At 45.1% G+C, this 60,948-nt stretch overlaps 1 pseudogene across 1 annotated transcript; it reads right to left on the bottom strand.

Moving 5' to 3' along the window:
* Positions 1 to 16,757: 16,757 nt before the first annotated feature.
* LOC308520257 (large ribosomal subunit protein uL11-like) lies at positions 16,758 to 39,587 on the bottom strand (annotated as a pseudogene). Its single transcript has 3 exons — positions 39,522 to 39,587; positions 17,004 to 17,274; positions 16,758 to 16,957 (listed from the first exon to the last, which is right to left on the bottom strand). The product of its transcript is annotated as a large ribosomal subunit protein uL11-like (transcript).
* Between the last annotated feature and the right edge of the window lie 21,361 nt (positions 39,588 to 60,948).

The raw sequence follows: 60,948 nt of genomic DNA, 5'->3' as shown, positions 1-60,948 counted from the left end.
TTTAACTCTAATATGGTTCTTAATTTCTGAACTAGCCTTCAAATTTGTCATTAGTGCCAACGAGTCTTTGGTGGGTGAGTAGATAACACAACCATGGATCTAGTTGGGAGAGGATCATAGGTACATACTTCAAGTGGCCACATGAATCTATGGGAGTGGCCCAATCTGTTGTCCCCATCCTAGTTTATACATCTTCAAAATATGTTTGGAATCTGACCACATTGTATCATCCACATGGTTACTACTTTGGTCCAAGGGTGGGAGCCATCCTTCCCTAACTGCACCCATGCTATAGCTTTCTGACAGGTCTCTCTGCTTCTATTTATGCCCTCACCACCCATGCCCCCAGCTCCAACAGGTATCCTCGACCAAGCAGCCAGAGTGATGCTTTGAAAACATTGGTCTTATCATATCACAACTCTGTTACATATGTCTTATCTCCATAGTTCCCCTCACAGGAGGGGGGGGGGAGGGGAAAACCCAGCATCATTGCAGAATATGGCCCCCACCTCCATGACCTCATTCCCTGCTCCCCTCATTCACTCTGCTCCAGTCACAAGCTTCTACCTCGGGATCTCTGCACTTGTCGTTTTCTCTGCCTGGAAGACTCTTCGTGATATTGGCATCCATCAAGTCTTCTCTTAAATGTCTCCTTTCCAGTGAACTCTACCCTAATTCTATTTAGAATTGTACCCTCACCCCACCTTCCCTGGCACTTCCCCACTTGATTTTGTCATTATAGTGCACAGTAGTTATCACCTTAAAATATAATTGATTAATTTTGCTGGTTGTCATTCCACCCCCTTGCCTCCCCCACAGACACCACAGGAATAGAAGCTTCATGAAGGCAGGGTTTTTAAATCTATTTTGTTCACAACTGTATACTCACCTAGAATGGTGTTGCACATATCGTTAAGTGCTCAAAAATATCTGTGAGTTGAATTTACTGAATTTTTCTAGAAATCTTGTGGGCAGTTTTCTTGTGTACAGGTTTATATATTTGAAAGGTCATGTCTGAATGGAACAAGAAAAGCATTTGTAACATCCTACACCCATCACCTGAAGGCTGTTCTGCAGCCTGTATATGAAATAGGTTGTAAGTAGTGGCCAAATGTCCTGTGAATAGAAATCAACACCAAGAGAACCTGCTAGATCGTCTGTGTTCCTTTTCAAATGAAGCTGTAGCTCATTGGCTGCAGAAAGAGTATATGATATCTTTATCTAGGTTGCATCTGGCGTATGGAAAATGCCATTCCCCTCTCCCCCATGTTTCTTTCTCACAAACCACTTTTGATTACCTTAAATGGTTCTAAAAAAAAATAAAGAAATACAAAGGTAAAGTTGATGCTAGATATCTCCAAGTCCATCTGTATACTTGTTTATTTTTCATGAGGTTTGTTTCATTAGAAATTTGGACATTAATGATAAAGGCTTACCAGATTGTATTTGATTTGTGTAGTTGAACTGGCTGGGGTGGGACAATAGCTTTAGAAGCCTTTCAAAGATGTTACCCGATACCTTCGCTGATCTTGTTTACATATTATGAGTCCTACTGGCTAAAAGCCATAATTATTCTCTTGACTTTTCTTTGTGAATTGATATTGTTATTGAAAATAACATCCCTGAAGACAGAGCAAGGTAATATTCATTTTTTACAAAAGCTATCTTATTATGTTTACCTTGCTGTTAAGCGTATTTCTTATTTAGCCTGGAAGTGCCGTAGTGTGGCAAAATAGTGTATCTTACATAATGATTGTAATTTAAAAACTGAAAAACCACTGGGTATCTTTTCTTCTTTGCTTTGGTTTTACTAGCTGGGTGACTTGGGGGCTCTGTCTGTAAACATATACAAAACGAATAAAGTAACTGCATTACAGAGGTATGATTCCATTGAGGGTATTGCTACTGGAAACAGTTGTTAGCCTCAAGAGGCAAGCTCTTACACTCTATTGCATTAGAATTGCAAGACAGAATTATAGCTCTGTTGTATTCAAGGTTTGCTTGTTGCTAATTTTATGAGGACATAAAAACTAATGTAAAGCATCTATCACCTTCTTGACCCTTTAAGAAACCTGTCTCCATGGCAGCTGAGAGCAGGTAGGAGGAAGAGGAGACCCTGAAACTTCACAGGGCGTTTCAAGAATAAAAGAATGCCTTGTCCCTTGAATATCTCTTTGACACTGAATCCATGTGGTGGTTAGGTTGGGGTAAATTTTAGTTTATTTAGTTAACACATATGTATTGAGCTCATATGATATGGTAGGGCTTGTTCTAATGCTGGGGTCACAGCAGTGAAGAACTCAGGTGAGAAACCCTCCTGCCCTCGTGGGAGCTTACCTATACTACAACTAAACAAGCAGAATGTGAGATCTGTTACAGGTGTCAATCTGTTTAACACAAAATCGGTTAAGGAAAAATAGTTGAAGGAGGATAGGGCCTCAGGGCTGGGGACAAGGATTTCTCTGAAAACAGAATGGATAAGAAAGACCTCCCTGATGTCATGGTATTTGAACAGAGAGCTGAAGGAGGCATGGGAGCAAGGCCTGATGCTGATCTCTGGGGAGGAGCCTTCCAGACCGGGAGGAAAGTCAGTGCAAAGGCCCTGAGGTGGAAGGCATGGCAGAGGGAGCAGCGATGTTAGTGTGTGACCACAGCAAAGTGGGTGAGGAAGGGAGCAATGGGAGATGAGGCCCCAGGATATTCAGAGGGCTGGATCCTCCAAAGCTTTGAGGGTCAAGGGAAGGTCAAGGGAAGGCCTTGAGAGTCTTTGAGTAAAATGGGAAACCACTGAAGAGTTTTGATCAGAGAAATGATTACATTTCAAGAGGATCATTCTGGCTACTTCATAGAAAATAGATGATCAGGAGGCAAGGGTTTAGATAGGAGTAATTAGGAGTCTGCTGCAAAAATCCAGGCAAGAGATTGGAGTGGTTTGGAGATACGCAGCAGGTGGAGGTGGTAAGGTATATTCTACCTCTGGTTATAGGTTGAAGTTTAGAGCCAGCAGAATTTGCTGACAGATTGGATGTGGTGTCACCTCACAGGCCCATTCCACTGGAACTGCTGCGAAGGTGTCACAGAGATCTTTGTGATTCCCCCTCCCTCCTGCTTTGGCTCTGATGATGAGTTTGCAACATTACATCACCCGTTCATATTGCTTCCTCCAGTGCTTTTTGCCCTGATCACATATATAGCATTTGCTAGTGCACAAGAGCATTATTCTGCTGCCCTCTGGTTTCTGAAACTCAGCTTCTTGTTGCCATTGCAAGGAGTTCCTGCTATCACTCAGCAATTCTCCTGGATTGAAGACCAACAAGGATCTCCATCTTCCCCACACCATCATCTCCTTGTGCCAATCATTCCTCTGCCAGAATCTCAGGTGTTTCTTTCCTTCAGACTCTGCTCCAAGCCTTAGCTGCTTCATGTTAGGCTGATGCAATAATTTTCACACTGGCAACAAAAATGGTCCTCGTCCAGCTTCATTTTCATCATCCTGCAGTTCCTTTCAGACTCCTGTCTTGGCTTCCAATTCTTCCTCACCTCCAACTCCCCCTCCCCAATTTAAATCGCTAACATATTCTTTGGGAAACATTCTCACCGCATCCTTTTCATCTTCAGCACATAGTTATATAATTTTCGGTTCACTCTGGAAAGCCACTTTGAGAACCGTGAGCAAATGAAGCAAACTCAAGGTCTGGAGCGGGGAGGGGTTTTCCTTGTTTTCGTTGTCTGCACATGCCTGCTCAGCTCTACAGAACTGACTGCAGTAAGTTTCACTGCTCTAGTGAATACCCCTGAGAGGAGGAACTCTTCTCTCTGTGAACTTTTGTTTTTCTTCTCAGTGTAAATTAATTAATTGGCGTGTTAGTCATTTATGCAGTCCACTAAATAATTCGATTGTTCTGATGCACAAAAGAGGATTGTACTTCCTGGCCTCTTTTGGGTCAAGTAGCACAGTGTGACTAATTCTGGCCAATGACTAGAGAGTGGAAGTAATATTTATAATTTCTGAGGCAATGCATTTAATTGCCAGGAAAACACTGGAACCTTCTTTCCCTTGGGGATGATGATTGCAACTCCTGAGATGTCAGCCTGGGTCACTGAATGACTCTGAGGAACAGAGCCCCTTGACAACTTATGATGGATGTGTAACACGAGGGAGAAATCTTCGTTTTGGCCCCTGAAATTTGAGGATTTTTTTTTTTTTTTTTACTGCAGCAGAACCTACTCTATCCTGCCTGATATATATATATTCAGGTCATCTCTCTTTGATGGTTACTTGAGAACAATACCTCAGGCAAAGGAAGGTTTGGATGAATGCAAAGGACAAGCCTAGGTTAGGTGCCAGGGTGGCCTATGCTGGCCATGGGGTTCCTAAGGGTGCTGGCTCCAGAAAGGGGAACAAGGTTGCAGATGGAGGACTAGAAGAACCCTGCAGGCAAAATGAGATTGCAGGTAAAATGGAGAAAAATCTCAGGTTCTTCGAAGGTTGACACCATGGTCTCTTATGGCTTCTCCGAGACAGAAACATGACTTAGTGGATTTCTGCCCAGCAACACACAGCCTAATGCTAGTTGCCTTGCAGCTGAGGCCCATGGGGTCAGGAGGGAACTTCTCTTACACATGAGGACAAGAAGGAAAGGCCAGAGGTACGCCTGCCTCCTCTAACAGCCTCCAAAGGGGGTGGCCAGCGTGCCTCATTGGCCCAGGTCCGTCCAGTTATTCAAATGAGTGATCACAGACAATGTGCAGAAGGAGGTTCCCAAGGTCAGAAGAACACAGCGAGGCACGATGCTGTCTAAGTACCACAGTGTGTCAGAGGAGTGATTTCTTGCTTCCTGTAGAAACCATTAGCTAAATTGCAATCTCTGCTTTCAGTACCTCCTTTGCCAGAATCACTGTTTCTCGCTTTGAACTTCAGGGGGAAGGAGGAGGGAGAGGCAGGTGCCCTCTGCTTCCCTCCCGTTTGTGGGAAGCCTGGAAAAGGAGTTTGCTGTTTAGAAAGTTGCTCTGTTTTTAATTGGTGGGAGGAGGCTTGTGGGAGCCTCCAGCGTTCTGCTTGTGTTATGATTTTGTGACAGTGTGAAGTCAGTCTCAGAGCACTTACAGTTCTCCTGAGCTGTCAGGAACTCAGAGACTTCCACTCTGATTAAAACCCTTGACTACACAAATTACCATAATCCAGTGACAGGCATGAAGAGAAGGCCATAATACTGATAACGTAAGAGGCTATTATATTCAGCGCCTTACTTCATCAGCACAGGGAAATCTCAGGGTTGCCATTGATATAACCAGTGCCTAGTTAATGGATGTGTCCAGGGGAAGGGAGGGTCTGCCTGAGATATGGACTTCACACCTGAGGGAGGAAGAGGGAAGAGGTGCGGCCACCCAGAATAATTTGTTTGCTGGGAGTTCTTTTGGTGGCAGGGAATAGCGGCTGCCCATGTGTTCTCTGCTCTGAGCCAGTGTGGTTAAGAGACCAGCAGGGAATGGGACTCTAGTTTCAGTCCAACAAATCAATTGTCCGAATCCCACTGAACACGTCCTTGGAAAGCCTCTTACCTCTGGGTCCTCAAAAACACCCAATGTTGTCCTTTTTGCCACCAGAGCTGCCCTTCTGTCCTTCGATCATTCAGGACATTTCTTTGCTCCCCAATATGTGCTGACTTGGGCCTCTGCATAATATCACATACTCTGGTCTCATTTCCTTTCTGGTAGGTAACTCCAGCTACTGCATGGTAAGCTCATTTGAGCTAAGTTGTTAATGCTGCTAAATGGTTTCAGGTGTTAGCCATTCTGGCTCATTTATTTGCATTTTAACAGGGACTTTTCAGCTTAAAGCCAAAGGTGTTACTACTTAGAATTTAGGCACACAAGGAAAGGTTGGTGGGGGGTGGCATTTGGGAGCATGAGTCTGTAAAACTTTTCAATAGGTCCCTGTCATACTGAGTGACCCATGGCATTTGCAGCAGGTCAGAACGGGGGCCTAACCCTTCCATTTTAGCTCCATCTCCAATTATTCCTTACTTCTTCTCAGCCTCTCTTCTTTGCCTCCCTTGCTAATAATATTCTTTCCTCTGCCCCCATCTGCTTGGCAAAGCAAATGCTGTTCATTCTTTCTGGCATAGCTCAAAACTGATGGCTCCTATGAAGTCTTCTCCCCAGGCAGAATTAGTTGTATCCTTGTCTGGAAATTATAGGTCACTGGTTCTTAATGCTTGTTGCATATTAGAACCACCTGGTATATTGCAGGGTTCCCCAGAGATACAAAACCAAAAAATGTATACAAGGTAACATATCTATGATAATAAAAGGGTAATATGCTAATTAGACCAGATGTCATTCCGGACATCCTTCCAGACAAACCACGGCTGGAGCAATACCCAGGTCCCGGGTGCCAGAGGGAAGCCGGTGCTGGCAGCTAGGGGAAGGGAGGCCTACTCTTGCATGAATTTCATGCATCAGGCCTCTAGTATATTTACATACATACAATAAGGAATTGGCTCACACGATTATGGAGCCTGACAAGGCCCAAGATCTGCAAGGTGGGTTAGCAGGCTGGAGACCCAGAAAGAGCTGATATTTCAGTTTAAGTTTACAGATAGGGGGCAAACCCCAATGAAGGCAGTCAGGCCGGAGAAATTCCCTCTCATTTGGATGAGGGTCAGCCTTTTGTTCCATTGTCCCACCCCCCAACAAGATATGTTGAAGCCTTAACCCCCTGTACCTGAGAATGCAACCTGGGGGCGGCCTTTGCTTTTCAGGTCCTTGCAGATATAATGAGTTAAGATGAGGTGCAGTGGATTAGGGTGGGCTCCTAATTCAATGCAACTGGTGTCCTTAAAGAGACGGACACAGAGACAGACGCACAGAGAACAGGCCACGTGAAGACAGGCAGCGCGTGGAGCGACGCAGCTGCAGGCCGGGGAACGCCGAGGACTGCCAGCAAACTGGCAGAAAGAAGCGAGGCGGAGGCAAGGCAGAGTGGCCCGGCAGGTCTCAGAGCAAGCACAGTCCTGCTGACACCTTGGTTTCTGCTTCTGGCCTCCAGAACTGTGAGACAATACACTTCTGTTGTTAAGTCAGCCCATTTGTGCGTCCTTATTATGGCAGACCTCGGAAACCAATGCAAAAACCCGTGAAAGAACAGGTGTTAGGAGAACGGTCTGCATTACATTTATGGGAGGGTGGAGGGGAGTAGACAAGAACTGGTCTTGCAGGATGGGTTAAGGGAGTGTTTTGAGAATTGCTTTCTTTTCTTTTCTTTCTCCCCCCCCTCCCCCCCCCTGCCCTCCACTCCCCCCAAGCTTTAATGTTTGGGATAGTTCAAATCCAAGAGATTTTGTGAGAAATGATTGAGTCTTTTGAACTCACCAACTTTCCAGAAAGAATCATCTGACCTGGTCTCATTTCCCTAGCCACCCACAGAGCCATAAGAAATGAATACGCAGGCACCTGGCTTATCAATTTATCCCCCACCCCCCCTCCAGCTGGATCAATTCAGGATTCATCCATCAGATCACATGTCTGGATCTGCGACATTCAGGGGGAGTCCGTGGGCTTGGGAGCCCCATCAAGGTCACCGACAGGCACTGCCTGCCTAGCCATCTGCCCCTCGCTCTTTGACGTCTCTTCAAATTAAACACCACACCCTGTGGTAAAATTGCTGCTGCTCTATAAATAGCGGACTTTGGCTTGAGTTGCACTGAAAATGTTACAGAGGAAGGGTGTCAGAGGGAAGAAAAAGGAAGGCCACAGACTCAAGGGCAAATTTCTTGGTCAGATGACTCCAGTCTCTGAGGAATCCCAAGAATTCTCCGTGTAAAGGACGCATCCTGGGCCCCTCCCCCACTCCCTTGTGACCTCCTATCCCAGGCTCCCATGCGCCAAAGTGAACATTTACCTTTTCTTTCCCCAATTTTTTTTTTATACTTGATTTTATTTTGTGCTGGTAAATTGCTACGAGGCTGCTTTAAGAAAAATGCACAGGCCCCTTTCTGTGGCCTCATGGCACACTCTAATTTCAATCACATTGTTACTGAATTAAAATGGACACTGTCCATTGGCAACACATTGTTACTGAGGCTTTCTGCAGCCACGTCGTTACAATATCATCAGATTATTTTAGGACGGATTGAACCTACACTTTTACAGGTCTGCTACAAGCCTCACATTTGCTCCCAGAGAAGGGCCCTGAGAGCTTCCCAATTTCTGTCTCCTGTTCTCTGTACTGTTGTCTCTCGCTTTTCTGTTCCAGCCCCGCTTTTCTGTTCCAGCCCTGACTGCGTGCTCTTTCCTCCTGTTGGCCATCCCACTTGGGTCTGCTCCTCATGGCGGACACACACACACACACACACACACACACACACACATGCACCCACACACTTCCTGCCCTCTACAGTCAGTCCCCACTCCCTGGCCCTCATTCCTGGCCACTTGCCAGACTTCAGATCCAGTTCCTTCCTTGTGCCCCATGGTGTGAAGACAGGAGAAGTGAGGCTGTGCTGGGGACAGGGGTTCTCAGCTCCAGGGAGAGGTGCACATTCCGGTTCCTGACCCTTCCCTTTCTGAAAAAGCCGCACCTCGAAGTCCCTCATGTTGAGGGGCCATGGATTTCACTAGAGGATTTCCCCTACCAGCAGGTGCAAAATACAGAGGACCTGAGCATGGAGATATTCCTGGACTCATCTTCCTCAGAAGCTGGTTTTTCTTTCCACTCCTTTCAATAGATTGGGCTTCTAGAATCTGCCATGACTTTGAGGTTGACTTTGTTCCCGGTCTGCATCATCTACTTCTTGCTTATTTCTTCTCATCTCTGGTTCCCCGAGGTTTAGAAAAGCAGGTAGGAGGCCAGCCTATTAGGAAGACACTGCATGGCTTTCGTGGCTCTCACTGTCCCGCACTCGGACCACCCCACCTCGGGTATATTTCTAGGGCAGTGATGGCGAACCTTTTGAGCTCGGCGTGTCAGCGTTTTGAAAACCCTAACTTAACTCTGGTGCCGTGTCACATATAGAAATTTTTTGATATCTGAAACCATAGTAAAACAAAGATTTATATTTTTGATATTTTATATATTTAAATGCTATTTAACAAAGAAAAATCAACCAAAAAAAGTGAGTTCACGTGTCACCTCTGACACGTGTGTCATAGGTTCGCCATCACTGGTCTAGGGCTTCTGTTCAGCATTGCCTCTCAGAGTGGTCTGGGGATGCGCAGCCTTGGCGTCACCAGGGAGCCTGTTAGAAACGCAGATGCTCAGGCCTCACCCCAAACCTACTGAATCAGAATCTCACTGTAACAAGATCTCCAGGTGGTTCAGTGCGAGGAACTGAGCGGGGTTACCCCTGTGTGCACAGTTACCCTGGCCCCGTAGGAGTCAGCTCAGCACCCGTGGTTTCAGCTGAAGGAATCCCCTCCAGGAGGTTAGCAGGCTCAGTGCATTTAGAGGTCATGAATGTGTCAGCACAACAACCTTTTATGGGGATTGTTTAATTAATGTTAATTGCTCTTGGCCTATTGTATGGCTCAGCCAGAATTTACGGTAAATCGCCATAATCTAAAACCCTATAAAAGAGTCATTGCTTTTAGAGGCCTTGTAACTCATGCAGGGAGACACCTTGTGATCCTTGTTGTAGCACCCAGATGTATAAATACTGCCTACATTTGCATAATTCTCCGAGGTATCCGGACACTTTGTTTTTAGGGGGGCAGGTGCATCTGGGTGAAGAGCAATGTTCCTCATATGTTATGATCTGGGTGGTAATTGGTGAGAACTTGCTCTATAAAAGAGAGATGATTTATCCAGTTTTACTACCCAATTCTGGGCTTTCATGGAGTCCGTAAATTGTGCTGCCTTCAGCCCAGTGGATGTCTATAAAGTTGTTTCCACATCACTACGGAACCCTGTCCCTGCTCCTGAGTGTCCCACAGGATCAGGGAGAGGAAGAGGCAGACCGGAGCTAAAAGTGGTGGCAGTGATGGAGAGCCGCGGCACAATCGGAGGAAAGCTGGCGGAGCGCGTCCGGTGGCTGGTGCCTGGGAAATACCACTGCTAGGTTAGAATGGGAAGGGAATATGTGGGGAGGGGACACAGCAGTCTGTGCTAACCTGTGCCTGACATCACAACCACCTGAGAAAGAGAACATGTGTTTTAGCATTGATCTTTGGCCTCTTCCCACTTCCCACGCCCTTTTTCTTAATCCTTCTGTTCCCTTTCATTAGAAAGGGATGTAGGTGTACGTTGGACTCATTCACACTCTGCTTCAATTACCTTCAACACGAACTCATTTCCCATGTTTATTACCCTCCTGAGAGGAGTTGGGCCTCTGAAACTTGCACGTTTTAAGCTTTGAAAAACCATCCCTCACAGTCATTTTCCTAAGTGAAGCAGGCCTTCCTTTTCACGTTGGAAACACTCTCTTTCCTGGATCTGAAATTGTCTTTCCTCCCCTGCGTCCCACCCCTCCCCAACACAGAGCGTCACAGCCTGCTCAAGGTGAGACCCACTCCTACTCCTCTTCCCTGAGCTGGCCTTATTTTGGTTTTATTTTTACACTTGCTCTTTCTTCCAATCGCACTCAAATCCTGCGATGTAAGTAGGGCGATACTGGAAAGCCTGTGTCACATGAAGAAACCAAGGCGGGGAGGGGAGCCTTTCTCGGGAAGCAGAGCTGGGCTGGAATGTAGACCTCTGGCTGCCCGGCTGGAGCAGGCGTGGCCCCGGGGCTGCAGCGGCAGGCTGGTGGCAGCAGCACTGTGCCCACGGCCAGCCTCCCCACGCCTTCTCTCCTTCTCCACTGTGTGAGGGGTCATCCTCAGTCTACCCAGCGACAGACCAAAGTTAGGAAACTCCCTGAGCTCAGCACTCCCTCTACAGGTTGTTGTGGCCATCCTGCTGTGGGCACAGACCCACCCAACGGCTCCCCGCCCCGCCTGTGACCCGGAGGCTCTGCTGCTCTCCCAGGCCTCCCAGGCTGTGCAGTAATTGGTCTGGGAGCAATGACCCATTTTCTGTACTGAGCAGCAAGTGCCATCTGCGGGCTCTCTCACCCAAATGATTCAGATTCTCCTAAATCCAGTTGCACTGTCACTTGTCATTTGTTCTGCATCCCAGCTTTGCATTGTCTGCGAATACAGAGATCTGAATGTCTGTCATTTCACTGCCTCCAGTCTGTAGATGAATTGATGGAGAGTTAGTAATTCCCAGAAAAGAGAGACGGAAAATGCCACATTCCCTCCCTTCCTCCCCCATTCCTTATTATTGAGCATTTACCTTGCCCAAAGCCCAGAGCTGAGTACTGGGGGCCATAAAGCTGGCCAGATGATTCCTGCCTTCTAGGAGCAAACATGCCAACAGCCTCATCCCCAGTGAAACAAAACAACGTGGACAAGAACGAGGTGGCACTGAATATCAAATCCTCTCCACCTCTCACTAGAATCAAGCTCCCACCGCAGGGCCGATAGTCTTGTTTTATGATAGATCCCCAGCGGCCGGAGGAGTGCCTGGTGCACGTTCGTGCTCTGTAAGCATTGAATCGAATTTCCACTTGCATTATTGACCCCAGCTCTCCACCCTCCCTCATGCACATCCTCACTGCCAGACCAGGCGGCTCCTCTGAGAGAGGAGAATCCTTCCTTCTGCTTTACCTGGGCTGGGGCCCGCAGCTTGCTTCGACCAGGGGCCTGTGGGGATGTCCGTGACAATGTGCTAGTTCCAAGTGGAGGCCCCTAAGACACTACAGCACTTTTCCACTCTCCCCTGGCTTCTGTCTCTGCCATGAGAAGAGCATGTCCGGTGAGCTTCCCCCCCCCCCCCCCCTCGCCCTCAGTCTAAGGAGGGCGGAGACAGCAGTGCAGAGCCAGGCCTGCAGACTTCCAGCCTCACCCTCAATAGTCACAAAGCTTAAAATATTTAGTATCTGGAGCTTTACAGAAAAAGTGTGCTGACCCCTGACCTAATCACAAATACAATTCAATACTTTGATCATTTGAAATGTGGTGACAAGAGCCTATAGTCAGCACATATTTTCCTTGTGAGAATTAAGGAATTTCCCAAGTGTTTCATCTGAAATCTTCTGATTGGGCCAATCTACTGTAATTCAAAATTAAAAAGAAAGCAGATTCTTTCATCTTATTTGAAATCCAAAAGCCAAGCCGAAGGAATGATCAGAAGTTATTTAAAATTTCAATCAAAACCAGACTTACTAATGGACTGGAGTGAATAACTCCCTAACTTTTCTTGTAAGCATGGTCTTAATTTAGAAATTAGTGGTACATTAGCAAATAAAATATGAAAAAGAGTTTCACAGTATTAAAGGGAACCAACTTTTGGTTCCTTTCATTCTCAGAGATGACTCTAACAGGGTAGCAAATGGCCTTTCTCAGGCCTGGAGCCAAATAGAATTGTTCAGGGACAGCAAGTCCTTACTCATGTGTTATTTAGGGATGCACCATGGCTGACAGCGTTGTTGCACTTAACATGTCAAGATGAAAATATTGTATATATAAGAAATGAAGTTTCCTTCCTTTTTTGCAACATTAGTAATATAAATATTTACAGTTGTTTGCATCCAAAGGTCTCAAAGTGCTCCCTCAAATAAAGGACATCAGAATCTTTTAGAAAGCCAAAGCAAAAGCAAGAATCACTTCAATCATGAGGAAATTAGTGTTTCAGGTCACATATCTATTCTAACAGTGGTGGAAAGCAGTCATTGAAGGAGACAATTGTAACCAACAAGAAATACAGCTAGAAAAGAACAATTTCTGAGCAGCCGCGCTCATCTTCGACTCGCCTCTCGGCACTGGAAGACGGAGAGTGGCAGATGGAAACTGAGAACAGGGGGACGCTAGAGAAGACAGGAGGAAGAGTAGTCCACACTCTGCAAATCTCTTCACCTACAAACTGAAGAGCTGTCACCTGTCAATTGTGTCACCAAGCCCCTAGTGATCAATATTTGCTGCTGTGTGAAGTTACGAGGGAGTACGCAATGTAAGTGCACTTGTCCTTCTAAAAAAAAGGAAACAGAACAGAGAGATGTGTGCTCAAAGCTGAAACCATTTCTAGACATTTCAAACACAGTTAACCAGCAATTCAGGTTTCTTCTTCCATCACAAATTGACAGCCTCCTGTGTCCAGATCATTCAGCCAGGTCTAGCAGGACAGAAAGATACATAAAAGAGGGCCCTTTCCTGGGAGCCTATAATGTAGTGGAAATAGAATCTAAGCCACCAGGTGACTCTTGGTAATGTCACCTGCGATGCTGGCTGAATGACCCTAAGAAAGACTTGTGGAGGTTAAGCACATGAAAAGCTAATTTAACATTTTATTTTCATTAAATAAAAGAGAAGGGCTTTCGGGTGTCAAATGCAAAATTAAGTGTGGGGCATATGGGTATGGTTCTGAGGGGTAGTGTATGCCTCCCCGGTATTTCCAGAGCTGGAGGAAATGCCATTGTAAGCCTACTGCCCTTAGATTCACCCCCTTTCAGGGTGTGATGGGCATAGTGGGACATACACTTTTTCACAGATTGATTTCTTTTAAAATCTTTGATCTAATTGGAATTTATTTTGGCAAACTGCAGATTTTTTTTCCCCCTCCCAAATAGCTAATGTCCCTTTCTCCCACTGGTTTGGGAAAATATTCAGAGTCACCATTCACTGAATGCCTATTATATGTCAGGAGCTTTGATCATTTTTGTAAAGGACTTATGCATTTTCTGGGTGACCCAGAATCTGAAGTTCCTTCCTTTGGTAAATTCCCCAACTTAATGAATCTTGCTGGGAGAGAGCTTGCTTTGACTTTAAAACTTAAAAATCCTAAGAACTTATTTTCCCAACCTCTTTTGCACATAGGTTGGGAGCATATGATCTAGGCTCAGCCGATCAATAAATCCACTCAGTCTTCACAGCTGAATCTATTACTCCAAAGAGGTGGGCCAAGCCTCAACAGTTCCTGCTGGAAGTCTTCACATGCTCTCTGGTGCCATGAGTTTCTGGGGTCCTGGCTGCTGCCCAGCCTTCCTCGGTCCCTCCTTTTCCCAAGTCTGCTTCTCCAACCTTCTCAGGAAATTTGTAAGCAATGCAATAGCCTTGAATAAATTCCTCTTCTGCCCAAATTAGCCAGAGTATGTCTCTGTTGTTTGTATCTAAAAATGTTAGTTGATACATGTAGGATATCATTTGATTCTCAAGTCCTCATACCTTCAAGATATATATCATCGCCCCCATTATAGATGTAGCTAGTTAATATTCAGTTAGAGAATTAACTTGGTTAAGAGCACACAGCTAGGTAGTAGTAGAACTGGAATTCAAATCTAGGTTTGAATTTGCCTGATTCTAAGTTCATATTCCTTCTCCTCTGTCACACAATGCCAACATTATCATACCCTACAGCATATACACAGATCCTCTATGTGTCTATCATCTATCTATATATAAAAAGATGTAGTTATAGATACAGAAACAGAAGCCATGGATAGTTTCTTTATCCATTATTGTGCTCCATTGGTCTAGCTATTTATTCTTGTGCTGGCATCATAGTTGTACTTATTGCAGCTTTCTAATAAGTTTTAAAATCTAGCAAGTTCTTTATTCTTTTTTTAGCCCTCTTGAGTTTTTATTTTTCTAGGTGAGCAACTGGACAATTCTATAAAATTTTTCTGTAATCACAGACAAATTAGCAGCTTTAATTTAAGATGTTTCAACCTTCATGTTATCTTTACTTTACAGGGTTATGTGAGGTAGTCACAGCTCCCGTGTGTGCACGTGGGCACACGCCCACACCCACACTCACAAATATGTCCCTAGATGAAGGTTTGTGGGACCTATATAAGGAGGTTTTGTTTGTTAGCTTCGACATAGTTCAGAATTCTCCAGAAGCAGAAACTGTGGCAGTGTTGGCCCGAGGAGCTGTCACATTAAGGCTAGCCAACACACTGAAAGGAGACAGCTCTGATCAGAGATATCAGTGAGGAGGAAACTGGTGCATCACAGGCTTTATTTTTATACTGCTTTGTTCCTGCCGAAAGCAGCATGGCTCACTTTGAGCCTTCCATTTTTTTTTTCTCTAAGCATAATTTTGATGCTGTGGGATTTCTTGCCAAGCAACATCCAGCAAATAAGTCCCAGGAGAATGGCTGATTTGTGTCTGCACATAATTTTCCTGGTGTGGATCCTAGGCAATAGAACGGCTAAATAATAGCTATGGTCCTGGAAGAATTTCTTCAATTATGGAGTTGTTGAGGCTCTGTTAAGAACTGATGAGATGGATGGCCCCTGCCTGGTCCAATAAACCAAGAGGCTAATTCCCCCCTCCTTAAGTGGATGTGGGTTTGATACATATGTATTCATCACAAGTTAATGAAAAGCCTGTGCTTTTGATCCAGGAAGGCACCAGGCTCTTCTTTTTCTCTTGCAGAAAAACATTCAAGTAAAAACATCCTTGTGAGAATTCCCCACAGGAAATTCCATGCATCTGCTCAGATTAAAAAGGCATCAACTTATTTATTTCCTTTAATAGAGAGGGACTCCTCTGAACACTGAGTGCTCTCCTGAAAGGCCGATGCTGGGGTTCTGGGAATTGTGAGATACTGGAAGATGGGAATGATGTTCTTAATAGTGGGTTCCGAGGGTGTACAGATGCCCGTGGCCACATGTAAATTGTGCTGCGGAATCCAACTGCGTTTGTTGCCGACACAGATTCAGTGTCAGGAAACTTCTGAGATTTTGCACTTTTCGTCCAGATCCAAGGTTATTCTTTGGTACCACAGTTCACGCAGGTAACTCTAGTCTCAGAACTGTGGACCACACCAGAAATGGAACTGGGCTTGTAGTAAGCCAGAGAGCTAAATTCTTCGAAAATTAAATTAGGATTAGCCACAGTGCCTCATATCTCTGAAAGCTGTGCTATGTAATAAGGTGGAACCGAATGAAATTGATGCCACATTTGCAGCAACATTTCCAATTAAAAAAAAAGTGAACTGATGAGCAGAGAGTTAATCATGCTGTAACTGTATAATCTCATGACCCCCTCACCACTGGAGTCAGAATTAACTATTGGTGTGCACTGAGCCACCAGTAATGTGTGGTCCCTTGACTTCCTGTCGGCAAGGACCCAGCAACCAGGCCCAGTGGCTTCTGAGAAAGCCAGTGAAGAAACTGGATTTTCCTATATAAAGCCAGTGCTTTAGTTTGTCCTGCTTTGGAACAGAGCTGTCTTCCTGGCTGAAGGTGTGGTGACGGATGGAAAACAAATTTCTCTTGTAGGCACATTCTGAAAGGTCAGTTCTGGGCATCCATAGAGAAAAAACCCTTATAGTGAATCAGAAAGGACAAAGATGATAGTTACTCAGGTCCTGCCGTCTGTGCGTGGAGCCTGTATGCTGGCACAATTAGGCATGAACGGCCCTGCCTCACTGCTGCAGTGAAAAAAGAACTAGCTAGAGCTTCAGAGAAACCTGATTTTGCTATTCATTCAAACAAATTGAAAGTACATATTTGGTACCCTTTTAGGTTTCTGAAGTACTGCCTGTTTTGTAACCAGGGCACAGTGGCTTCCTCTGGCGATCAGGAGCTCTGTCTGCTATTAATATGCATACACAGCGCTTTAAAAATCAGCTCGCAGTGCAATCTCCTATTGTGTTTGGAGTGAATGACTCGTGACTACAAGTTCAATGGCAGCTACAGAGAAAAGTCATCTGAGTTTGTTGTTGTTGTTGTCAAACGATCTTTAATTGAAATGTTTTCCTTTATAGTTCTTAACTGGCCAGGCATTGCACTGTACGGCTGCTGATGTCATCTATGATGTCATGAGGGCAACGGCCATCAATGTTGCAGCTCACAGATGGGGCAGTCCCCAGCATCTCTTTAATGGTTCTAGAGAGTTCTCTAGCTAAAGATTGGTGCCACATCTGTCCGGCAATGTTGACAATCTCACTGAAGTGGTGTTTTCATTGTGCTTAATATATATATATATATATATACACACACACACACACACACACACACATGTCTATTTGCTTCTTTCTGTCTCTTGGTGGTTTTTTGAGGACTTCGATGAGGAGGGCAGAGGCAGAAGGCATTGCCTCCACCTGGGCCTGTGAGTTTCACTGTAATCCTCAAACCCCTCTAATCACTGGTTGCTTTGGTGATGTCCTCACCAGCCTTTTTTGGAGACAGGCTTAGGGGGCGGATCTTGGGGCCCACAGCAGACAGGGCACTCACTCTTCCCCCAGTGCACCTCAGGTATACAACTTTGATCTCACTGGGGTCGAACTTTGGTGACAGGGTGGAGGCAGCTGGTGTCAGATGAACCCGAAGAAAGTTGCACCTAAGCCTCCTCCGAGCCGAAAGCCAAAAAGCTCCTCAGAGTTTTTAATGATGTCTCCTTTCCAGGTAAAGTGTCAAAATAGGTCTTCCATTTAATTTGTCTGGAATCCAGTGAAAATATATCACTCCATTCTCCTTCCTCAAGTGAACAATACACTTTGCTCAAGAACTAATGCAACAATCTGAAATCTTAGTGGAATAAGCCATTTCCCTACCCCCAAATTTAAATTCCAAATTTAAAAAGATTGACATTCACATTCAAAATGGCTTATAATATTGCTCACCAAAGCTGGAAAAAAAGTCCAAGGGACCACAAGTTATTTATTTCATAAATAAAACACATTTGGTGGCTTTACAGTATTGGTGGGAGTCCAGTAGTGTTGTAAAATTATGAGTCTCCTAGCATGGCGAATGTTCTCTAGGGGTGCATGTCTCTCATGGGTGAAATGGAGACCCAGTCATTTCATTTCAAATGTGTGTTATAATCATGGGAACTGTCCTGGGTTTTTAAAAAGTTAACGAACATCCAGATGTGGACAGTTTGCTAAAACAATGTCAAATCAGTGAGCCCTAAAATATGTGACTCACAAAAGAAAATGGAAAACACTCATTAATCCCAGATGCTGGAGACCCAGAACAGTTATTGAGAGCTCTATTAAAACTTGCTCTGTATGTAATTCCCTCATAGGGCTTCTGAAACATAAGGAAGCTCAGGACATAACTTGTGCTGTCCAATATAGTAGCCACTGGCACCACGTGGCTATTTAAATGTAAGTTAATTAAAGTTATATAAAAATTTAAAAAGTCAATGCCTCAGTGGTACTAGTCCTATTTCAAGTGTTCAATACCCATGTGTGGCTGGTGGTTGCCATATTAGACAGTGCGATATCAAACATTTCCATCATTGCAGAAAGTAGTATTGGATAGTGACAACTTAAGTGAAGAAGAAAATAAAATAAATATTTATTGAGAAATTATAGTGTGATAGACATCCTATTTGATCTGTATTTTTCCCATTTCACAGTGAGGAAGCTTAGCCTCAAAGAGCTCAAGTCACTTGCCCAAGTCACATGGAGAGTTAGAACTTCAACCAATGGCTCTTGACTCCAAACCCCAGTGCCATTTCCAATGCACAGTTCAGTGTTTGCTCCCCACTCTTCCATCTAACACATGCCTAATGATAGGGTGACTGTATATTTAAATAATTATTACAGGAAAATGGGTAAAAACTTATACTAAGCAAACTGGACTCTCTATTTACTGAGAACCTATGGCAGCAATGGGGACTACAAAGTTAAAAGGATGAATACAGTTCCTGACTTCATAGCACTTGTAGCCCATGGGGGAGTCAAACATTAAACAGATAATCACAAAATTAATTATCAGGCACACTTGTGATAAGTATCAAAGAGGAAATTCCATCTGTTTTGGTAGAGGCTTTCCAAACCACATGAAATAACAACAAAAGAACAATAATAATTAGCCATAAAGCTTTAGCTTTCAATGCCTGTGAAGTTCAAATCAGTAAGATAAATCTATGATACTGCTGGCCTCCTGACTGATGAGTCTCACTGTAATCTTTATGCCTAGTAAACAGAGAGATCTATTTCATTCAAGGTCATCCTGGGTTGGCATGACCAACTTCAATTTCACCCTATTCTCTTTGGGTAGAAGCATTTTTGAAACAAAGAGCCGAGATCAGCTCATTTGTCAACATTACAAAGCAGGAGCCTCATCCTCGTAACTCTTCTCCCTCATTGAACCTTCCCAGCAACAGCAGCTGACACATGAGCCTTGCAGATGGAGATGCCGTAGCACGGCTATTTCTCGACCACACCGTTGAGGGTAAGACAGTGGGAAAATACTTCTTCTTGGCCCTTTCTTTGTCATTTTTAACAGGGTCAGACTCAAATACCCATAAAAGGAGATTGAGAGCCAATATGCTACCGTCAAATTTAAAAGGCTAGGAAAAAAGTCAGAGCCATAAACTTATCATTTTCAGTATTTTATTCCTTTTCACGCTAGTCTATTAGTTTCAATAAAAGGACAACAGAATGTCCATTACACCGGAATTTGACATGCCTATTATGCCAATACGATTAGTTTTTGCAACATACTCATGTACTGGTTATAGTTTATAGAAAAATTGATTTCACAGAATCAGAGAAATTAGAATTGGAAACATTCTATTAGGTTACTAGATACCTCCCCTGAGACAACTGTAGAATTGATCCCTAGTTCACAGTGTATGTTCTGATGCATTTTTCTATCAGGTTTTGATAGACTTATATATTTATTATAGGCTGGAAATATGTACCACTAAAAATTATACCAATCCATCTGAGAAATAACATTCTAGAAAAATAAGCATTTGCTGAGGACTAATTTTACTTTGGTGGATTCTTTTTTAATATACGTGCCAGTGTTTATAGACTCTCATCTTATAAGAGGCAGGGTAGTAGCACAGATCATGGATTGGCATTACAATCAAATAGTGAATTTGCATAGCTTAAGTTGCGGAAATTTCCCCAGACATAATTTCCCATCAGATTTCTACAAAATGTGGTATGAATTTTTGATTCCCAAGAATGGATCAGTTCCCATACAGGAAATTGAGCCCTGTACCTTAAACAAATGCCCACAAGCACATGCTTGACTATACTGAGATTTTCTTCTCTTTGGGCAGTGTGTACCAAGCTGCGACTCTGGGAGAGACATTTGCCAGAGAAACTCTGAGCTGGAGGGCTGGAGAGGGCTGTGGCAAGGGAGTGAGCTGATGACATATACACGCTCTGTGTTCTTTCTTCCTTGTAGTGACCCAGAGAGGGGAGGGAGGGGAGAAGGAGGTGGCTTCACCAGGCAAAATTTACCAGTAATATAATTAGCCAGTAATCTCCCAAGTCACATGGCTGGGATTGCTTCTCTCTGCTTCAACACATTCTGGTCAGGAATTCTCTTCCCCATTAAGACCATTCTTGCAGTTCATTTTCACTTGAATTAATTTAGTAAAGACTAGTCCTGTTAGGTTTGTCCTTCACCCCTTGCTCCTTCATGGAGATAGGAAATGGAGTGTTGGATGTGGGCTAAATTGGCGGGGGGAGGGGGGCGGGGAGGTGAATCAAGGCTATGTCTGGAAAAGGGCAGAGAGGGAAGCAGAGAAATGTAGCATTCAGCTAGATAATGCCTGGTTCCCCATTATTGTCGTTCACATTCTCACGTCTCTGTTCAAAAGCCCAGATGAAATTCTTGTTTGTTCAGGATGCAGCTGATGAGTATTATGTCTGGAGAGCATCCCGGAGAAGAGATCATACATCTTTTATACACCTGCACACTAAATGAGCAAGAACACCCAGGTGCTGAGTAAGACTTATGAATTTGTTGTAAATTATGCACACAAGTAATTTGGCATGTCCAGAAAGTAGTGCTATCAGTGGAACGGTTTTCCTAAACTCTATAATTTAGGAGCACGCACTCGGAAAGGCATGAAACAGTGGCAAGGCCTAATTGCTCAGCACAGTATCTCTGCTTTGACATGTGCCAGTCACAGGGGGCACTAGCCCACCAGGGACTGTTTGACACCCAAAGCAGAAGCCAGTACACCTGTGCCAGGAGGAGAAAAAAGGCAGGGATCTTGACCTTGTTAGCCCCTGGGTGGCAGCAGTAATGGCGGCTTTATCCATGAGCTCTGTCAAAGTGGCGATGATGAGACAACTCCGAAGGAAGACAGGGAGCTGTGCTCTTCAGGTCAAACAGACTTTCTGTAGCAATTGAGGGTCAACCCTTACTACTACTCAAAGTGTGTGGTTCATGGGCCAGCAACATAGACATGACCTGGGCCTGGGCCTTACCCCAGACCTACTGAATTGGAAGCTGTATTTTAATAAAACACCAGGTGATTTGTATGCACATTAGAGTTTTAGAAGCACTAGTACATGCCACCAGCTTCCTAGGGGCTCTTCCACTGTAGTGGCCCGGACTCGCTAAGAAGGGACATAGCTTTTTCAGCCCAGTAATAAGTTGACCTCATCTTCATTTCAGCAAAAGCCAATGAATGATCATCTTCCCTTCATGAGTACACATTCCTTTTTTTCCTTTTGGTTTGTGTGTGTGTGTGTGTGTGTGTGTGTGTGTGTGTGTGTGTCCCCAATTGGTTTCTTTTGTGAACTATTCCTTCCTATTGCATGTAATTCTGGCAAATCTGCCAACTTATAGGCTGAGCACCCGACTGAGGGTTGATGTGTAGAGAGAGGGCCTTAATTCTTCTGAGAATATAAGAGGCAAGGACGCTATTTGCTTGCGACTGGCAGGGGGTATCTTGCATGGCATGTAAAGGGCATCTGTTCGAGAATAGAGACAGAGGAGTCAGAGCAGAAAGGTTCCAGAGAAATCATTTGAACGCTCAGTCCAGTTGTACCCAAAGTCAGACAACCCCCTGGACTTCTGAATTGAGTGAGCCAATAAATTCACAGTAGAGCTTAAAGCAGTTTTAGGTTAGTTTTTTTGTCATTTATAATTAAAAGTGGTCCTGACCAATACATTCCTGAAACTGTATTATCATTTCCTCTGAAATGGAGACTCTACATCTGGCTAAAGGAATAAATTCATTATGAAGTTCATAACCTATAGTTTGACAACTGTGTGAGTATATGTGTAAGTATAATCTGAGTATAATTAAATGTAGAACGTTTAAAACTTTTAGGCATGCATGTGTCCTAAATACTGGTTATCTGTGTAATTGCAGCAGGCTGTATTTATTTTCTAGATTTAGAGGCAGTGAAATTAATATTGAAATTAATATTGAAATTTATGCCAACTAATATGCAAATCAGCACAGCGTTGGTGCTTTAAAAAAACAAGAGATGGGATTGCAGCACTGGTGTTTTCAATGGTGCTGATGCTTTGATGGAAGACAAAGAGGGCAAGAATGCAGATGAAACATGTTTCCTTGGAATACCCAATGCAAAGGAGAAATTCATGCCTCTGTAAACTGTTTTAAAATAGAAAACAATCCCTCAATTTAATATAGTAGTTTAACCAGTCATTAATTTATTCTGGGCAAACACTGCAACTTTTCAGAAATGATGCCAGCCATAAATAAAATCTACAACCACAAAAGAAAATATGTGCTTTTACTTCTGCCAAATGTCAAAACTTAAATCTGTAATTGTTCCAGTTGAAACACTGAAGTCTGCCTCTCTTCAATGACCACTTGATACCCACTTTCGGACATAGATTTCACTATTATGTACCTAATTCAACATTATGTAGAGTGTGTGTATATATATTTTAAAACTATCAGTTGGGATAGGCTAAGTTATGAGTGAAACTTAAAAAGTAGTAGCTTGAATAAAATGGAAATTTCTTTCTTTTTTAAGAAAAAAAAAGTCTGGAGGTGGACAGGGCAGGGCCGGTATGGTGCCTCCATGGATATTGAGAAGCAAAGATTTGTGGCTTTGAGAAGCTCGACTCCACTCCTCTAGGTTCAGTATGGCTGCTGTGACTCTATCCATTACATCCAGTTTCCCAGCAGCAGGATGGAGGAAAGAGGAGGAAGGATTTGCCACCTCTCCTTTAAGGAAACTTTCTGGAACTCCTGTAAAGTATGCCCGCTTGCATATCACTGATCAGAACGTATGAGGGAGACTGGAAAATATAGTCTTTTAACTGGGAGGCCATGTGTCCAGATAAAGATCATTATTCTGTTAATTTGGAAGAGAAGCAAAAAATAAAATAAAAACTCAAAGGCAACTCTCAAACTCAGCTCCAAATATTAAATATATATTTACTAGAGGCCCAGTGCGCGAAATTCATGCACTCTGGTGGGGAGGGGGGGGCCCCTTAGCCTGGCCTGCGCCCTCTCACAGTCCAGGAGGCCTTGGGACATCTTTAGTGCTGCCTCAGAGGTGGGAGAGGTTCCTGCCACCACTGCTGTGCTCACCAGCCGTGAGCCTGGTTCAGGGCTTTTGGCTGAGCAGTGCTCCCCCTGTGGGAGTGCACTGACCACTAGGGGCAGCTCCTGAATTGAGCTGGTGGTCAGTGCATGCCATAGTGACCAGTTGTTCTGCCGTTCAGTCGATTTGCATTTTAGCCTTTTATTATATAGGATTGATTGATTTATTGTGTGTTTCACCCATAAGAAGTTAGCTCTGGGAAAACAAGGGTACTATTTTGTTCATAATTGTTTCCTTGAAGCTATTCTATGCTTATTTTTCCTGATTTTCTTCCATCAGTTTAAGAACCTTGGTCAGCGTTGAAAATAATGCAGACATTGCATCCAGATTTGGTGAGAAGAGTGTTGTGACCAACTAATAATGTCCACAGGGGACAGGCCATGTATGCCACGCTTACAGAATCCCCTCCAAACACTTGCTTTCTACTAAAATGCTTTCAAATATATGGCTCCTGTGAAGCCAGTTTAAATCGAAATGCCCAAAGATTTCTTTACATTTGTGCTTAAAAATGTTTTATTCTGAGTAGAGAGAGATGAATATTCTCTGCAGCTTTTTTTTTTCTTACGTGGAGTTCCCATGTGCAGTTGTAAATTTTGCAGGTTTCCAGAGAGTTGCTAAAGGAATTATATGCAAGTTCCAAGATACACTTAGTTGGCAAATTCTAATGAGCAAGTTGCTGGGAAATGGTATTTTTACTGTTCTTTAAAAAACAAAATGGAAAAACAGGTCACGAATTTTATGCTGTCAGAGTAGAGGCACAGTGCTGTTGACATGTTCATCTCTGGATTCACTGAGAATGCAGAGGGGCCTGGAGGAGCGATAAGAACTTCCCAAGTTAAACACAAGTGCTAGAAAGAAAGCTTCGGCTTTGTCTCTATTTCTTTCCAACAATCTAAGCATGAGGATAAGTAGACCAGAGTTAAATTAAATGTAATTAACAATAGCTCAGACTGTTGAGTAATGTACTAAATTGCATCTAAAAAATGTTGTCTTTGAAAAGGTATCACTGCAGCAACCTTCCTCTCCTGCCCAGTACAACCCATTTCCTCATCAGTTAACGGTGATAAGAGAGTGACGTGGTGATTCTTTCAGGGGGAGGGAATTATGCAATACCCCTAAAAGATAAATCAGACTTTCAGGGATATAGTTTGCAAAGCCCTTTGATGACTCTTATACACTGACCGTAGGACACAGTCCCACTTGCAAGTCAAGAATCACTGACTTACTGGAATGACGAATTTAGTTTTTGTTTTGTTTAGCCATTTCCATGGAAAATGGCCCATTTTTAAAAAAAACTTAAAATTTTTTTCAGTTATAGTTGACATTCAATCTTACATTAGTTTCAGGTGTATAGCATAGTAAGTGACACATTTATAAAACTTACAAAGCGATCTCCCCAGTAAACCTAGTACCTCCCTGACACCATTCATAGTTATTACAATACTAGAGGCCCGATGCATGAAATTTGAGGAAAGGGCTTGGCCCTCGCAGCCCTGGATTAATCCAGAAGGTCGTCTGGAAGGTCATTTAGCTGTCCGGTCTAATTAGCATATTACACTTTTATTATTATAGATTATTGACTATATTCCCTTTGCTGTACTTTATAACCCATGACAATTTTATAACTGCCCATTTTTATTTCTTAATCCCTTCATCTATTTCACCCATTCTCCAATCCTCTCCCCTTGGCAATCATCAGTTTTTTCTCTGTATCTATGGGTTTGTTTCTGTTTTGTTTGTTGCTTTCATATCTTGGCTATTGTAAATAATGCTACAATGAAAGTGGGGGTGCATAAGTCTTTTCAAATTAGTGTTTTGGAGTTACTTTTTGGATGCAATGATGGCTTGAATATGTTTTTGTTTAGTCACCTTCAGTAGACAGGGCAAGCCATAATATTCATCTCCTTATCTCCAGGGCCAAACATGAAGAGATTTACTGAATGAATGAATGAATGAGTGGGATTCCACAGATCAAAAATTTGCCTCTGTATGTGCCATGGCTTGGAATTCCCCCAGATGGGCTGAGGCTGTTACCTAAGGAGAGGGAGAAGATTACATTTTTCCCATCCATTCAGAGAGAGCCCCAGTGATTAGCTTATCCGCAGGCTGGTGAGGGATGCTGATTTAAAAACTCCTTTGTGCCGCAGTGGAAAAGAGTGGACTCAGAGAGAACCCTGATGTCCTGCACCGACCTGCTCCATTCCCCCTGGGGTTTTAAAATTCATCCATTTCTCGTCAGTTTCAGATCTCGCCACATCCCAGGATAGACTAGAAGAGTGGGCATCTGTGACATGCCTTTGGAGAAAATAGATTTTAGATACAGCCAATAAATCCAACACACAGAACAGCTCCCTTTAACAAAGAGAATGGCTGGTAGAAGGGAAATACTCCTGCAGAAAACAAACCATCAAAAAGGCCATAGGAAGTTCGCACTCCATGCTCCTGACAGCCCATAGGAGGACACTTGCTTGTCCCTACCCTCAGCCTCTCATGATGCTCTCGCCCTCGGGGGGACACTGGGTGACCCAAATGACCTGCTATTTCTCTCACAAGAAAGATGATTGGGACACAGAAAGTGAGAATCCGGAGGATGAGGCTGATCTCTCCTGGTCTGTGCATACTGAGACCTTGTGGGTGTCAGGAGGAGGTAGCTGACCGAAGCTCTGAGGTTCAGTATGGCTGCCCCCTCCTCCATCAGGAATCAGTTTTACTGTCTCCAGTCAAAGCACATCACCAACAGAGGAGTGCCTGCCACAGAGCGAAGCGTATTTCTCCTTCCCAGTGTGGTCAGCATTACACCAGGGGCCTGGATTCGTCTTTAAAACTTGCTTGTGGAACCCGCTTCTGGGTTTACCTCTGGTTCTCACCACATTCTTTTTTTTTTTTTAAATATATTTTATTGATTTTTCACAGAGCGGAAGGGAGAGGGATAGAGAGTTAGAAACATCAATGAGAGAGGAACGTCGATCAGCTGCCTCCTGCACACCTCCTACTGGGGATGTGCCCGCAACCAAGGTACATGCCCTTGGCCGGATTCGAACCTGGGACCTTTCAGTCCGCAGGCCGACGCTCTACCCACCAAGCCAAACCAGTTACGGCATCACCACATTGTTATCCACTTGGTTCAACAAGGGGGAAGAGGGAGGAATAGAAAGGATGGTATTTACAGATCATCACCATTATTTTCTCCTGTCTTTACCCTGCCATGGCTTACCACGCATCATTCTTCATAGCAGCCTCTGTCACTCTCTGTCCACACTGCTGCCCAGCCTGGAAGGAGCCAGGCTTGGAGGAGCCAACAGAGGAGGGCAAAAGTGTGGCTGCTCTTACCTACAAGGGCATCTGGGGAGCCTTGCCTGGGAAGAGAGAGGAGCTGTCCATGGGCGGGCCACTTAATTCAGAGTCACAGCACAGCTGTGGGCTTAGCTTCAAAGCTGGAATGACATAGACTTAAATCCTAAGTCTTCAAGCCTCACTCTGACAATCAACCAATTGAAATCTTATGCATCAGAGCTGTCTCCGTGGTTTGATTTCAGATATGGCCACTCCATCTAAACCTAATTTCCCTTGGCCCACCTTCGAGGCTGAAATGCCAACGTTTGTGGCTTGTTCCTTAGAGGGAAACAATGCCCTCCTCCCTGGAAATCTTCCTCAGAGGAAGAACTCAAGCCACCCACACCTTCCGGTACAGGAATGAGTTCCCCATCAAATGCCTCAGGCTTGGGCTGGAATGAAAGAGGGCAGAAAGGGATTGGGGTATCTGTGGGTGACAGTAACAGATAGAGAATTACTCAGGCTCTATAGCGGAGCTTTTGGGAGAGTAGACCTGGAGTGTGGCCTTAGGCGAGAGTACTAGAAATATTTCCTAAGGAGCAACAGCAAACTTTGGATGCACCGTACACTGCCGATTTCTCAACCACTGAGACCATGGCCTGCATGGGTAATTCCATCACAGGGCCCAGTAACTGATTTTTAGCAGAAGGGCTGCTACTGGGAGTCAGCACTACTGTGTATGTACCTGGGAAGCCAGAGCACGGGAGGGACGCCCCAGCACTGGGGGCTCTAAGCTTCAGGCCCTGGCTGAGGACTCTGCTCAGCAGGCACTCATTCCCTGATGCACATCCAGGCCCCCATTTGCCAGCAATCGCGAGGTTCAGAGAGCCCAGAGAGCCACATGCTTCCACAGCTCCCCCTGCCTCACCCACCATCTGCTCTGCTGAATGGGCCAGGCTCAGAGGGAGGCCTGGCAGCCAGGAACCAGTGCCCGATCCTCCCTCCGTGGCTATGCGGTGATGCAGAGGGCGCTAGTGTTGGCCCTGACTCTTGTTTGAGGCCCACGGATGTCTGCAGGGCGCAGACAGTGCCAGGAGGCCAGGTCCCAGCCACACTGGATTGCTGAGAGGCCCTGCTTGCTGCCAGGTACATGGCCACCCGGGTCTGATGGGTAGGGCTCGCATCCCTGAGCCATGTCCACTGCCTTCTGTAAAGGCCATCTCAATGCGATGCTTTTCTGCGTTCACATGGTAAGCTTAAAGTCAGTATTCCGTTGGAGGAAAAGTAAACAGAAACCAAACAGAACCGGTTTCCCGAATAACCCCCTGTTTTCTGCCACCAACATTACACCTCACTTATTTGTGATACATAAAAAAGAAGTGGAAATGAACTGACATGCCAATCAACAACTTATTCTCTCATCATCTGACCTGGGGGACAGCAGGTACTGTTATGCTGCGAATAGAGAGATACCCACAGAGTACCATGAGCCAATAAATGCAAATCCACAGCTTGTCCCTCTCCTCCGCTCCCCAGCACAGTGCCCAGCGCACCGTAAGGACTGAATTAATGAGTCCTTCCGTGGGGTCAGCTCTGAACTGGGCTGACTTGTCAACAACTGGAAAACCAGGAGGGAGTGGTCCACTCACTGACCTCAGATGAACATTAGATATTTATGAGTTATAACATGCATATAAACGAGCATGCTTTATCAGTTGGCACAAATATTGAATTTTCTCTATGTCAAACATGCATTTCATTCTACAGGTAGCTAACCTGGGTTAAACACGAGCTTCCGGAATGCTGTTAGAGCTCGTGTTCCTGAACGCGTATCTGCCTCATCAAAGGGCGCTCCTTCCAGTCCCAGGCTCTGCAGAGCTCATCCAAGCCACCTCGTCTCATAGAGGAAGAAACAGGCCCGGAGCAGTAAAGCGGCCGTGAGTGGTTACCCAGCATGAGATGGGGAGGCAGGGCCGGTATCCGGGTTCATGCCCTTCCTGCCAGCACCTTTCTCTCTGCCATGGCCCCACCGAACCCGAGTTTCTAAGAGCCTCCCAAGGCAGGAAACGCGGCTTGTTGTCATTCTCTTTGAAGCATGCTCTAATAAACAATCGGCAGTGGTTTATTTGTTTTTCTCTATAATTCCATGTGGGGGTTATAGACCAGCCTATGCTATTCTGTCATTGTACCATACTAGCTCCTTATGCTATTGAAATGTTTTCTTTGACTCTATTGGAGTCATCTAGGATTTACTTTAAACAGAGGAGAACTAGCCTCTAGGACAGTGGTTCTCAACCTTCTGGCCCTTTAAATACAGTTCCTCATGTTGTGACCCAACCATAAAATTATTTTCGTTGCTACTTCATAACTGTAATGTTGCTACTGTTATGAATCATAATGTAAATAACTGATATGCAGGATGGTCTTACGCGACCCCTGTGAAAGGGTCGTTCGACTGCCCAAGGGGTTGCGACCCACAGGTTGAGAACCGCTGCTTTAGGAGCTGAGGCAGTTCCTAGGTTAGGAGCTCAGGCACTTTAAATTAGGACAGAAGACCCTCCGTAAAACTGTGAAGGAGGCCAGCGAGCTTGGGGCGCACAAGGGGGAACTTACTGCAAGGTGTCAATAGATTCATGCGAACGCTAACCACCGATTACAGATTCAACAAATACTACTCCTGACACTGTATCTTCTCCAGGCCCACAGCATGAATTTCAAACCTCCCGGCCGGCCGAATGTGCTTTGGAAGTCAGGTATATCTGGTTTTGGAAGTCAGGTAATAAGGTGTATAAACCATGTATTAATAACATTCTCAATAGAGTACGGGGTAGCACCCTATAATCAAACATTAATAGTTCTGCAATTAAATATGGGAATGTTCATATTTGGGGTAAAGAAAGACTATAAATAGCCTTCTGTCAATTCAAGTTAGGTTGTGCCACCCGAATTAGTTTGTCACAAACATACCCCAAAAACGGTTTCCAGTGCTTTATGAAGTTCATGATTGTAGATAAGGAATTGTAGATCTATCTTAAAGATGTGAATATACTGATCAATAAGAGAAATTTATTAAATAAGTTTCAATATTTAATAATATGCCATTTGCCATTATCTGTTTTCTCAGTCAGTAGCTAGATACAAAGACAACCAAATCTCATGCCAGAATTAACAAAATTTTAAGGGCTCCTGACTGTCCTTGGTGGAGCCCCAAGGCCCATGGAGAACCCCCCTCAAGGGACCACCTTCCTTCCTAGTGCACAGACACTCCTGAGGGTGGGAGGACCAGCTAGGACCTAAGGCAGGAACCTGATTAGGAAACACTCTATCCTTTAGGGTAGGAATCCCCAGTCTTATTAAGTAGGATGACCCTTTTTTAATTATATGGGCTCCAGAGCTAGATTGCTGAGTTAAAGCCCTTGCTCTGCTGTTTTTTGTAAAATCTCAAACAAGTTATTTTACCTCCTCATGATACATCCTCCTCCTCAGTTATAAATGGGAGTAAGACTAGTTCCTAAATTGCAGGACAATTATAGGGATTGAATAAGTTAATTCAAGTAGCACTTTTAGAGGGGTACCAAGGACATAGTAATCTCTCAATAAATGTTGGATATTATTATTACTATCACGATTTGTTTACATATCTATGGTAGGCAGAATAATGCCCGCCCCTCCAATGTTCATACCCTAATTCCCATAACTTGTTACAGAATATGCTGGAACATAACCCAGGATATGGTTATAAATGTGATTAAGTTAAGGACCTGGATTATCCAAGTGTTCCCAACCCAATCACAGAATCCCTAAAAAGGGAAAACTTTTTCCTGGCTGTGGTAGGGGAAAGAGAGATGACGAGGGATACAGAATCTGAGAGAATTTACTTTGAAGATGAGGGAAGGGGCCAGAAACAAAATGTGGTATGTCCATAGAATGAATGGTTATTGGGTCCTAAAAGGAATGAAGTTCTGGCACACTCAATGTTTGCTGTTCCTTAGTTCCACTCCCATTGCATCTTGATTGCTTTCTGCTTACACTTTCCCCTGTGAGGTCCTCGAATGCCAAGGCTCTGCCTCGTCCACTGCTCCACTCAAATCCAGGGCCTGGCACAGAGCCTGTCTTAGAGTGGCTTCTTATTGGAGCTTTGGTGAATGAATGAAGATTAAATGAGTTACCCATCTTTCTCTCCTGGTCCCTTTGATCATCAGATATATACATATGTGAGAACAAATGATTGGGCTAAATGAATCTGTCTTCTCACAAGATCATGCGAGGCTGAAAACACTGAACAAAAATCAGTCCTGTTACCACACTCATCACTAGAGGTAGGCATGGCTCCCCTGCTACCTAACCAAATTCAATTTTATGTTTCAGAGGCAACAAAGAAACCAAAGAAGGCTCGAGTAAGAGCAATGGTTCTGGAATCGTCCCACATGAGAACCAGTAGAATACCTGGTAAGCACTGACTTGGGAACTGTTCATACTGTTTCATACCCAGAAGCCTCAGGCTTCCCTTATACCTGCCAGGGAAGGCTAATTGTTTACAGAATTACTTGGCAAATAGCAACAGACATATCAGCAAAAGAAATATTTTGATTTCTTCATTTCCATTTGAGGTAGACTTGGCCCTTTCAAAGTATAGGGCCCCTAATTCCCGGTAGGTCAGGTCACAAAGACCTTCTTGTGTTGAGTGTGGTTGAATTAATGGACCAGGCCAATTAGCTGCTTGTTGTCCCACATTAGTCAGAAGCAAGTGGGGACCAATGCCAAGGAGATGCACAGAAGTCAGGTACACAGAGTGCTGGTTCTAGATGGCCTTCAGACAGCGGTTTCTTCCTCATATTTAGACCACGATGCAGACAGGATTTTTGGAGGATGGGAATAAAGAAGAAGAAAAAAAGAATAGAACAAAAAGGAACTCCATAAAAATACCCAAACTATTGTGTTTCCTGACTCGTATCCAAATTTAAGTCATGAGATCTCTCTACATCCTGCCCCTTGGGGAGGGAAGGCCAGTTGGTACACTGCAACCTACTTCCAAGTTTTAAATCGATCGTTTAGAGATGGACTCACTTTCACTCAGACCTTGGTCCTGTTTCTCTTACAGATAAGAATTTGCTGATGTGGTGTTAGGCTCCCAATTTGCTGAGAAAAAGAAAGTATTTTTGATTTGGGAAAATTTCCAAACTTTGTAGAAACGACAATAGTATACAGATCTGGGGTGGACTCCTGGCTACTTAGGCACTTTCCTAGGCAAGACAGGACCTTTTCTCGGGACAGTGAGGATGGGTACCACTCCTCCCAGCAGCCAGGACCCGGGAGAAAGGGCACCTCCTCTGACCCTTCTGAGATCATCCTCACCAGTTAAAAGCACCACTGCCCCACCCTCTCTCACTCCGCCTTAAAAAAATCACCAAAACCCCCCATCCCATGTAGAGCAGAAGTCCTCATGTGTTCTCATGTGAGACTCAGTTGCAATGACTGTTAAAAATGCAGAATCCTGCTTGGCCAGTGTGGCTCAGTGGTTGAGCATCAACTCATGAACCAGAAGGTCATGATTTGATTTCCAATTAGGGCACATGCCTGGGTTGTGGGCTGGATCCCCAGTAGGGGGTGTGCAGGAGGCGGCGATCAATGATTCTCTCTCATCATTGATGTTTCTATCCCTCTCTCCTCCTTTCCTCTCTGAAATCAATAAAAATATAAAATTAAAAAAAAAATTTTAAATGCCAAGTCCTGGGCCCCACACCCCTGAGGTCTAGGGTAGGACCCAGGACTCTGCAGTCCTACAAGCATGGCAGCACATCTGGAGAAACTCCGCTGTGGATGCTTGCACAAGTTCCCAAGGAGACAGCAACTAATGGGGCGCTATTAACGCCCAAGAGAAAACTGTAAGAAACACAGAGGAGCAGAGCCCTTTGGTGAGACTGATGCGTTGTGCTATTTCAAGTATGTTCACAGCAACTCTGGGTGTCATTTATTTGGGATGCTACTTTGTGCTGGGCTTGGCGCCAGGCTTTCACGTGGCATTTCTAATCCTCACAGTAATTCACAGGATATTACCCCTGTTTTGCAGGAGAGGAAGCAGAAACCCAGAGGAATTATGAAAATTTCTCCAGGCCTGCAGGTCCTCAGGGTTAGAGTAGAATGCATGCCCAGGTTCATGCAACCACAAAGCCAAAGCAGGTTCCATGCTGCTGAACAGGCCTCCCGCTTCCTGTCGCTACATTCAGGGCCCCCAGCACCTCTGAGGGTCAATGGCATTTACTGCAAAAGTGTTTGCTATTCTATCTCCCCCTGCAGTGGAAGTCATAAGGAGACTTAACCCTGATTTTAATTAGGCTACTTAGAGTTCCATCAGCTTGTATTAGTGTCAGGGGGAAGAAAGCCTTCGAGGAGCCCATCTAGAAAGACATTTAGCCTCCTTTACAGAGAGTCTTTGATGCTACGACTCTCTGGCCCTGAGCCCTGAGTGAAGATGCTCTAGGCCTCACAGAGGCCTCAGCGCTTCAGACCCAAGGAACCCTCCCACAAGATGCTGAGTTGTCACAAAGCACATTTGGTCAACCAATCAGTGAGTTGAAGAGCAAAGAAGCTATTTGCCTATTTACATCCTATGGGTAATATGCTTTCATCTTGTCCTCCACCGGGAAGACACATGGAGGCGTGGGCCGAGGTAGGGGAACAAGCCAAGTGAGTGCTCAGAGACTAGCGACAGGCACGCTCTTCCTAACCCCGGGCAGCCGGTGGGGCCAGGGCTTGGGAGGGAACAGGGTTCAGAGCCTGGGGAGGCCCTCAGTGAGTGGAGATGTGCCCAGTGGGAGCTGCAGCTGAGGAGAGGCCTGCAGTCGCCTGCACATGATCTTCAAAGCCGCTCTCGAAGAAAGAGGATCAGAAATCTATAAATAGTCTTTTTATTTCCAAAGATGCAATAGGTTAAAGGCGGCTGATCAGAGACATTCTTTTTTCCTATGTTCAGACCATCATGAGCATTTGGTCCTTGAGGGAAACTGTACCTGAATATTTATCAAACTAAACCCCGGACCACGGCAAGCCCTCCTCTGCTGCAGGTTAAACTGCCTGTGCAGCAGCCAGGTCAGTCTCAGTGACACCCAGTTATCAGCCTCAGATGGGACTGAACCCGTTCAACTGCGCCAGCTTTTGGAAGAGTCAGCATCTCACTTCATATATCTCACCACTTGCACTCCTGCATCAGTTCCGGACCAGACTCTGCTCACCAAAGAAAACCTTCAGTTCTCATCATGAACACACTGTTTTTCTGTCCAGTTTTCCCTCCAGTGTGGGGCATAGTTCCTACTAGTATTGTTGTAGGCAGTGGGAATGGCACCAGGTGTCCGGCTGGTGGAAGTTAGACCAAACCTGGATTCAGCAACCTCAGTACTTGGGTTCTGGCTAGGAAAGAATTCAAAGTCAAGATCCCAACTGTAAGAGAACATTTATTGGGTAGAGTACAGAGGTAGAAAAAGTAATTTCTAGAAGAAATGGGCTTAGCAAACAAGTTCTAGATGTAAAGGAAGGGCCATTGGAGCATGGCAGTGAGAAAGCTAATGGTAAACATGCCTGAGAATGGTGAGGAGAAGGAAAAGGGAAACGAAGAGGGACGGAAAAGGCAGGGGCATGACCATTGGGTCCTCCATCATAAGGGTTTTAAGGGCAGAGATTTTAGGGGAGGCCCCAAGGAAAGATCTTAATAGAATATTCAGTAGCTTTTCAGGTGTGCCATTCGGGATTGTGGTCTCCATTGATTGATTGGATGGTACCAGGGCAGGGGGTCATTATTCAATGCAGCTGGTCCTGAGATCAGCTGTGGCTGGTTACTGCTTACCTGGGCCAGGAACTGAAATACAACCAAGGCCTAGATCAGCTGTGGGCAAACTACGGCCTGCGGGAAATGAATAAAACAAACAAAAAAAAAAGACCGTACCCTTTTATGTAATGATGTTTACTTTGAATTTATATTAGTTCGCACAAACACTCCATCCATGCTTTTGTTCTGGCCGTCCGGTCCAGTTTAAGAACCCATTGTGGCCCTCGAGTCAAAAAGTTTGCCCACCCCTGGCGTAGATGTTATCTCTAGGGAGAAAAGGTCAGGGGGTCCAATCCTCATGACCAGCAATATGCTAGGGGAGGAAAAGTCACCTTTGGGGTGAGGTCTCATCCTACAATTGATTTCCATTGTTAGGTACCTGGGACTTTCCACCCTGGTGATCTTCTGTACCTGGCTGGTGGTCCTTGCTTGTCTCACGTCTGTCTAACTACCTCCAGCACTGCCTCTATCCGTATCGTTATGTTAGGACTAGCCATGTTCCTACAGTGGGACTCATCCACCTACTCCCCACACTGTAGTTCCTGAGGCCTGGGTGGTCCTATTGCTGAGATGGGCCAATCTGTCTCGGAATAGTATGACGGAGTTTCCTCCTCAATGGGGGGATTAGTAACACTTGAGTTTAGATGGTTCTCTCCAGTCATGTTTTCCTGCCATGTGAGCCAGAAGAGCAGAGGAAGCGAGGTTATAGGGAGGAAGGGAAGAATGGAGCAGAGAGGAAGAGCTGGGAACAGATGGGGAAGAACCTGGGACTGTTCAGTCTCTGGGCCAGTGCTCCTTCAGCGCAGCCACATTCCTCAGTTCAACTGAGCTGGACCCAATGGTCTCTGTAATTTGCATTCAAAAGAGTTCTCTATATGACTTGCCTTCTTTTCCTCCAAGTATTCAAGCATGAGGATGCTCATGTAGATTTGGTTGCCCGTGTGGTTTTCCCAGCATTGTCTCAGGGATAGCCATGTGGGCAAAGGCATGGCATTTCCCCCCCTAAAATAGCCTAGTTTGCCTTAGAACTCCTATCATAACAATTGTTATGAAGCACAATTTACAGTGTTGACTCGATTTGCTGACGGTAATTGGAGGCTTAGTGAGGTTAAGCAACATGCCTCAGGTTGCACAGCCAGCAGGTAGATGGCTGAGCTGTTTCCACAGCTCTTTCTTGTTCTGCTCTGTGTGGGTCCCACTCATTGAAAAGGTCTTCTAACAAGTGGTTTGCAAACTAATGTGATGATCACAATCACCCTAGTTCTCACTCCAGAGCTTAACTAAAGGTTTGGAGTGGGGAAACTAGCAAGGTATGTTTTTAAAAACTTTTTAAAAGTTAGGAGAGAAACCAAGATGGCGGCATAGGGAAACACCGGAAATTGCTGCCTCCCACAACAAATTCAAAAATACAACTTAAAGACAAAACGGACATCATCCAGAACCACAGGAAGGCTGGCTGAGTGGAAATTCTACAACTAGAAGGAAAGAGAAAAGCACACTGAGAGCCAGAAGAGCCGCTGAAGTAAAGTGCAGAGGTACAGAGGCGCATGTGGCAAGGGCTGGCAACTGAGGACGCGCTGTCTTTTTGAATCGGGAGGGAGTCACAAGCCCTCGACTGCTCTGAACTCCAGTTCCAGACGAGTCTCTGGGGACCTAGACTCATACGGGGAGAAACTGGACTGTCTGGCAGCAGGCAGAACTCAGAACTCGAGGGCAGCTTTCTCTCAAAGGTGCTTGCAGCAATTACTGGGACACTGAGACCTGGGGCCCCTTAGGGCAGGGCTGAGGATCAGCCATAGCTGCTTGCTCCGCCTTGTTGATTCCCTGAGACCCCGCCCCACCCAAGCTGCAGCAGAGGCTTTTGCATATGAATGCCCTGGCCCTTTGCAATCTGAAAATTACCTAACAAACTGCAGCTGGGCCAGACAGACCCAGAACTTCCAAGAGAAGGCCCAAGGCCCCACAGCAGCTTGCATTGCTTCACAGCTGGGCCTCATTTGGGCACCTCCAAACCCGAAACAAGGAAGGGGAATCTGCAGATCTCCTCGTGGCTCCTGCTGGGTAGCCTCAGGCAGAGATTAATTAGCACCTCCTTAGATCCAAGAGCCAGTGTACCCAGTGGTCAGAGTGGGACCATCCAATTACAACTCCACAGATCCATAAGGGACACACTCAGGGGGCAGACTCAGTGAGCACCAAAGCTCCACTGAAGCAAGTCTTGCCTCATAAGGGTGTCTTCAGCACAGAAGTTCTCCCGCCGTAGACACAGCTGACTCTCACAGCCAATTGGTCTGGAGGTCATTCCTCCCAGTGATACCTACAACCATCAAGGCTTAACTACAACAAAACTGTGCACAAAGCCCACAAAGGGGTGCACCAAGAGTGTCCACCTCAGGTAATTGGGGAGGCTGAGCCACTGGGCCCTATAGGACACCTAGCACACAAAGCCACTCTACCAACGCAGGGAAGCATAAAAAATGCGGAGACAAAGAAACAGGTCACAAATGACAGAAATGGAGGAAAGCAAACGACTGGATATAGAGTTCAAAATCACACTTTTAAGGTTTTTCAAGAACTTTCTAGAAACCGCCGATAAATTTAGTAAGACCCTCAAAAAGACTGGTGAGACCGCCAATAAATGTAGTGAGACCCTCAAGAAATCTAGTGAGACCCTCGAGGTTATAAAAAAAGGACCAACTAGAAATTAAGCATACACTGACTAAAATAAAGGATATTATGCAGAGTTTCAGCAGCAGACTAGAGGATTGCAAGAATCAAGTCAAAGATTTGAGATACGAAGAAGCAAAAGACACCCAACTGGAAAAGCAAAATAAAAAAAAGGATCCAAAAATACGAAGATAGTGTAAGGAGCCTCTGGGACAGCTTCAAGAGTACCAACATCAGAATTATAGGGGTGCCAGAAGAAGAGAGAGAGCAAGATATTGAAAACCTATTTGAAGAAATAATGACAGAAAACTTCCCCCACCTGGTGAAAGAAATAGACTTACAAGTCCAGGAAGCGCAGAGAACCCCAAACAAAAGGAATCCAAAGAGGACCACACCAAGACACATCATCATTAAAATGCCAAGGGCAAAAGACAAAGAGAGAATCTTAAAAGCAGCAAGAGAAAGACAGTCAGTTACCTACAAGGGAGTACCCATACAAATGTCAGCTGATTTCTCAACAGAAACTTTGCAGGCCAGAAGGGAGTGGCAAGAAATATTCAAAGTGATGAATGCCAAGAACCTACAACCAAGGTTACTTTATCCAGCAAAGCTATCATTCAGAATTGAAGGTCAGATAAAGAGCTTCACAGATAAGGAAAAGCTAAAGGAGTTCATCACCACCAAACCAGTATTATATGAAATGCTGAAAGGTGAAGAAGAAGAAGAAGAAGAAGAAGAAGAAGAAGAAGAAGAAGAAGAAGAAGAAGAAGAAGAAGAAGAAGGTAAAGATACAAATTATGAACAACAAATACACATCTATCAACAAGTGAATCTAAAAATCAAGTGAATAAATAATCTGATGAACAGAATAAACTGGTGAATATAATAGAATCAGGGGCATAGAAAGGGAGTGGACTGACTATTCTTGGAGGAAAGGAGTGGGGGGGATGTGGGAAGAAACTGGACAAAAATCGTGGACCTATGGATGAGGACAGTGGGGGGCGGGTGGTGAGGGCAGAGGTTGGGGTGGGAACCGGGTGGAGGGGAGCTATGGGGGGAAAAAAGAGGAACAACTGTAATAATCTGAACAATAAAGATTTAATTTTAAAAAACGTTTTAAAAGTTAAAAGTTTAAAAGAAAAACACATGTATATTCAACAAATATTTACTAAGCACTCATCTATCAGAATTAGATTTGGCTACAAAAAAACACAACTAATCATGCATCTTAGATAATGTAGAGGTGCTTTGTTTTGTTTTCTCTCTCTCATGTGAAAGTCCAGAGGTAGGCAGTCTAGACCTGGGACCAAAGACTCAGGCCCTCCTGGAGTAGCTCTTACAAGTGAGCTTACCTCATGGACACAATCATGGCTGTTGCAGCTCCAGCCATTGCATTCATGTTCTAAGCAGTAGGAAGGAAAACAAGCCAAGGGGAAAAAGGCATGCCTTCTTTAAAGAGTAAGCCTCCTTCAAAGTGTTTTCCAAGAGGCTCCATCTCATGACTTCTGCTTAGACCTCTTTAACTACTCCTGTTGACAAGAGAAGCGGCAGAAGTCGTACTGTCGTTGGGCACAACCGCGGGACCTGACAATAGAGGGACTTTGTTACTAAGGGAGAAGGGGAACGTGCATGTTAGGTGGGAAACTGCAGCCTCTGCCCTGCCCGTTAGGTACCAGGCACTGCTCTAGGCCGCAAGGTTGCAGCAGTGAAAGGACAAAGTCATTGGCTGCTTTCATGGTGCTGCATTCCATAGGGAAATAGACAATAAGTACATGGAAAATAAACATTATAATTTTAAGCAGGGATAAATAAGGGCAGTCATTCTAAATAGGGCAAACAAATATGAAAGTCTCTCCGAGCAGGTGACATTTCAGCAGAGATCTGACTGGTGTGATGGGGGTGGGAACGGTGTTCTGGGCAGAGGGAAGAGCACCACCCAGGCCTTGGGCAGGGTGATACAATGCGCACTTTGGCGGCGAGCCCTGACTCAGAACCTTTAAGCGTCTAGGGTAGCCCGTCAGATGAGATGAAAAGAATCTGGGTTACGTTAATTAGAGGAACAATGTAAGCAACATTCCATTAGTGATGTTTTGTTTATTCACAAAGTACATTTTCTCATCAATATGATAGCTATTGACATTGCAAGTTATAACCATTAATCTTGTTGGAGTAATTGTAGTAACAGATACCTCTTGCTCTCTTGAAGCGTCACAGGGGATGTAGTTTAGAAAATTAAAGTGAATTATTACAATGGCAGTATAGTACGGGTACTTCTAATTGCATTTCAGGAGTTTCATTTTGCTAATATAATTTCAGAATCTTCCCTCTCCCTAAAATTGCTGCATGAGATATATATTTTTTTCAAGTTCAAGTGAATTTAGACTGAAAACTACCCACTTATGGGTATTTTCACCTGTAGCATTTCTTGAGAGGCAGTGTCTTCGTTATGAGTATTTGGCCTTGCTTTTTCTTTCTCTTACCTTGAGTGGTGACCTCCTGTTATTGTATTCTGGGGGCTGGCAATGGTTTTTCTTCACCTTATCCATATCGTTTATGATTTTATTGATTTCAATAAGATTTCCCTTTCAAGCTTTGTCTTCAGATTCAAATCATAATCTTTCAAAATCTCTTCTCATGTGCCAGTGCTCCCTCCCCCCACACTATCCCCTTGCTCCTTTTCATTGCTGTTTTCCAGATCTGTGTTACCTTTCTTGATAAAATAGCCATCAGTATGCACCTTCTGTAACTATTACATTGAACAAGCAAGACCATGGCATAGAATCATGAACCAATGCTTTGCCTCTCTCTGTCCCTTTAAATCTGCTGTAGAGGCTTAGTTTTTTTCCTCTTGCATCTACCAGTAGATGAAATATCAGGTGGGTCTTCTGGTCACCCAGAAACGTAAGAGCCTCCAGTCAATCATTTAAAAGTCCAGTCGCATGTAACGGATAATACTTTGAACTTGGTTCAACGTTGCTTTCTCTTCCTTCACTGCCTGTGCCCTGTTACAGGCGGGGTCTGGCAGCTGAACGTATCCCTTCTTCTAAGTGTGCTTTTCCATCTCCCTCCTCCATCTCATTAACTGTGATTTCTGGCCCCACCAGGGCCGGAGGGAGAAGAGCACGTTGGTCAGAATGGTTTTCCTTTACCTGATACCACCATGAGCTCAGTGTTGCCCTCTCTGGGTCTGGGATGTGCGTAGAGCCAATTCTTATGCTCCTCTGTGTCTGGTGGTTTCTTTGGACATTCCCAACCCTGGAGACCTCCTGTCCTCTGTGGTTCACTCACAGGCACTGCACTCTTCTCCAGCTCATCACTGTCTGCTCCTCTGCTTGCTGGCGTTTCACATTATTTCTGGCTGATCTCTGATGCTGTCTGTTCATCTCTCCAGGCAGCCCCCTTGGGTAAGACAATGCCTGCTCCACATTTGGCTCATGGAAAGCAGGCACATATCTTTTGCACTGAGCAACTGCAAGAGCAGACCACCCAGCTCAGCCTCCTCTCCTTGGCTAGTGGGTCAGTATCTGGCCACCCCAACTCTTGCTCTTGAAATATCTTGGGTGGGAATCAGACACGGTTTGATTTGTCCCACAACTGCAGAGGACACAGATCATTCTCTTAGCATGTTCCTTTACTAATCTGAACACAAGGAGCTGGCTTTCCAATCCTACCTCTAAGGAAAGGATTGGAATCATAATATACCAAGAGCATTCTCTAAACATGTTCTCTCAACCTCCACTCTCTCCTTTCTCCACTTCTCCAACTTCCTACTAGTATATAGGCTAGAGGTGGGTGGTCAACTCCCCACTTCTTTTTTAAAAAAACCCTCTTTATTTTAAAATAATTATAGGTTCACAGAAAGCTACAAAGAAATGTACAGGGAGATCCATGAAGCCTCTGCCTTCAATGTTAACATCTTGCATAACTAGAAAGCAGTATCAAAACCAGGGAACCGACGTTGGTACAATCCACAGAGCTTACTCAGATTTCACCAGTTATGCATGCACTCAAGTGTGTGTATGTGTGTGCGCGCGCTTGCCTGTTTGCAACTGCAGTTTTATCACATATGGTTTTATGTAACCCCCATCACAATCAAGTACATATCTATACAGTCCCTACAAGGCTTTTTCATGCTACCCCTTTAAGCACACCCCCTTCTTCTCTTATCCCTAATTTGGAAACCATTAATCTGTTCCTCATCTCTGTAATTGCTATTTCATGGAACCATTCAGTATGTGTCTTTTTGAGATTGCCAGCCATATCCTTTTTATAAGCCCTTTAAAAAGTAATGGTCTTTTTTTGGAATGTAAGATGTATTGTTTTGGTGCCTCAGCTAAAATAGAGGTAAGAAGAGTCCCATTTTCACATCCTGTTACAAATAGTTTTGTTCAAGTTTGAACATATTTCATTTTGTGTCTTTCTGATGATTCAGCATTTTATTCATTTAACAAATATTTGTGGAGTGCCTGGCATGTTATTGTCTTTGATGCTATTGTCCTGCATTAAGCTTAATGTTCTCAGGATAGCAAATAACTCCTAAGGTCTCCTCTTGGCTTTATGGGTTGTTCCTGGGCTACTATTCTATAACATTTTGCTTATAAGGTGCTTTAACTTGAACTTGCCCACACAGAAATTCCAGTACCGCTTCTTTTTTTTAAATTTTGTTTTATTGCTTAAAATATTACAAAGAGTATTACATATGTCTCCTTTTTTCCCCCTTGACCTTCCCCTGGCCTCCCCTACCCTCCAGTGTCTTGAGTCCATTGGTTATGCTTATATGCATGCATACAAGTCCTTCGGTTGATCTCTTACCTCCCCCCCCCCCAACCCTCTCCCTCCTTCCCGCTGTAGTTTGACAGTCTGTTCGATGCTGCTCTGCCTCTGTACCTATTTTTGTTCATCAGTTTATAATGGTCTTTATTATCCATAAATGAGTGAGATCATGTGGTATGTTTCTTTCATCGACTGGCTTATTTCACTTAGCATAATGCTCTCCAGTACCGCTTCTTGCTTTGCCTTACATAGTCTCTATCCCATTGACTTGCCATTTTACCTCTTAGGACGCCTTGGAGTCATCGACAACCATGAAAGTTTCATTGTGCACCTGGTTTTCCCAATCTCTTAAAAAAGTTATTTACCAAGATCAGCTCCTCTTGATAACTGAGAACTCTTACTTCTTGCAAGAAAATTGCTCCTTTTTAGTACCTGGTTTTCCTCTTCTGGGATTTTATTCTTCATTTCTAATAGTCCCCTAATCTCATGGTCACTCAATCATCCTTTACACTCCCACACTAAGATTTTGGTGTGAACACTTGTCAAAGGCAATTCCAAAGTCTAAGAAAGGACTTGCCTCCTCCTCCCTGCCCCCCCTTTCTCCACATAAACACTGATGACCAGACATGGTTCTTCCATGTAGAACTCATCCTGCCTTTGCCTCCATGGGTTGTGCTGATTTGAGCTTTGCACGGTTCTGGACTTGATTTAACGATTTCACCAACTTGGTTAGTATGAAAGGGAGAGACCACCAGTGGGTGTTTTTCCAGGGGCCCCTCTGGAAACTCAGACTATGGCTGACATAGGCAACCTGACTGTTGTCTGTCTGCCACAGCAGCTGTGGCAACAACTGGTCTCACATCGTGGTTGACAGCTTCACTCTGCCCATGAATTCATTCGAAATTCGTAGGTGATCACATCCTGTCTGGGTGATTTATTGATATCTGTTTTTCCAGTTAAGACTAGAACATTTTGTGCATTTACTACAATTTTGTTGAATGCTCCAATCTGTTCATTTCAAGGGCACACATCTTCCCTGGTAAAGGGCAAGGCACAGCATTGATACAATCTATTTTCTGTCTCTTTTTTCATTTTTTTTCATGGGTGCCCTCAGCTTCTTGGTTTTGTTTTTGACATTCTTTGAGGTTTCCTGCAAGGTGTTGTTTAGTAGATCACAGGAATTCAGAAATAAAAGGAATGTTAAAATGTAATTTGGTCCAAATGCCACAGCCTACAGATGAAAAAACAACATTTGAAAGAACTTAAGTGACTAATGGCTGGCATTTCTTTTCTGGTTAGGTGTGCTTATATTTGTGCTACTTATGTTAATATGAAATTTTGAATAACATGGGTTCCTTTGGGGGCTTTAAAATGTGGTCCTTCTGTGAATGTCGATGGTGCTGAAAAGAGAGGGCATCTGATAAAAGTCATTGGGTTCTTTGCTGGCAGCTGGCTAGTTATATTCTGCTATTCAGGATCCAGAGGAGCTTCCAGTAGACCTGTGGGATCTTAAGGTAGCAACCCCCTCTGCCTACCCTTCCCAAGTTCAGGATCTCCCCTGCGTGGCCTTCTCTAAGGCTTCTGCTTGACACCCTCTAACAACTTGTTCATTTCACCATGGAGTGGACTGAAATTCCTGGTCACAGAGTCCCTTTAGTAAAAGGGCCGCTTTCCCAAAGGCTGCCTCTCAGAGCACCTCATTTTCCATGTCTACTGGGAGATCTGAGGCACGACACACAGGGGTTAAGTGGGACAAGATATGCTGGGAAGCCCTTTCATCTCTTTCTGGAGGGTGTGAAGCTGGCCAGCTTTGTTGACTCACCGTCCTGCCACAACAGGCCATTTCTCCTCCTGTTTCTAGATATCAGCATCTCTCTGGGGGGCGGGGGGGCTTGAAGATTTGGGGCTGATGGCCTGTGTCCCAGTCAGAGGTTTGGATGAGGGTCAGTGGTTAGGGCAAAGGTATGATTAGCAGACCTGCCGCAGCCTCCTGCTGACCTGTAAAGGCTGGTGTGTCTAAAGTGCCAACGATGTTGCTTACCTGTCTACTGGTTACTGGGGCAAGATAGAGACATACCTGCAGGAATCACAATTAGCAAACGTGTGTGTGTTTGTGCGTGTGCGTGTGTGTGTGTGTGTGTGTGTGTGTATCTGTAGACACACACATATATGCATATATATTTGTGATATTTCTTCACCCTGAAATTCAAATCTGTTTTATAGTTTGTGTGTACAAGACAGTAAAATGCAGCTTTTCAGTAATTTTTCTATAAGAAAGTAAGGAAGTAACCGAAATCAGGGGTTGCTGTGATTTGAAAGCTGGTTCTCTATCTAAACATAACCCTTGGAGTTAGACAGACATAGACAACCTAGCACCTTCTCAGCCTTGATGGTCAATGGTGAATCCAGACAAACACAGACATACACTTCCCCACCCCCCGTCAGGTGTTGCCACACCCCCAGCCTCAATTTGGAGGGAACAGCCTGCCTCACCTGGGGATCACTTTGCTGCCTTCCCACAGCTGAGAGCAGGGAGTGAGGTTCTGGGATCTGTACCAGATCCAAGCATGAGTCCCAGTTCAGGTCACTGATGGAGTTGTAAGAAATGAGATCCAGTTTTCCTTGTCAAGGGGTAATAACCCTGGGAAATGGTTTGGCTGCTCTGCCCACTTCATCCATATGAGCCACTCCCCTATCTCCTTCCTCAGAGGGGGCTGCACGTCTGGAGCACACAGATGTAAGCTCACATCTTAGATCACTTTTGCCAACTCAAATTACCTGATGCCCATTTGAGTTAAATTTCATCTGCCTTTGGGCTGTGCAGTCCCCAAACTGTTCAAATGCATCAGGAGTTTTTTGCAAATCTCCTTAGCTTTTATTAGCCAAAACAATTTAGAGCCAGTAGAAATCTCTGGGAAGAGATTAAATGACAATTATGTGACAATTGCCTATGTAATCTCTGACCATGTAGCAGAGGCAGGGATGGCCATGATGCAAGGCAGGGATGGTCGGGGTGCAAGGCAGGGATGACAGGGGTGCAAGGCAGGGATGGCTGGGGTGCAAGGCAGGGATGGCCGTGGTGGTGCAAGGCAGGGATGGCCGTGGTGCAAAGCAGAGATGGCCGAGGTGCAAGGCAGGGATGGCCGTGGTGCAAGGCAGGGATGGCCGTGGTGCAAGGCAGGGATGGCCATGGTGGTGCAAGGCAGGGATGGCCGTGGTGCAAAGCAGAGATGGCCGAGGTGCAAGGCAGGGATGGCCGTGGTGCAAGGCAGGGATGGCTGGGGTGAAAGGCAGGGATGGCCGGGGTGCAAGGCAGGGATGGCCAGGGTGCAAGGCAGGGATGGCCGTGGTGGTGCAAGGCAGGGATGGCTGGCGTGCAAGGCAGAGATGGCCGTGGTGCAAAGCAGGGATGGCCGTGGTGCAAGGCAGGGATGGCCGTGGTGCAAGGCAGGGATGGCCATGGTGGTGCAAGGCAGGGATGGCCGTGGTGCAAAGCAGAGATGGCCAAGGTGCAAGGCAGGGATGGCCATGGTGCAAGGCAGGGATGGCTGGGGTGCAAGGCAGGGATGGTCGGGATGCAAGGCAGGGATGACAGGGGTGCAAGGCAGGGATGGCCATGGTGCAAGGCAGGGATGGCTGGGGTGCAAGGCAGGGATGGCTGGCGTGCAAGGCAGAGATGGCTGTGGTGCAAAGCAGGGATGGCCGTGGTGCAAGGCAGGGATGAAAGGGGTGCAAGGCAGGGATGGCCATGTTGCAAGGCAGGGATGACTGTGGTGCAAGGCAGGGATGACAGGGGTGCAAGGCAGGGATGGCCATGTTGCAAGGCAGGGATGACTGTGGTGCAAGGCAGGGATGACTGTGGTGCAAGGCAGGGATGACTGTGGTGCAAGGCAGGGATGGCCATGGTGCAAGGCAGAGATGGCCAGGGTGCAAGGCAAGGATGGCTGGGGTGCAAGGTGAGATGGCTGGATCAGAAGGCATAGATTGTCAGAGTGAAAGGCAGGGGTGGCCTGGGTGCAATGCGGGATGGCTGGGGTGCAAGGCAGGGATGGCTGTGGTGTAAGCAGGACAGCAGTCAGGTCAAACTGTGCATCTCAAGATCTCACAACCCTGGAGAGGCATCAGGAACCCATCGCAGTGTTTGCTTCTGCAAGTGGAACATGTGGACATCTGTGCTTCCACTGGGCTGGGAGCCCCCCTTGCTGGGAGCGTGGGGGGGACATGTTACATAAGGCCCATTCTGTCTGAGCGAGTTGGTTGTCAGAGAGTGAAGAGGGAGCAGAAGAGCTGCTGGCAGGAAGTGAGCCAATGAGGAGAGGAAGCTGGTGCAGCAGCCGCTCAGATATGTAAAAATACCAGCAACTTGTAATCAAGGGGTAGAAAAGGAATTTGAGTGTGGCTCCAAGGACTTATCCAAAAATGCCAACCGATCAACTTGGCCGAACCTGGAAGCTGGAAGGATGGAAGGAACCGCCCTCAGACCCAGGATAAGGAAGACAGTGAAGAGTCCAAACTGACGAAAACCCAGATCTCTCCGAGCTGGGCAGGTGCCAGGCTGGTCTGTGTGGGCAGAGTCTGAGTGTTCCAAGCAGCTAATCTAGTCAGCTTCAAGCTGTTCCACGGGCAGTAGGTGTGAACCCAAAATCATCTCAGTCGTTCACTCTGCAAGGTTTCTCTTCAGAAAAAAATCATGGAAAAAGCACCAAATCCTTTTTCTATGGACTAGCTGCCTGTGCAGGTATTGGGCCAGTTGTAAGAGGCAAGTCTGGGTAGGTCCAAAAAGGCGAGTTGCATCTTCCTGTTCACCAGTGTTCTCGGAAGAGCTTCTCTTTCTGACTCACAGTTACGCACCATGGTGGCAGAGCCCACCTTGAGGGGGTGTTCCAGCTCCTGGTGGGTAACAGCAGGTAAATGGCAAGGATGGCAAGGGGAAGCAAGGGGAACTGATGCATGAGAATGTGACGGTGACCCTTCAGGATCCTTGAGAGGGAAAATTCAGGAAAGATAGATCTAGTCCCCTACCTCATTAGGTAGGGGCATTGGGCAGCTTACTTTGGATTTACAAAGGAATTCTGGCTTTATTTGTATTTATTTAATTTTTAAATGCTTTTACTGATGAGAGAGAGAGAGAGAGAGAGAGAGAGAGAGAGAGAGAGAGAGAGAGACATCAATGTGTGAGAGAGTTACACTTATAGGCTGCCTCCTGTATGCCCCCCACTGGGGATCCAGCCCACAACCCAGAATGTGCCCTGACCAAGCAAGAATAGAACCAGCGACCTTTTGGTGTATAGTTCATGCTCAACTAACTGAGCCACACTGGCCAGGCCTATGGTTTATTTTGAAATAGCAGCTGGAGTGGTGTGAAAAAGGCAGATCACAGGGATAATGGGGAATGAAAGGTTAACAGGGACATTGCTTGAAAGTATAACATGTGGAAAAGGGTGGAAAAGTGAATACACCTGCCATATTTGGGGAGCTTCAAGTTCAAGTTTAATTTTAACTGCATTTAATTTTAGACATTTCTCTGTCACTTTACAGTTTATGAAGAGTTTTCACATAGTTTATCTCATATCTTCACAACAGTCCTACAATATCATGTTAACATTTTACAGTAGAGGAAACTGAGGCTCAGAGATGTTAAGTAACTCCCCACATTCACAGAGCTAACCAGTGGCAGGCTTGGGGTTCTAACTAGGGTGCCTAACTTCAAACCTCACATTCTTGACCACGGTGCACTATGAGGCTCCTGGCTTTGTTGTCCCAGTTGTTATACCATGGACTTGACCGTGGTCTACCCATGTATGGATGAGTATTCTACCCATGTAAGGATGAGTATTCTTCCCATGTATGGATGAGTATTCTACCCATGTAAGGATGAGTATTCTACCCATGTATGGATGAGTATTCTACCCATGTAAGGATGAGTATTCTACCTATGTAGGGATGAGTATTCTACCCATGTAGGGATGAGTATTCTACCCATGTAAGGATGAGTATTCTACCCATGTATGGATGAGTATTCTACCCATGTAGGGATGAGTATTCTACCCATGTAGGGATGAATATTCTACCCATGTAAGGATGAGTATTCTACCCATGTAGGGATGCATATTCTACTCATGTAGGGATGAGTATTCTACCCATGTAGGGATGAGTATTCTATCCATGTAGGGATGAGTATTCTACCCATGTAGGGATGAGTATTCTGTCCTGGACATTGTTTAGGATTGTCAGTTGCCTGGTGATAGTAATAAAGCAGACTAACTTATAGTGGTGTCTATCATTATTTGTAAATCTTTACAGACAATTCACCTCCTTCTTGTTTGCAGCCAGACAAAACCTCTTCCTCCACCTTCCTTGGGTACCGCATTGCAACGATCCTCCCTTTGGGCTACGGACTCACATTTCCAGCCAGCAGCTGCCCAGAGCCAGGAGGATAAACAATAGGCAGTCAGCACCAGATTGCTAACAGGGAAATACGGACCTTTTCAGAAATTATTTCACACTGTGGGTGAGTAACCGGATCCAGCTGGTGCTGGACAGGCGTGTGTGCTCTTCTTTAGAAAGGGAACCGGGGGGGCAGAGGTGAGGAGATTCTGGCTCTGCCACAGCTCAGGCCAAACCCCTTCACAGTGAGGCAGACACTTCAGACTCAGCCTGGAGACAGCATGGCAGGGAGAGCTAAGACAGGGATGTGCTGGAGACAGCCCGATTGACAGGCACGCACTTGAGGGCCGTCAACCAGAATTTTCAACTGCACTTGATATAGGGAAGAAGTAGACAGGTGCACTGTAGAATTGGCATTCTGCACGTTTGATTAAAAACCAGCAGCATTTTCTTATGTGAAGATACAGTTTCTGTGATAACCTTCCTCTCATGCTCCTTGAGAAAACAAACTTAAAGCAAGATCCTTAGTCAGGCAACTGTGCGGATGTGTGTGTGTTTATCCAGGTGCCACAGCGAGATGTGCAAAATATTTTCATTCCTTGCCTCTCAAGGTGAATTCTATTAGGAGGAACAGTTGGAGTCTGGCATTCCTGTCTGGTACAGTGCAGTACATTCCTGGTGCTTAGCTAAAATTCCCTATTCAGATTCAGAGCTAGAAGGTCTTCTGGGCACAGTGGAGCTGTGAAGGTTACAGATAAGTGATCAGCTCACCTGAATCATGGGGCCACCTTCATGGCCATCTCCATGGGAACACTAGTCTGGGGCAATGACCCTCAGGCCACATTCCAAACTGTCTTCCCTAAATGTCTGACCCCATTTCTCTTGTGGGAATATCTTTTGTTTTTGTAAAAAAAAAAATTTTACAAAATCAATGCAATTTCCTTGCAAACCCAAAGTGAAACAATACAGAATTAAATCCTATATAATAAAAGCCTAATATGCTAGACCGGTCCACCAGTCTGCCGTTCAGCCAATCAGAGCACAATATGCTAATAATATGCTAAGGCTGCTCAACCACTTGCTATGACATGCACTGACCACCAGGGGGCAGACAGTAGACCGGTTGACCAGTCGCTATGACATGCACTGACCACCAGGAGGCAAAGTTCCGACCTGTAGGTTAGCTTGTTGCTGGGTTCCAGCAGATAGGGACTGAACCAGACAGGCCAGACATACCCTGGAGCCCTCCAGCTATCCCTCCTTAGCTGGCCAACCTCCCATGTCCCTCCACAGCACCAATTGTGCACCAGTGGGGTCCCTTGGCCTGGCCTGCATCCTCTCACAATCTGGGACCCCTCAGGGGATGTCGGAGAGCCAGTTTTGGCCCAATCCCGCAGGCCAGGCTGAGGGACCTCACTGGTGCACAAATTTGTGCACTAGGCCTCTAGTAAACAATAACAATCTCCCTCTAACTCCCCTCCCTATCCATGGCCACTGTTCATAGTATGGGATGAACCCATCTTGACCTTTTCCATGTATTGTCACATAGATATTTTACATATAGACATAGTCAACATGTGTATGTATGTGTGTATTAATGGGATCATGTTATCATATTATACTACACATTATTCAGTGACTTGCCTTTTTCAATGGAGAATTTTATGTGCCAGTACATATAAATCTACTTTATTCTTTAAATCATTGCATATTATTTATCATTCTCCTAATATGGACATGCAGATTATGGGAATGTCAGACCAAAATTGTTCATGCTTTTTTCACCCTTTTATTGATCCCAATTGTTTAAAGTTCTCCAAAGGGCCAGATTTGGGCTACTGCCTTTGGCAATTTGAAGAATACAGAAAACTTTCCCCAACTCTTTTCCAGGGTTCACCCCAAATCACTCCTACCCTGAAGCCCAAACATTCTAATCTTCATTTCTTCATCCTTTGTTATCACCTACCCACAGGATCATTTTCTAAAATTCAGAGAAACTGGTGGTCAGGAAGGGGTGGGGATAAAACCTTATTCAGAGTTCCTATGCCATGAAGATGAGAGGGTTTTGCAAAGGGTAGAGATAATTCACATATGAGGTATTGCTGTTATTCTTGCATAGCACTTTCTAAATCATTTTCACCTGGGTCATGCCCCTTCTGTACCTAGCCTTCATGTGAACACATGTCCAGCCTCTTTTCTTGGGGAGACGGAAGTGAACTGGGAGGTTGGAGAGGAAAGAGTGTTTGCATTGAAGAAGCCCTGAAAGGGGGTGGGGAGGAAAGGGAGACCAAGAGGGAGCCCCTGGACACTGACAGCTCACAGATCACGATGTTGCCTGGGGCTGACCCTGCCATCAGCCAGTGTATCTGCCTGCTGACTGGGCTCGAAAGTTAAAATTGGGTTCCCGTGGATGCTGGCCAATGACTTCCTTGCCATGGGAATGATTGCTTTTTGCTGTGTTTGCAAGATGTGAATTCATTCTTTTTTAATATCAGTAATACACAGTAAAGAGCTTAATCCAATTTACAAAGAAATAGGATCAGACAAGCCTTGAAAATACAATGTGCCTTTATGGCTCTGAGATGTTAGCGCAGGAGAAGAGTGAGTGTTACGGCAGCAGGGAAACACTCTCCGTTGCCATTATCCTTCCCCTTCATCTTCATGGCATAGGAGTGATAGGACCATGAGGGGCTCGGAGGTTTAGGGGTGCCTTTGGAGCTTTCATTTCTGCAATGCATGAAGATTGGAACATGCTTTCCCAGCAAGGCACCATATTAATGTGCTGTTACTCATCTATGGAAATGAAGCTCCTGACCCCTCTCAGAGAGAATCTATTTAAAGTTATTGTTCATGTGGAGAGCATGCGGATCCACCAGCACTGCCTTTCTGGTCCTTTGTGAGCAGTGATGCTCATTTGCTAAATGTGACTCTGGCCAGAGGTACCATCTGCCTGATTGTGTGAAGGATGTGGCTCAGAGTCATGAGGGGCTTGTTTTGTGGGCAGGAATAGATATGGAGGAAAGGCTGGGAGTGGGTGGGACCCCCTGCTCATGAAGCTGCCATAGAACAAAAGCCCATGTTCTATGTCTGCACATGCAAGGGGGTTGCACCAGCTCCAGATTTGCTTTGACATCCTGGTACACTGATCTGGTGAGTGGGTGGCCAGAAGTCTCCAGAAATCTAGACTCCTGATGGTTAGTCAGGTAGAAGGAAGGGCTGGGATCCCTAGTGGAGGTGGGGTTCCCACAGGCTTTAGTGCTTTAGGTCCATACACATTTTTAAAAAATTATTTTAAAAAGACTTAAACGTAAGGTGGGAAACCATAAAAATACTAGAGCAGCCGTGGGCAAACTACGGCCCACGGGCCGGATCCGGCCCATTAGAAATGAATAAAACTAAAAAAAAAAAAAAAAAAAAAGACCGTACCCTTTTATGTAATGATGTTTACTCTGAATTTATATTAGTACACTCAAACACTCCATCCATGCTTTTGTTCCGGCCCTCCGGTCCAGTTTAAGAACCCATTGTGGCCCTTGAGTCAAAAAGTTTGCCCACCCCTGTACTAGAGGAATCCACAGGCAGCGAAATCACAATCATATGCCGAAGGAATTTCTTCTCTGATAATGCTCCTAGGTCAATGGAAACTAAAGAGAAAATAAACAAATGGGACTACATCAAAATAAAAAGCTTTTGCACAGCAAAGGAAACCATCAACAAAACAACAAGAAGACCCACTACATGGGAGAACATATTTGCCAATGATATCACCGATAAGGGTTTAATCTCCAACATTTACAGGGAACTCATGAAACAACAATAGGAAGATAAACAATCCAATCAAAAAATGGGTAACGGACCTAGATAGACACTTTGCGAAAGAGGACATACAGAAGGCCAAAAGACATATGAAAACATGCTCAAAGTCACTAATTATACGAGAGATGCAAATCAAAACAACAATGCGGTATCATCTCACACCTGTCAGAATGGCTATCATCAACAAATCAACAAACAACAAGTGTTGGAGAGGATGTGGAGAAAAAAGAACCCTTCTGCACTGCTGGTGGGAATGCAGACTGGTGCAGCCACTGTGGAGAACAGTATGGAGCTTCCTCAAAAAACTAAAAATGGAACTTCCATTTGACCCAGTGATCCCACTTCTAGGAATATATCCCAAGAAACCAGAAACACCAATCAGAAAGGATATATGCACCCTATGTTCATAGCAGCACAATTCACCATAGCTAAGATTTGGAAACAGCCTAAGTGCCCATCAGCAGATGAGTGGATTAGAAAACTGTGGTACATCTACACAATGGAATATTATGCTGCGGTAAAAAAGAAGGAACTCTTGCCTTTTGCAACAGCATGGATGGAACTGGAGAGCATTATGCTAAGTGAAATAAGCCAGTCAGAGAAAGATAAATACCACATGATCTCACTCATTTGTGGATTATAGAGAACAACATAGACTGATAAACAGGGACAGATCCAAAGACAGAGAAACAGCGATCAGACTATCAATCCCCAGAGGGAAAGTAGGGGAGGGAGTGGGTAAGGGGAGAGATCAACCAAAGGACTTGTATGCATGAATATAAGCCAAACCAATGGACATGGACAACAGGGGGATGAGAACATGAGTGGGGGGGGGGAGGATGGGGGCTAATGGGGGGGATAAGGACACATTTGTAATACCTTAACTAATAAAGAATTAAAAAATAATAAAAAAAATTATTTTAAAAAATGTATCTTTATTGTTGAAAGTATTATAGATATCCTCTCCCCCCCACCCCCATTGACCTCCTCCATCCCACTCCCCCGCCCTCCCCAGGCTTTCACCACACTATTGTCTGTGTCCATGGGTCCATATACATTTTTTGAATGTCAAGTTATATGCCAGGCATGGTGCTAGGCTCAGTAATGAATAAAACCTGGCTCGCCTTCAGGAACTTTACAAGATGACTTTGACATAATCTGCTGAAGTTGCTGGGAGGCATGGAGGAGAGGTATTGGACTCAGTATGGGATTGGAGGCAAGACTTTCTTCAGAAGGTGAGCTGAAGTTTGGAGGATAAATCATACAGGGTTATGTTTTCAAGATGGTGGGAAGGACATTCCAGGGAGAGGGAAGAACATCAAAGACATGTGAAAACAACATAGCTTGTTCCATATGGTTAGAGTTGCAAGAAATGAGACCAGAGAAATAGATAGGAGCCAGATCATGGAAGGGTGGATGTGCCCTTCTAAGGAGCTGAGACTACAATCAGTAGGTGATGGGGACCCCATCAAAGGTTTTAAACAAGGCAGTGGCATGGCTAAACCTGTGTTTTCATAAGTCATGCTGGGGATGTTTGGAGGAGGGAACAATTCTTAAAGTCAGGAGACCACTTAGGAATCTGGGACAGTCAGCCACGGGAAACCCAATGAGGTCTTGAACATGGATGGAATCTGATAGGGTAGAGGTGGGGAGACAGGTACAGGGAGACAGGCTGGAGTGTTTGGGAAAGGGAATTGACAAAGACCAGGCAGGTTGTTGGGGCCCCTTCAAAAGGAGACAGGAGCCCAGCCTGTGTGGCCCAGTGGTTGAGTATCAATCTATGAATCAGGCGGTCAGGGCACATGCCCAGGTTGTGGGCTTGATCCCCAGAAGGGGGAGTACAGGAGGCAGTGGATCAATGATTCTCTCTCATCATTGATGTTTCTAGCTCTCTCTCCCTCTCCCTTCCTCTTCCTCTCTGAAATCAATAAAACTATAATAAAGAAAAGGAGACAAGAATTCCAGCAAGGGGCCCAGGAGAAGTTAGATCTTACAGACAGGTCTCTCTTGGCAGAGACTGGGAAGAAAGCAGACAGATGGGGAGAGTCCAGCTCTGTAAGCATGTGGATAGTGGGGGCTACCCTGGGTATGAGAGTAGTAACTCAGGGTAGTGTGACATACTCTAGAACAGGGGTGGGCAAACGTTTTGACTCAAGGGCCACAATGGGTTCTTAAACTGAACTGGAGGGCCGGAACAAAAGCATGGATGGAGTGTTTGTGTGAACTAATATAAATTCAAAGTAAACATCATTACATAAAAGGGTACGGTCTTTTTTTTTTTTTTTAGTTTTATTCATTTCTAACGGGCCGGATCCGGCCCACGGGCCGTAGTTTGCCCACGGCTGCTCTAGAATCTACCTTCTGATGGAAATGGAGTCAGGATGGACCTTGGAGAAGATGAGTGAAAAAAAAAATAACCCTATAGGGTGGAGGTCTCTGGTTACTGCAGCAGGATGGGGCTGGGATAGGCAGTGACTGGCACAGTCTGACTCACTGTGACCCAGACACCTAGCCACCCTGCAAGGTTGTGCAAAAGGCCAGGTCTTTGGAGCTAAGCAAATCTGAGTCCCAGTCTTTTCTTAGGAAGTTCTTGGCAAATGGAGGAACTTGCTTAACTTCTCAGAAAGTCATGATGTATGCCCATCTGTAAAATAGAGCTGATAGTACCTACTTCACCTGGTTTCTGTAAGGATTAAGTTAAATGAACACTATATATAAAGTGATCAGCAGGAGTAGGTTCATTTATTCAACTGATTTATCATTCACTGTGATCCTGTCATCATGCAAAGAACTAGAGATCCGGCTGAGAACTTGACAAATATGGTCCTTATACTTCTGGAGCTCCTATAGCAAATGCTCAGGCACTATCAGTAATACTCAACTTATTATTGTTGTTGTTTTTTCTCACCACATCACTGCATATCCTGGAGTGCCTTGCTCACTCTCCTGGGAGTGAGTCCCACATCTGACTTCCACCAGCAGCACCCAGGGGAGTTATTTGCAGGAGCAGATTCCAGCCCCCCTCACCTGTTTACTGGATCAGAGCTTCCAGAGTCTCCTCATTCATGGGGAGGTGGTTTGGTGATGACCTAGGCTTGGCAATCACTGGCCCAGTTACCAGAGTGAAGCCGATGACACTGGGGTTGGGATGTACGCATTACAGCAGGGTAAAAACCAAGCTGGGCCGATGTCAAGTATTGAAAAGAACAGGAACATCTGCTAACTGTGCTTTTGGGCGTTCTTGTTTCCTTGAGGGGGAATTTTATTGTTATTTAATTAAAACATTCCACGTTGATCAAAGGTGTTGCTGTGACTTCTCAAGTATGAAATACAAGACTTGCACGAGTCAAATAACTTGTTTGACTGCAAACAATTTACAAAGAGCCCTAAATAAGACAAAATATAATACATAATATGTCTTAGAAATTAGGTGTAAATGTCTGTGGAGAAACCAATTATTTCTCTTGTTATGAACATTAACCCACATTCAGTTTTAAGCCTGTGATACTCTAATGATGTTCACCATTAGCCACTTCTGACTGCGATGAAAGAATCGCAGGGAGATCTGTTGCCTCCTCACATGGCCGTCCCCCTGTGCACACGCACCCTGGTGTCTTTCTGCTTCTGATTATGAGAACACCAGTCTTTTTGGATTAGGGCCCCAGATTAATGGCCTCATTTTGCTTAAACACCTCTTTGGAGATATTATCTCCAAATCTGAGCTACTGGGAGTTGGGACTTCAACATATGCATTTTAGGGGTACACAATTCAACCCATAACACTCCCTATAGCTCCCCAGATTGTTTTGTTTTTGTTTTTATCATGGCCTGGACTGGACTCCAGGCTTTCTTGAATAATCCCTGTCTCACTTCCCTGCTTATGTTTCAACCCTTTCCTGGAGAAAAATGGATCAGAGGAGCCAATAGGGACAACAGAGGTGTCTTGTCTGAAGCCCTGGGACCTGGCTACGCAGCCCTCCTGAATGTCAGGTGCAGTGCCCACTGTCCTAGGCCTAAAACACCCTGGAGGTTCCCAGGGGCCTGAGGTGCCCGCACCGGGCCCTCTGTGGGGAATCTTTCTACCATCTTTCCTCCAGAAACTCTAACCCAAATTTTGCTGGTCCTGTGTCAATCCTAAGTTTCAATATCCAAATTAACATTTTACATGTATTGGCCTCCTACTAGCTTCCAGATACTATAACAGCTGCTTCCACATACATTAAGCTATTGTAATGGACTCAATTCTGGTTTCATTCCGGAAAGCTGATGGGATTGGAGCCTGCCTGTTTTAAAAGTGCAAGCCATGGTGTAATTCTAGAACATCTTCCATGGTTCTGATGAGATATGTGTTAGGAGACAAAACACCGACATTGGCATGCTTTTATTGTCAGTGCGGTTATGTTTTCTGGGTTCGTTCAGATTGCAGTGGTTGGTTTGTCTTTAGTAATCAGGGTTGGCTGTAAGGATTCATGAGAAAACAAGGAAGACAGATATGTCAAATGGCCCCAGGGATGCGGAGCCCACAGCCGAACTGTAAGCACGTTCCGGAACCATGCCTGGTGGCAGCCGGTTTATCACCTACCCGCAGCCACAGCAGCTGGCTCTGTGCTCCAACATGCCACCTGCGTGATGCTCGCTCAGCTCCTCTGGCCCTGCTTCTGCAGTCTCTGTAGCTCCTGGAGAAAACTGAGCCTCCCTCTGAGGAGTCTAGGCCAGGACAGGATGACTAGCCTGTCTGGTGTAACTGACCAAAGTCACCTGGTGGCACAGATCTGTAGGTAGAGTGTCCCAGTAAACCTCAGAAGGTCACTGGTTCATTTCTGCCATGGGCTTTTTATGAAAAATGCCATAATTTCATCTCTAAATATAGGAGTGGGTGGCCATGTCTGACCTTGACTTAAGGAGAAATGTAATGATGAGGTAGAAAAACAGTAAAGTGACAGGGATTCTATAATTGCAGGACAGCCTGGGTATTAGAAACCCAGCCAATAGACCTAATCAATTCAGTAGAACACACCATTAGCACTTAGCTACAAGGCTACTGGTGAGAAAACAAGCTGGTGTCTTTTATTGTATTATATCTGAACTGCTGATGTTCTTCCTGCTGGTAGGAGCCTGTGCCAGAGTTGTTCAGAATTACTTTGTCAAACCTGGCTCTTTGGGAGCTGGGAGGGAAAACAGAGCTGGGGGCATTCTCTGTTGCAAACAACCATAAAATACACCTTGAAAAGCCCTGCAAAGTTGCAACAGAGATACGGCGCTTGGGAATTGGCTTCGGCTTGCTCAGAAGAAAATAAAGAGAAGGAGGATGCCCTCCTAGGAGGTTGAGTAGCAGAAATATCTCTTCAGGAAGGCAAGAGTTGTCCCCAGAAGACGCCACCCCGGGAGACCCAGGACCAGGCCGGTAAAAGAAGAGAGTGGGCACCAGGCTGGACTGCTCAGTGCTTCTTGCTGCTCAGGCCAGTGGTAAGGAAGGGGCCTATGGCAGGATTGCAGTTGGGAAACATGCCCCAAGCCTGGCTGCTCCAAATCTACCAAGGCCAAGGGTTGTGATAAGTCTGATTTCTTCAAGGAGACCAGAAGCATGGTCTTTGGGGTCAAGAGCAGAATTCAATCCTCAGGGGAGGAAACTGACCAGGGCAATGGAAAAGCCTCAAGACCTTAGACATGCAGTCCTGGAAAAGTGGGGACTGAGACTAAATCAACACCCTCCAAAGTGGTCCATCCCAGGACCTAGGGACATGTCACTGGGGTGCGGGGAGGTTCAGGGAGGGGGGTTCAGAAGGGAGTTGGGCTGTGGTTGTAGTGAAGGGTCCTGCAAGGGGCAGGAGCAGCTGTCCCAGCTGGTCCCTGGGATCTGGGTTGAACATGAAAATGAAGCTACTAGCCCAGCCGGCGTGGCTCAGTGGTTGAGCATTGACCTATGAATCAGGAGGTCACAATTTGATTACAGGTCAGGGTACATGCGTGGGTTTTAGGCTTGATCCCATGTGGGGCAATGATTCTCTCTCATCATTGATGTTTCTATCTCTCTCCTTTTCTATCTGAAATTAATGAAAATATACTTTTATAACAATGAAGCCACTACTTAAATTTTGGTGACTCAAGAAAATCAATGGCCAGTTCTGGGTTTGGTCTTCCCTGGAAAACAGAGTTAATGGTGGAGAGCTCCTTGGGGGAGGAGATGGGGAACAGGAAGAGAAAGAGTGTTATGAGAACTGGGTGTTTGTGAGCAGCTCTGAGATCCTTGGCCAAAAGGTGCCCTGCATGTAGCAATTGGAGTAGGGCACCTGGAAGCTGTAGAATAATACGACTGAAGCAGTCAGTTCTTTTGATTGGACCCAAACTGTGCAATGTAAAGTTACATGAAAGAAGCAGAGCCCTGGGTAATGTTTTCTTTTCTGTCCTTTGTCTCTCACTTTTCAAACATTTGTCCCTTTATCAATATGTAAGTCTCCACAGGCCTGTCACATGTGGGAGAACAGGCTCCCTGACCAAGATAGTCAATTGTAAACCCAAGATAGCACTGGGGTGCCATCTATCACTCAGGGCTTTCCAGGAAGATCCTATTAAGAAGCCAGGCTCTTAACAGGCAAGGAACAGTGTTAATAAAAAGTCCTTTTACTTGAAAGGGCACAGAAAAAAAAAAACCAATAAAGCTGAGCCCTGCTCTTAAAAAAAAAGTTGATAAAACTGACAAAAAAATAAAGAAGTAGTTTATCGTGGTTCTAAAAGGAAGACAAGGGTTTTACTTTCTCCTTTTTAAAGGCAGAATTAATTAATTCACCACCAGGGCCTGAGCTCTGAATGGAATGTTAGCTTGGACTCTGGGGGTGGGTAAGTCCTCTGGACTGTCCTCTGGATAAGCTTTCGTTAACGCAACAGTATTTAAAGCAGTGAATTGACAGAATAGAGCATCAGAAGTGGGGCGGGGGAAGTGAAGACGGGGAGTGCTGTTAAGAAGAAACTCCTGAGAGAAGAAATGCAATTCCTTAAGCCTCCCTTAGGGATAAGATGATAATAATATTAGAGCAACCATAGTGGTATCAATGAGCCTGGTTCATTCGCCTTCCTCTGCCTTTATCAGCTCCTCACAGTTAAATCCATGGAGGTAGGGGGGTTTTTGTTGCACCCCCAGTCTCAGGCTTATTTTACTTCCTGAGCAAGCACGACAAAGGAGGCTGTCACTTCTTACTCTTCAACCTGTGGGGCCTAAGGACCAGCTAAGACGACTGTTTCTGACCCACCCAGGTCCCTTCACTGTAGCTGGAACCAAACTCCCCTAGTGCAGGCCTGAGAACCCCTCCCAGAGGGACATGTCCCCCAGGTCCTAGGATGTACCACTTTGAGGTTCTTGATTTCTAATCTGTCTCTACTCTTCTAGATCTGCATATCTTAGGTCTTGATAGCTTCCATCCTCTGGCCAATTTCCTCCCCTAGGAACTGAATTCTACCCTCAACCCCTAGGCTAGGGTCCTAGCAAATGCAGACAGACTTTGTGGAATTAGGACCACAGTCTGTTGGAGCAGTTGATGGGTATCTGAATTTCTTGCTGTGTCCAGCTCCTGTTCAGATGCCCAGGAGAGTCCAGAGCATTGTGCCTTCTTGGACGCTTGTTCTGTTGACTTCCTCATACTCTTGCTTGTCCAGGCCTGTCTTTCTCCTGGGCCTTTTTGCCTTAGATTGTTGAAAGTCTAGCCCATTCTACCAGCAACTTGGGGCAAGCCATGGAACCCCATGGAAGGTCTGGATGGAAGAGAACAAATACTTTGCAAACACAATGGATTTAGATAAGTTTAGGATTAGTTAAGTTTATTCACAGATTCATTCATTTAATTTAAAAATTGGAGAGGTTATTAATACTAGGCCTTGTTCTAGATGCTAGTAATACAGCAGTAAGCACAAAAATACTTGTCCTTATGAAAGTTATGATATAATAGGGAAGATAGACAATGAATAAGTTAAAAATATATAAATGCCATGGAGAGAAATATAGTAGGAAAGAAGATAGACAATCTGGGGTAACTGTGATTTTTGATAGAGTTAGGGAAGACCTCACTGAGAAGGTGACACTAAGTAAAGACCTGAGGGATGCTAAGGAGCGAGCCAGGCTACATGGGTGCCTGGAAGAGAGATTTTAGACAAGGGAACAACTAATGCAAAGGCTCTGAGGTGGGAGGAAGACTGGTATGCCTAGGAAGCCACTGGATTGGAACAGAGAAAATGAGGGGGAGACCGAGCAGGGAGGTCATTCAGAGCCTGCAGGTGGATGTTGGCTTATAAAACGAGTCTTAGCTCAGGCTGCTCTAACAAAATAGCATAGACTGGGTGGCTTATAAACAACTGGCATTTATTTCTCAGTTCTGGAGGCTGGAAATCTGAGATCAGCCAGCCTGGTCAAGTTTGGGTGAGAGGGGCTGCCTGATCAGCGTGGCTCAGTGATTGAGCACCAACCTATAAACCAAGAGGTCACTGTTCGATTCCTGGTCAGGGCACATGCCCAGGTTGCAGGCTTGATCCCCAGTGTGCAGGAGGCAGCCAATCAATGGTTCTCATTATTGATGTTTCTATCTCTTTCCCCTCTCCCTTCCTCTCTGAAATCAATGAAAAAAAAAAAAAGTTTGGGTGAGGGCTGTCTCTGCTTTTAAGGACACTAATCCCATCATAGGGTCTCCAACCTCATGACCTTATTTAACCTTAATTAATTCCTAAACGCCCCACCTCCAAATACCAATACATTGGGGTTATGGCTTCAACATGTGGATGGGGGGGGGGGGGTTTGGGAGGAGGGAGGGACATAAACATTCAATTCAAAACAGGGACCTACAGCAGGGTTTCAGACACTAAAAGAATTAATTCCCAAAGTATGTTACCTTTCATTCAATCACATTTAACAAGTCTTGTTTTGTCCAAATCCCATCCTGGACACTT

The sequence above is a fragment of the Myotis nattereri genome (assembly GCF_964212035.1).
Source record: "Myotis nattereri genome assembly, chromosome: 5".
NCBI classification, from domain to species: Eukaryota; Metazoa; Chordata; class Mammalia; order Chiroptera; family Vespertilionidae; genus Myotis; species Myotis nattereri.
Note: the sequence above shows the minus strand (reverse complement) of the source record. Positions and strands in the feature narration are given on the sequence as shown.